Genomic DNA, 72,089 nt, shown 5'->3' with positions numbered 1-72,089 from the left:
ATCTTTGCCCTATCCTGTGCATTTGGTGATCACCCTAACTTCATTCTCTGCTCACAGTTACAAAGATTATGTGAGCCACGGTATTCTCTATAAACCTAGAGATTGCTTTTGCACAATATGGTCTGTGAAGTAAACAGAGATTTCTTAACTGACCCTGTATATTCTCCTGTTTTTCTGAGTATTGCAGTAACTTGTGGAAACTGACTGATATTTGATATTATGTACTGATCAGGCATTGTCAACCATATAATCACATTACGCTATGGTAGATCTATTAGTCGGGGTTGCTCAACTTCCAGAAATAGACAACACAGTTTTTAAAACAATGTATTCATCTCCTCCAGGTGGAATCCAAATTCGTCTTTCACAGTTAAGCTCACATCCTGGCATAGCAGTGAGCCACTCTGAGTGAGCTTAATTTTGAAATTGTCTAAAGCACTGCTCCTATTCTGCTGTACTCCATAGGTCAGCTATTTATGCTGCACATATCCAGCTAAGTCTAAATTATGCACAACATTATATACATAGCAGATTGCAGCAATCAAATCACCAACACCCTTTCTTGACTCCAATTTTAGGAATTATGTTGCTTATGTGCCTGCACAGAACCAGAGCAATGCTCTACTAAATAAAATACATCTATGAAAAAAGTATTTTGCTCTGCCAGCCATTAGATGAGGGTAAGCTTAGCTAAACCCACCTGGCTGAATATTATTCCTTTTTGTTCTTCACATTTATTTCATCAGCATGTCCACTGTATCTAGATGCATCGTTAATGGTTATTCTGAACGGAACCTCTCACTCAGTCCACTCCTCAAAGCATCCATAAATAATCCATAAAAAGTCTTCCCACCTCTCACAGTGATTGTTTACTTGTTACTACCATTCTCTTTCTGTGTTAGGATGGGGTTGTTTTTCACTACATCTAATAATCTGCTCAAAGCTGTTATTCTCTTTCTCACTTATTGCCCGTTTCGTTACTGGACAGGATTCATCAATATGCTCATCTGTCTTCGATCCAGCCTATGATCTATTCATGTAACTTCACTCTCAAATATTCTATAACAAACATCTCCAGAGCATTTCATTTTTTTACACCACCAGAGCAGAATGTTTGAGGTGATGACACTTCTCCTAAAATACTTTGGAGCTTGGGAGCCACTGAGGAGTATTGGAGTACCACAGCCACAGGACGAGAGCAGGATTGTTCTCCCACGAACATTAAAGCGACTGACCACTGGTCCTTCTTTACCTGTCTGGTCTGTCTGACCAGACTATGATTTAACCCTGGATGTCTAGAAATTCATTACAATTTGGAAGTACAGGAGAATCTGCATGAATGGCTATGGTGGGTTTGTGACTAGTTAGGGACTAGTTCTTGAATCTAATTATTTGAAATGGGCTTCATAGAACCCTAACTTGAAATCTAGACATATTCTACAATATGCACAACTTGGAGTGCTACTAGTATAGCATTATTCAATTTATTAAATCTTCGTGGAGGGTCTGCATTCTTCCATTTTGAATTGTTGACCTGGCCATATCTGAACTACATTATCTGAAATAGCTTCTGCAGAGACATGTGGCACCAGAAAAGCAGAATGAGACACAAAAACCTACAGCCCTACACATGTGGGGCCAGTTACACAACCAAACTTTTCCATGCAACCAATAGAATACCAACAAGAGCTCCAGATATATGACAGAATCATGGAAAACATGAGAACACCAATAAATGGAAGAAGCAAAAGTCAGTACAGCTGTTAAAATTAATTTCACCTGCCAGTATAGTAACATTGCTCATGATGAGCAGGATGATAACTATTATTATCATTACATATTGATAACAATATGACTTCTGATGGCAAACACCTCCTACTGTATTGCTTCATAACAATTTTTTTATTGCTTTGTGTCTTCCTACCATTTTCCATGAGACTGCCTTTTTGAAATAACTGCAAATATCTTGTGCAAATGTGGTATTGAGACTTCAAGGTTCATTAACTTCAGAGTTATTTAGTAATTCAACCATAAATGCAAATGTACAAATAATTTATTTCTTTTTGCTTGTCCATATTGCTTTTTTCTTCCACCCAGACTAATTCTATGTCAAATTTAAGCAGGGAAAAAAGTTAATGATAGACCAAAATGTGATAATCATATGTTTATACCTTAAGTCAGGCAGAGTGCATGCTCAGCCAATAATTTTAATGTTTCTCAGCCAGATGATTACATTTGAGTTTCATAAGTGGTGTAATGTTTATACCAATAAAACAAACATTTTCATTATAGAAATCTACGGAAGTCTGTAGAGGACATGCATCAACATTTTTTTTGTTTTCGTTATCGCTGACTTACAGCGACTTATTTTTCTCGTGATCTCGACAAAACCCAAGTCACTTTCCCGTGATCTCGCGACAGTATAAGTATAAAAATAGGAATGAAGTGTAAAACAAATTAGAGTACTGTTAAACATCAAAATAAATAAAATGATAGAAAATCTCTGTACAGGAATCTAAAGTACCTTTGCTCAAAAGTTACAGGAAAAGTAAAACTTTATAGGAGTATATTGCTTAGCAAAGTAAAAAATATATTGCACCAATATCATAAGTGGTTATATTGCACTTGTTGGTAAAACCAAGTTAGACTTAAAACTGTGGGAAAACGTCGAGGTATATTCCACCAAATCATGGATAAGAGGAAATAACAGTGTGGCTGTCGGTGCTAGACAATTGTCATATTAGTGTTCGTCATTTGAGAAGGAGGCTCAGAAATTTGCAGCTATACCGTCGGAGAAATTATAGTGATCCTGAATAAGTAGTCAGTTTCATTGCCAACCAACATGGTGGGTCCGGGACGTCTCCATAGTTACCGGATGATGTTTGAAATATGTCGGCTTAAAAAAATAAGAAAAAACTAGGACTTACGGTTTAGGCTGGGCATTCAGTTTTAGGGCAGAAAAATAATAATAATAATAATAATCCTAAGAAAAACAATAAGGTTCCATAGCACTTCGTGCTTTGGACCCTTAATTAAGTTGTGATCTCAAGATAACGACTTTGGTTTTGTCGAGATCAGGAGAAAAATAAGTCGTGATCTCGAGATAACGAAAAGAAAAAAAAAAGTTGACGCATGTCCTCTACAGACTTCCATAGAAATCTAATTTGAATCAATACATTTTTACTGTAGAAAATCTGTAATGTAATGTATTCCATAGTAAACTAATGACCAGACACTCACAAATCTTTTACCATATGTAAATATATTTTTGTGAGGACTCTTTTCAGGCTATTACCTGGTTAACTTCAGAGATGTACATGAATTTTTCTTGCTAATTCCTTTGCTGTTTAATTAACATGTATTTATGTGGGATATTCATGGCTAGAACTGCCTTTAAGAATTTAGGCTGTTATTTCAGTGAGTCAAGCATGCAGTGCTCTCTGATGAGTTATTATTCATAACGTATCTTCAGAAGATAAAGGCTCTGCAGTTGTTTTGGTGTTTTTTTTTATTGGAAATGTCAACAGCAGTGTCGTTATTTTTGGTCTCCAATGTACACATGTTTTGTTTTTACAGCATGAAAAGTAGCAGTTTCCAATCTTCTGCACTGTAGACTTCTGAGAAGCCCAGCTGGGGCGCTGTTTGGTCTGGCGGCTTCAGGGTGACATCTGTTCAGGGAGACCCCTGCCAGCACAAGACGTCACAGCACGTTTGAAGACACTTCAGATGGAGATCCAGGCAGTGCATGAGATTTCCCACAAGCAGGGGCCGGCATTCATAAAGCCACTCCAGTCCCTCGTAAACACTGACACAAACTGGAACGGCTGTGCTGTGTGACAGACAGTACAGTACACTGCAGCAGTTTGAATTAGACGCCCAGCTTGCTAGACATCTCTGCATGCTCACACAAGTTTAATCAGCTCCAGCAGTTGGTATTGAAAGAATTAAATAGGGTTATGAAAGCCAGTTAAATTAACAAGCTTTGTCTTGAAATGACACATTCTATATGTGGTAAATGGCCAGTGAGGATATTATCCAATGACTGTATTATGCTATGAAAATGACAGCATGTATGTCTGTCTGCATCCTTCACAGTAGGTATGGTAACTGGACGACTTTTAACGGATGTAGATTTCTCTTTTTAATCAGTGTGGACTTGAGCATTACAAGCTAAACAATATTGTTGGTATGGTCCAATTTGTCAAGTTGTTGAGCCTTCTATTTCTGTCACGATACCATTTTTCTTTTTTGTCCCTGCAGAGAAATCTCATAGATATAGTCATGAGTAAGCTTAATGTGCTCTGTAAATTAATTTGTGTATATGCATTTCATATCATACTGAATTTATACTGCATTAGCATACTTCATAAATAATTGACATGACTATACTTCTCTTTTATAAGTCACACTGTTCTGCTATTTTGCAGTCTCCTTTACTTTACTGCCCTCTCATGGCAAAACCATATTTCTGGAGAACATCCATCCTATTAAAGTATGAGTATTGAGTGTAGTATAAAACTTCAGAAATAACAATTTTTTGTTTGTGGGATTTATTTAGATTTATTAAAACTGTCATAATCAGTGCTACCTGCATATTAAAATCTACCCCAAGAGAGCAAGCATTTTACCTCAAAATGTATTTTTTGTTATGGGTGAGTACAGCTCTCTAATCTCTCCCTTTTATGCTTATTTTTTTGTTTTGGAGCTCAGGCTTAATTACTGTAATTATCCACGGCCCATTACAGTATTAATATTAAACTAAAGTTATCCATATTCACATATTATAGATTACTATTAACCCCTAATTACATTTTCAGCTTGAACAACCCATTTAAGAAAAGAATTTGCAACTTTATAATAAGATTACTGAAGTTATTCTATGTCTGTTGGGGAATGTGAATGTTTTTGTATGTCCATCTATTTTTATGTTCTGAAATCTTTGATCTGAGTTTCGAAGGTGGTCGTTTTGAGATTTTTTTTTAGTTACCAGCTTTAGAAGCTATCGCCACAATTCCCTGTTTTCTGCTGGACAGCTTTGCCCTGAGGGTCACACTCGGCCTACAGTGGTTGTTCTGTGCCTATTAGGTAACATCAAAGACATCTTAAATGGAACTTCTGTTGGTGCTCACAGGGGGATTTCTCTGGGCATGGCAACCCAAAGTTCATACGTGGGCATCTCTCACTCCTTCCTTCCCTCTCATCAGCCTCCTTTTGCTGAGTGGGCAGCACAGCTCAATTTCCTCACATGGCCAAGAGCATCGCGCTCTTATCCCTGCAGAAAGAGGTCTGCCAAGGAATTGTTCAAGAAAAACATCACACATTGCCGTGTCTCATCTACACTTCGATCGCATATCTGTGTGAGTAGGCTAAAAAACCTTAATATGACCCCGGCAGAAGCAGTAGAGATTTTTACTTTGAATTATACTCCAGGATTATGACAGCATTTTAACAATTACCATCTGAAAAAAATAAAGTGTTAGATGAATTCCTTTATGTAGAATTGTAATCCAGTTCTGTCATAAGCTGTAAATCTATTATACAACTATTCACCATGATTTCTAATGTAGAAAATAAACCAAAATACAGTTAATGTTCTAACATTAGCACAATTCAAATGTGGCATGTATTTGACATGAAGAAATACTGAAGCTGAGAACTGCCCCCCAAAGGAAAAACCAAGGGATATATATCCTTATCTCCAGAACGAAAAAGCTATTTTAACTTCAATTTTGGAAAGGTAGCAGGTGTCTTCTCAGCTCTGATGATGGGCTGATTTCATTGATTTGATGCAGGACAAAAATACTTTAGCGGTAGTTCCCTTTCATCGGAAGTAAGGCCCTATAAGATTACCCCTGTAATATATTACACTTCAACGTATGTGAGGAATGCAATGATTCTTGTGAGACAGAGGGAGATGTGACGCCCCATCGAGCTGGTAATGACATAGTCACACAGGAGGGCAGCAAGTGCAATGAGGAATGCACTGCTTGTGGATCTGCCCTCAAGTGCAGTGAGGAATGCACCAGTTGTGGATCTTTCCTCAAGTGCAGTGAGGGATGCACTGCTTGTGGATCTGCCCTCAAGTGCAGTGAGGAATGCACCGCTTGTGGATCTGCCCTCAAGTGCAGTGAGGAATGCACCGCTTGTGGATCTGCCCTCACGTGCAGTGAGGGATGCACTGCTTGTGGATCTGCTCTCAAGTGCAGTGAGGAATGCACCAGTTGTGGATCTTTCCTCAAGTGCAGTGAGGGATGCACTGCTTGTGGATCTGCCCTCACGTGCAGTGAGGGATGCACTGCTTGTGGATCTGCTCTCAAGTGCAGTGAGGAATGCACCAGTTGTGGATCTTTCCTCAAGTGCAGTGAGGGATGCACCGCTTGTGGATCTGCCCTCAAGTGCAGTGAGGAATGCACCGCTTGTGGATCTTTCCTCAAGTGCAGTGAGGGATGCACTGCTTGTGGATCTGCTCTCAAGTGCAGTGAGGAATGCACCAGTTGTGGATCTGCCCTCAAGTGCAGTGAGGAATGCACCGCTTGTGGATCTGCCCTCAAGTGCAGTGAGGAATGCACCGCTTGTGGATCTGCCCTCACGTGCAGTGAGGGATGCACTGCTTGTGGATCTGCTCTCAAGTGCAGTGAGGAATGCACCAGTTGTGGATCTGCCCTCAAGTGCAGTGAGGAATGCACCGCTTGTGGATCTGCCCTCAAGTGCAGTGAGGAATGCACCGCTTGTGGATCTGCCCTCACGTGCAGTGAGGGATGCACTGCTTGTGGATCTGCCCTCAAGTGCAGTGAGGAATGCACCAGTTGTGGATCTTTCCTCAAGTGCAGTGAGGGATGCACTGCTTGTGGATCTGCCCTCAAGTGCAGTGAGGAATGCACCGCTTGTGGATCTTTCCTCAAGTGCAGTGAGGGATGCACTGCTTGTGGATCTGCCCTCAAGTGCAGTGAGGAATGCACCGCTTGTGGATCTGCCCTCACGTACAGTGAGGGATGCACTGCTTGTGAATCTGCCTTCTATAACCATCCTCTCTGACAGAGCCATTCCGTGTTCCTGGCTTCATCCAACTGCCTCTGAAATTGGATGCTGTACTGTAGGTGAACCTAATCCCTCAGCTACCCCCCCAGCACCACCACCACCGCCCCATCGTGTTAGAAACAGGAGACGTTTTCTTGTGACATGAGAACATTATACCACTTCTGAGGTGAAGTCAAAGTAAAATGAGTTGTGTCAACTCTCGAGCGGAGTCAGCTAGCGATTTCTTGGCTACTGTAACTTAACATCATTTTATTACATACCCTTTGAGCTGACATAAATAGAATAATGCACAGCTGCAATTATAATGCATACTGTAATTCAGTTAAGGACGCAGCTAATAATAAGTAACATTGACCTGATACTTTTATCCAAAGCAACTTAGAGTAGAGGAAAGGGGTACAGCTTAAGTGCACTCTCTGGGATTTGAACCCATGACAACTACTCTGCTAACCCACAGTGCTATTTGTTGAGCCAACACAAAAGAAAATAAATTAAAAGGAACAGGAAGGGTAACTGACAACAAAGCATAACAGAAAAGTTTGCAATTTGTGATATTGTTATTTATTTGCAAGTTTTTCAGGGTTATTTCAAAGCTTTCACAGTTTGTTCTCTCAACAGCATGCATTAAAATGTTTGTAGAGTGGAAGTGGAAGCCATAATGTCATACAGCTGTACCATGCACTAGGTTATTGCTGTCATTTTTTTACACCGGCAATATAAAGCAAAATACAGTCGTCCCTCGTTTATCGCAGTTAATCCGTTCCAGACTCTACCGCGTTAAATGAATTTCCACGAAGTAGGATTCTTTATTTCTTTATTATTCGGCTGCACCTGGCGTTGAAGGATTTGCGGGGGTGCTCGAATACATAGGCCTACAGTCCATACGTACAGTAATTTTAATTTTAATTGTAATACTGAGGTGTATAATTGACTCAGACAACCAAGCGCGCGCTGTATCATTTTCACTGTCAATCAACTTTTTAATGAATAAATGTATTTGAAAAAACCACGATAGAGTGAAGCCGCGAAAGTCGACGAAATGGCGAGGGACGACTATATACTGAAACTTTCAGACCAGATCTTAAATTGGTGGGTATATGTTTTATATTCCTTGTATCTACTCAAGATAGAAATTCATCAGATCATGCTGCAATCTACATTATTTGTTAAAAGTAAAGTTGTTAGTTGTAAAGTTGTTAGCCATTATAGAAGTAGCTAAACTGTTACTGGTGTGATTAGGCTATGAGCTATTTTGAAAGAGATAAAGATATACTTATGGACAGGTGGAAAGGACTCTCACTAACAGGTTTATGCATCCTGTTGTCCTCATATTTATATATAATGATAGGCCAGCAAGGAGCAGTGGCACTAGGATTCTGACCTTCAGATTTCCCCCTTCTCTGCTGGTATTTTAATAATACATTCCATCTCACACTGGGTAACCTATTCCTTCACCAGGGCCTGGCATAGATAAAAATTGCCACTCTATATTATACCATCAGCTATGATTTTCACAGTACCTCTCTCCAACAAACTCTACATCCGCAGTGAAGGCCGAAGTCACATTCTTGATGGTGCACTGCTGCGAAGTCTCTGTGACCTTGTCAGGCAGCTGCAAAGCACAGCATGATGAAACAGCAATACAGAAGTTAATACTTGAGCCCTTTCAAGTTCTATAGATCGACCAGAAAGGTTATAGCTTTTGCATTTCTTGAAACACATTAAATGTTGTAGGTACCCTTTGTGAATTTAGGATTGTCTTTAAAGCATAGTTTATTCATAATATGTGAATAAACCCTAAATTATTAGAATTAGTAGAAACTGGAATTTAGTATTTGTATTTGCGTGCATTTTATCTTCAAATAACTAGTAAGATTGATTATAGTCAATGTTATTAATGCTACTGGAGCTCTAGATACCTCTTAATTGTACCATAACTGGAAGAGTCAAAAGAACAAGTGGTAGATAAGCATGTTATGACATTTCAATTGTCTAATTGCATAACATACTGTACATTATTATTGAAAGCACTTTAAAAAAGCTTGTAGGTGAACACCTTCCTTATGTCACAGAGATGGAGTAGAGAGGTAATTAGCATAAAAGTATATATCACAGAGGTCAACTACTCAACTAAATCAATTAAAATTACTTATTGGTTAGAATGTTAGCCAAGTTCATTAGCACACACATACTCATGCAGAGAGAGGTAGAAAAAGAAAATCCGTAGAAGGTACCAGATTCATGTCTGCTTGAAGGCCTAGGGGAGATTATACTTGGAGCTGGAAAAACAGCATTCTTACTAAGCTGACACCGACAATCGGTCCAATTGTCAAGTAAAAAAAAAACAAAAAAAAAAAAACAATTGGACCGATTGTCGGTGTCAGCTTAGTAAGAATGCTGTTTTTCCAGCTCCAAGTATAATCTCCCCTAGACCTTCAAGCAGACTGACTCCTGGTAGGACTGACAATCTTCCATTTGTTACCTCCAAATGTCAGTGGCCAATGTTTACCAATTATTCAGTGCTTTATATAGTTTTTTTGATTGTCAAATGTTTTTCAATCATTCACACAGTTTCTTATACCCATTCTCTCCTGACGGGTCATGCCTTGATGTATAATGTCACAATTAAGTTTGCAAAGTACAGTCATGCACCACAGAATAGAATAGAATAGAATGACTTTATTGTCACTGCACAATGAAATTTGCAGAGCAGCCCCTAGGATGTGCATATCTATTCACAGCTAGTCATTACCAGGGGCGTAGATTTAGGGTGGACGGAGGGGATGTGTCCCCACCAATATCCTCCGACCATTGAAATGTCCCCACCAATAATTTAATCCACTTAAAAAAAAAACAAAAAAAAAAAACAATCGTGCTGTCAACATTAACCTAGACACGCAGAAAGGGATAAATCACCTTCTCTCCTTGAGTCCTCCCGCCCAAAAAACACATATGAACATTTTGATTGGCTGTGCATTTCCCTGCTATCATGTGAGAGGCTGTGGCTGCGTTCAGATACAAGCAGCGCCAAATGCAGTGGATTTTTTTCCCCGTACAAGAAGGTGTGTTGGGTGACACATGTGAGGATGGCGGCAGCAAAAAAAAAAGAAGCTGGACATAAGGAGCTTTTTTTCAAAGAAAAGTGTAAGTCACTTCAAGTTCGCTAATGAATCCATCAAAGTCCATCAAAGTAATGACAACAGTTAACGTTAATGCTAGTAGGGTTTTTTTTTTTTACCGCTTTGACGCACATTCATTATAGCAGGGCAGCTATAATGAATGTGAATACGGACTTAAAACTAACAGCAGATTAAACAGCTAAATGTAAAAGTATAAATATGATCCCTGTCAGTTCTCCTAATCTAATGACGACTATTTGTCAGAAATCAGTCTTGTGAAAGAAATTGATATGCTACATACTAATATTGCCATGGCTAGAATTTTATTGACAGTTCACCAATAGACAATCCACTTCGCACAAATAGTTTTTAAAATGCATTCACTGACTTGGCAAACATTAATGATTTGATTCGAGATTTGCACACAAAGACTCAGAAAAAGTGAAATAAAATGATTGCTGTTTAAATGGCATGTGTTTATCCTGTTTTGTCAGGTGACAGAACCTAAACAACTGTGCTGTGTATCAGACAGTGATGGAGAGAAGGGGTCACAGGTGATGTTGAACGATGACTTGATATTATTATACCTAGTTGTCCTGAGATTTAACAATGTTACCAATAATAAGCTGAGGCGTTCTCTGTCAATGCTCATAAGGAATCCCTCAATGTTTTTTTATTAGGGGACAGAAGCAGATCAGCCATGTTGTAGTTTAGGTGAAGAGGCAAGGTCACAGGAGGTGAATCTGAATGTTGATTATATATAACATTATAATATGTGTGTGTGTATTATACATGTTGATTATACTAATATTTAACATTATGAGGAGTGATAGGCTGAGGATGTAAGTGATTCATTAGTGTTTTTGGCAAAAGTTTTGAACTCACATGTCTCACTTTTTTGTCACGCTATTTCATCAGGTGGCAATCCTGTCAGGTACTAGTGCAGTCAGAGGGGAAGAGTTAGGGTCAAAGGTGAGGCCTATTAAAGGCATTGTCCAGCCCCCAAAAAAACTTTACTCACTATTTACTCCTTAAGTGGTTCCATTCCTTTGACATTACATTATTCCTTAATTTAACTTAATGAATTGCATTTCAAGTGGATTAATATCAATCGAAGCATTGCTAGTATTAATGTAAAGTGATTTTGCATTTTGCAGCATATTAAAAAAACATGCATTCCGTGGACGGAGTTGGGGTGGTGGGGTTGGTGGGTGGGTGGGGCAGGGGATGGGGGGGGGGGGGGGGGTGGAGTCATAGGTCCCCACCAATGTCCAGAGCAAATCTACGCCCTTGGTCATTACAATATAAAAACTAGAGATGGGCGATCCACATTTTTTCAGTTCCGATCCGATTCCGATACACAACTGCCGATACCGATACAGATTCCGATACAAGAGCTCTTTTTACTTTGTTATACTTTATATATTAATTTTTTAAGCTAGTAAATACAGATGGAAAAAAACGTATGACAAAAAATATTTAATTAGGCTTTACAAACATGCATAACGTACTGTTCCACCTCGTTTGTTTTAAGCGTTTCTGAGGCATTTGCAGTTCAATATGAATATCTTCAAAGCAAGTATACACAAGTGGCGAATGCTTAAAATGAGGGTGACCAGATAATCCATGTCAGGGAGGACACGGAGCTAGGACAGGAATTGTAAAATTACCATTTCAATTAAAAGGACTTGCTGTGTGCTGATTGGTCAGTCTCCTATAATCATGCATGTGTCACTAATGCTAATGTGAAACAGTTGGATGAGTCTTTCAGTCAAGGAAACAAACCAGTCAAAGCACAAGAAGAGCTGAACTATTTAGCAGAGCACAGGAGCCTTTCAGTTTGAAAGTAGTTTGTAAAACCCGAAGTAGCTCAAAGTGTCATCCCTGACATGGATTATCTGGTCACCCTACTTAAAATTTGAACACAGTTTTTCTCTCATTGGCGTCAGCGCAGTTACATTTTTGTTGCGATGGCAGCTTCTCTTGTATTACAAGCTGCAGCGAGTTCGCAAAACAGTCCAATTAAGTTAGCGACTCCCACATCATCCATTGTTTTGTTTTGTCTCGCAGTTGCGTGCGCTTTGTTAAATGGGATTGTCCATTAAATGCTATTCCCACCTCAAAACATTATTTTACATAGATTGCAAATCGCTGTGCTACTGGTTTCTGTTAAAAGCGTATAATACTCCCAGATCGTCACGTCTTATCTTTACGCTCCTCGTACTGCGAAGGGTATGCGCATGACGTCACAGCAGGCGGAAGTCACTGTACTCACACCCACTAAGTAGCAAAAAAAACTGAGGGGCAGCGATAGCGTTCGATTTGAATGCCAAAAACTAATTAAGTAAGTATCGGACGTGGATCGGTCACGCATGGCCGATACCCGATCTGTCAAATAGGTCTGGATCGGCGCATATATCGGTTTCGGTGCATCTGTAATAAAAACATTTTCTTTTAATTAACATCCAGTCAAATAGGTCTGGATCGGCGCATATATCGGTTTCGGTGCATCTGTAATAAAAACATTTTCTTTTAATTAACATCCAGTGTGTGACGTCATGCGCATACCCTTCGAAGTAATCGAAGTAAACAGATGTGCGTTGTTTTGACAAATTATTTCACAGTAATCACAATAATTCTGTATTTCACAGTTTTCATAATATTTTAAGATAGGATTATAATGGACCTGAAAAATTTCTATTGCCTGATAACGTCATAGCACAACATTACTTAAATGTTTGTGGTGATGGTGGTGTAAACAAACCTACTGCTCTGCTAGTCATATAATAATATAGCACAACCAATGATGAACAGTTCATAATACATGATAATGTGTACCATTTTTACTTATATAAAAACAAGTTCATTGTAGCCTAGGTGTGTCATAGACTATACCACTTAGGTTTGTGCAAGTACACAGTACTGTATGTAGCTTGGAAGATGGGGTAGTTAAGTTGGATATGTTTTGGAACATCACTTAAAATACTTATAGGGGACATATCTACGGTGGCCCTGAAGGGCAAAACACAACGACATTTCAAAAAACACACTGTACATATCAGTGGGGAAAAAGACCAAGATAAAGTTCTGAAGCTTTCTGCAATCATGCTGTACTCACAAATGCAAAAAATAAAAAAATAAAAAAATCATTACATTATTAGAACTTCAGTACAAAGCATCTTGAATCCAGATGTATCAATCACTAAAAGCCAATTTTCTGCTCTCGAACACATCATCTGACAAGTCTCACAAAACTATCTCACAAAGTATTATCATATAAAATAAATTACCTTGAATTTCTCCTGCAAACATAACATCAAATCAAATAAATTTCTATAATAATAAAACACTATCCAAAAAAGAACAAACGTTTACTATCCAGTAATTTTTCCAAACCATGTTGATTTAGTTTCTGTAGAAAACTCTAATACTTTCTTTTTCATTTTTGGTAGAGATGTACAATACAGTTGGGGTTCTGTGTTAGGAAACTACCCAAATTAATATTTCAAAGGTTTTAGCGATCAGTCATTTTTCAAAGAAACGACTGGTTATAGCTTAGTATTGTTACATGTAGGAACAATTACCAACTCTTAGTTGCTACCAGCTATTCGAGCATTTACCTGCATGTTAGCTATTGTCTTTCCCTGCTTTGCTTCCTAGTATTTTTTCCTAGTCAATTTTTGTTACAGTTTTCTCAAAATTGTCCTGGATTTCCCCTCTGTCACTTCATGGCAATTCTGTATTAGAATTTGAAACCAATGTTTCAGTTTCATCTGGCCTTCTTCACCAATACCTACATTTTGCCATCAGTTACATCGACATGCAACTCAGTGCATCTGGCCTTAATAATAGGATGAGATTAAAAGCTGGGACACAGGGAACAAATGATGTTCTCATAATGTAATAGATTATTCTCTTTGTTGCTTTAATAATGTTTATTACTGTTCTGAAAAATGAAATCAGCTTGTTTGAAAGATGAGAGACTATGGATGAATAAGCTTTGAAGTTGTCATTTAAAGAGGTGTTCTAAGATACCCCTTTCAAATTGGATGCATTCTTTTTTCTGCTAAAATACGTCTCTGCATACCCTTGGCCAGAGTACAAGCTTAAGCTTTAACACAAAGTAATTGATATACACAAAAGAACAAGGGTTATAGAATTTCTCACAAAATGACTCCCATCATTTTCTCTAGGTAATTTAAAAGCTTTCACCAGGAAGTCAAATGTAAATCACGGGAATGAATTCATGCTGAAAAACTCTCCTCCGAAGCAAATACATTTAAATTCAAAGGCTCGTGTGGAGTCCCTAGGAGCACAAAATAGTTTTAGTTCCAGGTATAATTTCATCTTTATATCTAATATTAATTATTTGCATTTGAAGCAATGAAGTGATATAGAAACACTGTGCTTCTGTGATATAGAAACCAATTTCTCAAAAGTCATCGCCTGTAAAATTGCATTCGAATTAGTGACAAAGTTTTAAGAAACAACAAGGCAAATGTCTTCCCTTAATATCAAGAAACTCACAAAAGAATGAGAAATGTGCAAAAATGCATAATTGTAGTACGGAACAGGCAAATCTTCAGGCTGTACGAGTAAACTCAAAAACCTGGAGGAAACACAAGCAAAGTATTGGGACACACCCCTTAATCATTGAATTCAGGCCCATTGCCACAGGGGTATAAAATCTAGCAACTAGGCATGTAGCCAGGGTTACAAACATTTGTGAAAGAATGGGTCGTTCTGAAGAGCTCAGCAAATTCAGGCATAGTATTGTCATAGGATGCCACCTTTGCAATGAGTCAATTTGTGAAATTTTGTCCTTGCTAGATATTCTACTGTATACTGTAAATTGTATTATTGCAAAGTGAAAGCCTTTAAGAACAACAGAAACTCAGTAATGATGTCGCAGACCACATAAAGTAACTGAACTGGATCACCGATAGCTGAGGTGCATATGTATAAAAGTCGCCAAAACACCATTGACTTAGTAACTGCAGATTTCCAAACTGTGCGCCAGAAGTTTCATGGAATGGGCTTCCATGGCCGAGCAGCTGCATGCAAGTCTCGCATCACCAAGAGCAATGCCAAGTGTTGGATGGAGTGGTGTAAAGCACGCCGCCACTGGACTCTGGAGCAGTGGAAACATGTTCTGTGGAGTGATGAATTACACCTCTCTGGCAGTCTGATAGATTAATCTGGGTTTAGTGAATGCCAAGAGAACATTACCTGCCTGACTACTTTGTGCCAACTGTACAGCTTTGTGGAGAAGGATAATGGTATGGGGTTGTTTTTCAGGGCCTGTTCCTGATTGGCTGGGAGCTGGGAGGGAGCAAAAACGTGGACTGTCCAGGGTTCCCCGAGTGCTGGGTTGGGAAAGACTGGGCTAAGCCATAATGAGCTACATATTTAAATATGTAAAGAAAATGATAGATGCATTTACAATAAATTAGTATTACACATTATTATGACACACACAAGATACATTTTTAAATATAACTATACAATACAATTTAATTTAATTGAGTTTAGTATGTTCAAACTGCATTTTCACATGACCGGTACGGGGTGAAATTGCATCCCGTTAAAACTGCCTATGCTACCTACCCTCATCTAAAAATGAACCATCACAGGGCACAAACATGTACAAATTATCTGTAATTTCATTATATTTCTTGGGAAAGTGAGATGAAACCTACATCAAAAGTCCATACACACAGAGCAGAGGGAGAATTCAGAGCCAGCCCTGGAGATACGTAGTGACAGTGCTACTCATTGAGCTAATGTACTTGAATCATATCCATATAACCCAAATCTCTTTATATTTCTCAACAATTAATCAGGAATTTCTTGATCATTTCAGATGATCCAAGAGCTAATCTTTAACAATATTTCCATACTTGATCATTTCAGATGATCCAAGAGCTAATCTTTAACAATATTTCCATAACATTTTTACCATATTATAAGGCCATTTACTATAGCACAGACAGTAATAGGGGGTGTAGTGGATGTTAGGGACTCATATGGAGTCAGAATAGTTCCATATATACTTGTATGTATACTTTCCAATTTGAAATGAATGAAATTTGCTCGCACTGAACACAATTTTCATTCGCAAAATACTGAACAGAAATACGCGTCACGTGATCTGTACTTGTATATGAAGATTTGTGAATGAACGTGAAAAACATTTTGCAAATACACGTCAATATTTTTTGTAAATGCGAAACCAAACATCTTAATAAAAATATTTTTCACAAAGATATTTGGTTTTCAAGTACAAAACCTGTATTGCAAATCCAAGTCCTCTTGCAAATACCAACCTGCGAGTGCAAATTCACACTTGCGCACATTAATAATTTTGGCACTGCATCTGCAGTGGTATTCAGTCAGCCTGGAGAATATTTGACTTCAATAAACAGCTAATTGAGCCAACTACCTCTGCTCAATGGCACCAAGTTTATATGGCACAGGGGATTGCTATCAGTGTAGACCACAAATTTTGACCCCAAAAGATACCCTCTAAGCTTTTCATAGACAGTCCACTTTAGGGCTAGTAGCTCCAGTTTCCAGCTGCTATAGTGTTTGCCATTTCTCTCTGCATTTCACAGTCTCCTACCAGAGTAAGCTATGACTCACCAACAACCATCCTGGAGCTGGTAAAGCACAGCATCTACTCCATGCTGGCTAGTGTCAGTCTCTAAAATAAAAGGCAGAGAAATCAGCATAACCCAGGATAGGAGCTGAGGTGAGTTTCTCTTTTAACAAATCAAAAGTGGCTTTGCAATCAGTTGACCACAAAGATTCAAAGTGACCTTTCCTTGGCAGACAAACCTCACTCAGACACTGGTGCATCATGCAGTGGACCAGCTATCCTTGAGAAGCCTTCAATGAATCACCTGTAGTAACTACAGAACCCTAGGAAAGAGAGCAGCTCCTTCATGATGCTGGGTTTTCTACATTCTTGGACTGTCTTAGTTTTACCTGGGTCAGTAGCAATTCCTTGTGCTGAGATCTGATGTCCTAGGAAACTGCAAGAAATTACACGTTCTAAGCTTAAACTTAAGACCTGTTTCCCTTACCTGTGTCAGGATCAGCTCAAGCTTCTCCAGATGCTGTTCAAATGTCTGGAAATATACAAGTATGTCATCCAGATATATTAATAAAATCTGAAACACAAAGTCGTTCATGGCAGTCTGCATTAGTCGTTGACAATTTGAGGGACTATTACAGACAGCAAATGGCATTTTGGAAAATTAGTATATTCCAAAAGGAGTTGTAAAAGTAATCTTATGCTTGTCTCTCTCAGGCATTACAACTTGATGATATCCACTAGCTAGGTCAATCGTGGAAAAGAACTTTGCTCCATGTAGTGCATCAAAGCTCTCATCTATTCTAGGTAGCAGAAAAGCATCACGTTTTGTCTTTGTATTTAGTTTGTAGTCTACACAGAGCAGTCGAGTACCATCAGGTTTCCTGACTAAGACAACAGGCGATGCTTTTTCTGTAGTGCATTCCTCACCCCCCTTTTCAACAGTTTAGTTTCACTTCTCTATACTTATTAGGGGGATTCTGTCTATAGGGTTTTGTCACTGAGATGTCATCAGTGAAATGAATCTCATGCTGTACTTTGTGTATCCCAAATCATCATCCTCAACTGCAAAAACATCTAGGAAATGAGTAAACAGACTACACAGCTCAGATTTTTGTGCTGGAGTATCACCTACCTGTAAGGAGTCTGACAGATTTCTTCAATGAAACCTCAGGTTCTTTTAGTTGAATGATGAGGCAGGTTCCTTAAGCTTAAGCAGTTTATTAAGACGGAATGAAGATGTTACAGAAAGATGTTTCACACGGCCGGTTCAGTGTCTGTCTGTGTCTGTCTCTGCCCCCCCTGAGGGCAGCAGCCCCTTTATCTCTGGTCTTCGTACAGACTCCTGGAGCCGGGGGGTCAGACGGCCTTGGTGAGAGTAAGTTGTATGAGAGGCAAAGAACATGATGAGCGAGTAGCAAGGACAGAAAGAAATACACAAATAAGAAATTATAGATTATAGAAGTTATAAATTAATGAACTAAATGACCATAATTAAATAACTACAAATTAACTAGGGAATTCCCTCAAGTCTAAAATCTACCTTGCATTGTTGTCCACCAATGACTTAACTTTTGAGCCAACAGACATCTCTTCTACATTTACCAAGACTTGCTGAAAACGAACTTTGCAGGGATCCTCAGCATTCAGACTTTCAACTGGTGAGAGAATACCTACCCTAGTTCTCGGCCGGAGCCACACATCTTCCTGAGAAGAATTTACCACCTGAATTTTAAACAACTGACTTTGTGAAAAGTTGAGGGATGGGACCACTACAAGATCAGGTAGGTGAAGACAACCCGGCTCTATCAGTATGTCCCTACAAACTTGGTTATACACAGAGCTCAAACCCTTAGCTGTAACAATAGCAACAGAAGAAGCAGGTATATGCACATTACCCCTTCCCACTACTCTAGCAAAAGTACTCTTCTCCACTTCATTAGCACTCTGAAATTGCTGGAAGGCTTCCCTCCAATTGGACAGCAAGTATCAAACTCAGAGTGAACCAACTCTCTACATTGACTAATAATGTTCGTTCCTACTAAGCCAGGAATCATGTCAAAATTTTGGAGTTCTTTCACTACAAGAAAGCCACACTCGGGCAGGGTAATCCCCATATTCACCACATCAAGCTCAAAGTAACTTAAGTAGGTAATATCCTAGTAGTTATTTTCAGCTAAGCAGAAGTGGAGAGCATGTCCTCCTCCTCACCAAGCAGATGTTCTCTAAAGAAACTCTCAGTAATGGTACTAACTTGGCGACCAGTGTCCAACAAGCATGTAGCACTGACACACACAATTTGCTAATTGCTCGCTTCAACAACCTGCTATGGGCAACATCTGCACTGGGTGGTGCTGTCGTCCTTCTCGGCCTGGCTTTATTCCCTGCAACTGAAAGTTGCCTGGTATTTATCCTTCAGCTAACCTCTGTCAGTACAACATGTCGGGGACACATTTTTTTTCTGTAAAATGCTTCTGTGTTTCTGCACTCCACTCACCTGCGATGTGCAGATGCTGTGAGGCAGCCACAGTTCTTAAAGGGCCAGCACCAAAATTTTATTTAAAAAGGGCAATAGTACACCACTTGACTACAATATTAAAGTATTTCCCATAAAACACAATGTATGTCCATCAAACTGAAAAAACGTTTCTTGGAAGCATTAAAGATATTCAACAACCTTACTAAAACAAAGACTGTGTATGCAGCTTCTATGAATATGATGTATACAAGCCTGTTTGTGGAGTCGTTTATTTAAGAATACACTATACATAAAAGCTGGATTTGAAAGTTTAATGCCATATCCATATCTATGAAAGTTTGGTGCCATGTCATTTGGCAGGGAGTGTCCAGTAATTATAATTGTTGGTAAAGATTTATTGAGCCAGACTATCATGCCACATGCCTGTATAAATTGTCATATTCTGGTTTTGTTTTGAGAGTAACCCTGACCAGAGCTCATCTTTATGTGACCCCAAAGGCAATGTGATTCAGTATCTTTTGTTCATTGTCTATATATCTCTCTTTAAACAGCAGTTTTTTTCCACTTGTTTTTTTTTCCTCCAAGTTGTACCCCGAGGGAATATATAGCTGAGTGCACATATGTAGAAGACTACTGTATGTATTACACAAGAGGGAGGGCAATTTCATTTTAGGAATGTGTTCTTTGAAATGATGACAGGCTGAATAAATGTTTTTTAAGAACAATGGTGGGTTGTACAATGGTAGAACTGCTGACAGAAAATGCGTCATTCCATGAAGGTGAGGACGTGCCTATTGTAATTTCTTTTGTAACCTTTTTCTAAACTCAGTGTAAGTAAATAATAAAGTTCAAACAACATGAGTTTCACTCTGAAAGTGAGTGGTTTAAGATTTTGTGCATTTTAAGACTCTATGTCAGACCTGCCTTTGCAGCTGCCAATTAAATTCAGCTATTTTTAAATTATTCACATAAGACATTTATCTTGACCATCAAAACTATAACTTAATAATCTAAACTGTAGCCAGTATTAATGTGTTGAATTGGAGTTTCAGAACTAGTCCAATTCATCAGGTAATCAGACAATTCCATTCTACATCAGATTAAATCTAGAACTAGATCAACCAGTAAATTGATAGCTTTGCCTTCCAGCTTAGCTCTCTCTGTATCACAGAGTGGTATAGCCTCTGCACTACTGCAGACGCTGCACCAATCCACCTGTCAATCGCCTGCTTCCTTCTTCCCTCACTCGTGAACAGGACCCAGAGATACTTAAACTCCTCCATTTGAAGCCATAACCCATCCCCAACTAGGACAGGACAATCCACCCTTTCCTGTTCAAGAACCAAAGCCTCAGACTTAGAGGTGCTGATCCTCATCCCAGCCAGTTTACACTCTGCTGCAAACCTTCCCAGCGCATGCTGCAGGTCTCAGCTCAGTGAAGCAAACCGGACTACATCACCTGATGTATGATATGATTCTGGGGGTGCTAAACTGGATCCCTTCTGCCCCTCGACTATGCCAAGAAATTCTGTCCACAAAAGTTATGAACAGAATCAGTGACGAAGGGCAGCCTGGCACCCACTGGAAAAGATACCCACCAGGAACGAGTCTGATTTGCTGCTGACAATATGAACCAAACCTGTGCTCTGGTTATACAGGGACCCAACAGTTTGTCACCATGAACCCCATACTCCCCACACACCCCACACACCATACTCCCCACACACCCCACACACCATACTCCCCACACACCCCACACACCATACTCCCCACACACCCCACGCACCATACTCCCCACACACCCCACGCACCATACTCCCCACACACCCCACACACCATACTCCCCACACACCCCACGCACCATACTCCCCACACACCCCACGCACCATACTCCCCACACACCCCACACACCATACTCCCCACACACCCCACGCACCATACTCCCCACACACCCCACGCACCATACTCCCCACACACCATACTCCCCACACACCCCACGCACCATACTCCCCACACACCCCACACACCATACTCCCCACACACCCCACGCACCATACTCCCCACACACCCCACGCACCATACTCCCCACACACCCCACGCACCATACTCCCCACACACCCCACGCACCATACTCCCCACACACCCCACGCACCATACTCCCCACACACCCCACGCACCATACTCCCCAAACACCCCACGCACCATACTCCCCACACACCCCACGCACCATACTCCCCACACACCCCACGCACCATACTCCCCACACACCCCACGCACCATACTCCCCACACACCCCACACACCATACTCCCCACACACCCCACGCACCATACTCCCCACACACCCCACTGGAGCCCCCAAGGAACACGGTCAAGTCCACAAAACACATGTAGACTGGTTGGGCAAACTCCCATGAACCCTCCAGTATCCTTTTGAGGGCGAAGAGCTGGTCCAGCATTCCATGACCTAGATTGTAATCCGCATTGTTCCTCCTCGCCAGTACCCCGGCATCAGACTTCCAATGAAGGCTAAGGAGTGTGATACTATTTAAGTTGGCACACATTTTCTGGCCCTCTTTCTTAAAGATTGGGACCATTCTGCTAATCCAAGGGCACTGTCTCCAGTCTCCACGCAATGTTAAAGAGGTGTATCAGCTAAGACAGCCCAACAACATCAAGAGCTTTCAGAAACTCAGGGGGAATCTCATCCCTCCATAGAGCCTTACCACCAAAAAATGTTTTGACTACTTCAGCGACCTCAGCCCTAGTGATGGATGAGCACTACTTCTTCCAAAGGAAGGCGTGACAGTGCAATTCAGGAGGTCCTTGAAATATTCCTTCTACCACCTGACGACATCACTTTTTGAGGTCGACAGAGCTCCATCCCTGCTGGAAACAGCATAGGTAAAGGCCTGCTATCTCACTCTCACACATACACTCACACACACTTGGATAACAAGGGAGGCCAGCATTCCAACTTTTATGACCCAAAGATTTAGGGACCTGCGGACAGCAGAGTGGAGGATAGGGGTCCCTCAACATGGCACACAACCCCCTCCCCGTCCATCCAGCCTTACATACCACAGACTCACCCAACACTCTAAAGCAGCGTTTCTCAAACTTATTTATCCTGGGGACCAGTCATGTCAGGCTTTGGGGTTGCAGGGCCCTGCATAAACAACCCCCCCAGAAGCATATCCACATAGATAGATAGATAGATAGATAGATATATAGATATATAGATAGATAGATAGATAGATAGATAGATAGATAGATAGATAGACATTATTACTATAGATAGATAGTATTACTATTATTATTGTTGTCATTATTATTATTACACCAATACTGTTATTATTACTATTAGTATTAGTATTATTAGGGCTTATGCCTATGTAAGAACAATATTAAACATGACCTAACAGGAGTGCTTTGGCTAAATTTGAGATTATTGCCAAATGACCATATTATTGCCAAGTATACAGATATATAATTAGGCTGATGTTGTTGTTGTTGTTATTATTATCATTATTATTATTATTATTATTATGTGTATTATTATTGCGTTTTCTTTTGAAGAAGTCATCTGATTTATCTTTTAGATGTGCATGTTTTGTTTCCAAATGCCGGTGTAATTTTGATGGTTTCATGGCCTCGTTACTTAGCATAGCTCAGCAGATGACACAGATTGGTTTCGAGGGGGAACTATCGCTAGAAATAAAACCGAATTTAATGTATGAAATGTTGTAATTTCGAGTAAATGGGCGACGCTTTTTTGCCTCTGGCTCATCCTGTAAGTCGGCATCATTTGATGGACGCTTCCAAAAGAAAGAATCCAGACTCGCTTGCTTTGAACACGCCATGATTTATTGACAGTTCTCGTAAAGCGTGTGTATCTGTGAAAAGTTTGGAGTGAATGAGACAAAGGGCGGGAACGATTAACATTCTAGAATGTTGAAACAAGGGGCGGGACGTGAAGTCGGGGGGTGAGGAGGGGCACGCAGTGACAGCAGCGCTGAGATCAGACCTGATCTGACTGCATTTGGTTGGTGCAGAAGCGAGGCTCCGCGGACCGGCAGGAACCCTCTCACGGACCAGCACCGGTCCGCGGCCCATAGTTTGAGAAACGCTGCTCTAAAGAAAGATATCTTTTAAGTTTTCCTGGTGTATACCCTGTATATGTGTTTACTTATTATTGCTAGTCTCAATATCCATATAGGTTATGTTTGTTTGTGTCCTCAGACAATCATTTTGTGCCACTGTGTTTTCACAGAGAATCACCTATTTTACATTTTACCCCTCTCACTTGAACTACTATATACAGTATATGCTATATATATATATATATATATATATATAGCTACCCCTGCATACATGCTCTCATGGTTATCCCAGAGGAATCTTGAAAACTAAGTAATGTAACCAGGTATCTTAGTGTGTCTCCTAACTATCAGAGGTTCTTTCTTTGTGTATAATGTGTATAGTATCAATTCTGGAGAGCAGATCATTGTAATAAGCCACACCAACCAAAATATGTCGTTTCCAGATGTTTAATTTGCAACAAACTAACGGCCACGCCTATCTAGGGTTAAGTGCTGTTTCGATGTGAATATGTAATGTAATATTTGTACAACTTACAAACGACATATTTCAAGTGGCAACATCTGTTGATGTGCAACACAAACACCGATGCTGTATACTGATGTGAGTCAGTAACATATACAATCTAAGCAACTGTTAATTAATTAATACAGATGTTATGAGGTGAGAACCTCCAGGCTGGTATGGCATAGTTGGTGTCAAACTGATGGAAAATCACTCCTGATTTCACATCTGGTCAGTGGTTATCATGAAATTGTATGTATCAAAAGTTACACCAGTTTAATGAAAATCATCAGTAAAGTGGCATCAGTCTAGTCATAAATACCAAAAGAACTGCCCCAGACACCCCTCCGAAAGCCCGGCAACTAGATGGCCAGCCATTGGTTCAGGTGTTGGATTCCTGGTCATCCCTATTCATGAACTTTAGACCATAAAACCTGGCACCTCAGAGCAAAGCCTGAGAGAAGATCAGCCCCACAGAGTATGCAGCCCGGGAGAAACCCTCCAGAAAACATCAAGAGATCGCCAGACCACCGCGAAGCCCAGTAAAGAAGCCCGTCCTGAAGCCTGCCAATGAAGGCCTGTCACCCAACAGAGAAGAGATCGCCAGACCACCGCGAAGCCCAGTAAAGAAGCCCGTCCTGAAGCCTGCCAATGAAGGCCTGTCACCCAACAGAGAAGAGATCGCCAGACCACCGCGAAGCCCAGTAAAGAAGCCCGTCCTGAAGCCTGCCAATGAAGGCCTGTCACCCAACAGAGAACGGCAACCCCAAGACAAAGCCTTTCACCTTAAAGCTTCACAAGAAGAAAGAATCCAAGGGGCTCCACTCCAACAACCGTTCCAAACGCCGCGCCTTCTTGAGTGCCACCATTCCCTCAGCTCATCACCTCTGCAACCAATTACCAAGACCCCCCCCCCACTCTGCAACCAAGTAAACCAACTTCCATTCATTCTAACAAACTAAGCTGTTCTGTTAAATCTGCTTTATGACTTTAAGGTCGTGTTTCCACAAACTGCTTGCTTTGCAGAACCCTTATAACATTACCCATTTAAATCTGGTCACTGCACTTTCATATTCCATTATTTTGTGTTTGTTGTGTATGTTAAGTCTAATGTCTGTCATGTTAGTATAATGTTAGAAATAAATGCATGCCTTTTATACAACTTCAGCCTCTGTTTATTGAGTGCTCACAATAATCCCTGCCTCTCTGCGATCTGGCTACTAAGCTCTGGAACCTCAAGCTCGTCTGAAATATCGCGAGGCTCTCTCTCAACGACCGTGAGAAGAGCTTCGCTACCAATCGTTTACATTACCTGGTGATGCAGCTCACTGGACGAGCCTTCTAACCCAGGTTACTAAGCGATACTGGTAATTAGTGAATCCCATTTAAATCTCACATTAACAGACTCACAGGGATACCGCAATTGAGTTTGGAGGAACCAACCATTCGACATAACAATTAGTTAATAATCATCATTAAATAATAATTAATTAAAATGTAATTAATTTCCCTACACATTGGTGGAGATATTAAAATTTACTTGAGCTAATTAATGTGTGTAATGTGTGTAATTACTGAGCTACGCCAAGCTCAGAAAGCCTCCTTCTTCAGCCTTCAGCTTTCTTCAGCTCCCTTTACCATTGGACACATCACTATAACAAAATTACCATTTAAGAGTAAGAGTCAAAACTTTGAGTACACTTGCAAGATTCTTTCTTATAATTGTTTCTTAGACTGTGTCATTATTTGTATACATCAAATGCTGTCACAGGAAGTAACTTTACCCAGTTTTACCCAGTCTTACTCTTAAAGCCTGTAAAAGCCATATTGGCCTGATATCGGCATGCATTTAATAAAGAATGACAGATGATGCAGTTGATGACATTGTCTCCTCTACGCTTGACTGTGCGAACCACACATGGCGGATTCCTGGGTTCACTCTTTTCTGAGTCAGCATACAGTACAAAATGGCTGAACCCAAACTTTGACTTACTGGTTCATAAGACCAACTTAGATCAAATTTGGTACAAACTGATTTAAGATACAATTCTCTTTACCTTAATAGATATATTTATTTGGTAACTCAGCTATCTGCAGTATTATTTTTTTTGTTTGACAATTTGGAATTCCTCTTGTAGACCATAAAAAAGCATTATTAGAGTCCTAACTAATAGTAGTTAGGACTTGCACTCTCTTAAAAACTCTTAGTCTGACTTTGTCAATTCCGCTTCCCTTAAAGATAATAACCCAAAGGACTGTACATCATACCAATTGCCATAATCAGTTGCAAAAAGGTTCTTCCATGACAACTAAAATCAGATGTACAGTAGAGTGCTTTAAGATGCTGGGGGACAGAGGCCTCATTTATTCACCATGTCTTGCAAAGCTGTACCTGTAACAGACAGAACACTCACAGATGGACTGAGAAGTCTTGGAAGTTTTATCGAACACCCTCTTAAAACAACCAGTAAAGGAACAGTCGATAGTCCATAATCCAGAAGGTCAGAAGCTGGGGAGATCAGTCCGAGGACGAAGACTCTACACATGGGAGGAACAGGAGGAGGAGGATCGAGGAGGGGACAGGCTGGCTGGAGGCAGTGCAGGACTGACGTGCAGATGAGGCAGGGTGAGCAGGGCGGATCGAAGCTAGACAGGGGAAATAGGTAAGAACGCTCAGCACATCTCATGAAATCACTTGACAATACCTTGCGCTGATCGCAGGATCAGGCAGGGCTTAAATCCAGTGCTGTCAGCTGTGTTATCCACACTGTAACATGGGAGGCGTCAGAGTACCCCATTGTAGTCATTTCCAAGGTCTGATGTTAGATTTGATTTCCTGTTTTTGTATAACACTAATGACAGAAATTCACTTTATTTTTTTGGTTTCTCTGGAACATTACACACATCTCATTTCTCTAGTCCACATAAAATCTGTACTTTTTACTCCAAGATTGCAAAACTTATATTATACACATTGACCTCCGGTTTTCCAAAACACAGAATGCTTAATTAATGTAATTATACATGTGAAAGTTTCTTATTGCACGTCAACAGGGTTGAGTGGATGTATTTGTTTTATACCAGCAATAGTTTGTTCTCTCATCAGACTGTATTCTTCTCAAGTCTCATTAGTTTTGACAAATAGCACAGTCAGATTTTTTTTATCTGCTGCATTGCCCACTATAATTTGGGTAATGGAACTTTTAGGGAAGAATAAAGCTAAAAAATTGAATGGTGTGGTACTGTGCTCAATAGTGCTCTACAAATTTCAAGTCAGTTAAGAGCCCTTTTAAGCTACAAATAACAGTGATGCTTTCAGTATTGACTATGGCTGTTACAGATTAATTAACTTCCAGCCCCATTTGCTTCAGAGGTGCATAAAATTATTTAGACCTTTATTTTTTTTCCTTTGCTAATATTTTTTTCAACAAGAGATAATTTTAATTGGTTGTAATATTATTTTTCACATGTTGAATGAATATATCTTCAAGAAATACAGCTGAATGTTTGAGAGCCTCAAAACTTGTCAGTACAACGAAAACAAGAAAATGATATGATGTTCTGTAATATCTTTATAACTTTCACACTGTAACCTGTAGGTTCTCTATGAAATACCCAGATTTTAAAGCCCTTGTGTTTAATATACATAGAATTACTTGGGGAAAAAACCTTTCCACACTAATTCAACAATTCAGGGTGGTGCTCATATGAGAACAGAATAGGTTTCTGCCAAACTCTCAGCCCTTCTTTTTATCCGACAATCCAAATTATCTGGCAAATTACATTTGTCAAGAAAAATATGTCATCTCCACTGCTTCATCATAGCATATTTAACAGAATCGAATGAATTTGCACCCAGAAAAGTTTAAAATTGTCAATGTCCCTAAAAGAGCAAAGGTCCAAATATTGGCGTCTTCTTGTAATGAAGCAGATGTGAAATAAAATTTTGAAAATTAACAGCAGCACAGAAAATAAACCTCTGCCTTTTGCAATAAACATTACAAATAAAATCATATATCATAAAAACAGCATTATAATGATGCAAATATGGTGTAAAAAATCATTAAAATCCTGAACTGGTGAAATTTCGAATTACAAAAACCAATTAGAATTTAGTTCTATAACAGAAAGAACTGATTCATTTTTGCAAAATATGTCGATGCTGTTGATGCCATTACACGAAAGGTATTTTATCGGTAGCTAAAGAAACAAAATGTGTATTTGGCCATGTGAATACTATAATACATTTCATAGCACATCCTTTTTACATATCAATGATACTTTACGAATATAATGTATTGATCTCACGCTGAAAATCACTGGCATTATTTCACAACATTACAAATATAAGGAAGGCTGTTCTTCAGGAAGTGTTGTAACTTGTTCTTTAAGATTTCTTGTAGGACTGGATGTACAATGAACAATCTGGATTTAATAACCTATTAATCATAAAAATAAAATGTGTCAAATACAGCACATTACTCTTTATTTAAGGACATCACATAACACTGTTGATCAGGACTTTGATGTGGAGCCAAAATGATGTAGACATATATGTCCATTATTCATGTAAAATACACACAAAATTAATGCCATTAGTCATATATGTCCTTCATTCCTGTAAAATACATAATTCTGTACAATGCATATTAAATTAATGTCTTGTATTAGTATTTATAATTCTTTCAAATGATCTCAATTGAAGCATGTACAAAGGAAATATCCTTTTTCAGTTGATGCATTCAGTTTGTGTTCTAAGAACATAACATTAACTTTCTCATGGCTAATTAGACAAAATGATTGTGGAATGATCAATCATGTCTTTCATTTGAATCATATACATTTTTTTTATTAAGAAACAACAAACAATAAACATGCACTTCCCATTAGAGCCATATGTTATCACGTATGGTAAAATGTGAAGTTCACGTAAAAGTTTAATATTTTTCCTAGACTTTTCCCTTGAGTGCTTTACATGTTTTTGGTATGAATGTGCCCAGAATCATGAGGGAAAAAAAGTAGCCTAGTGAAGATACAAAAAACACAATGCACTGTCATATATGACTGAAATATGAATCATGTGGTTCTTTTGTATGGTATATCTGCTTTAACAAGGTTTTGGTTTAACATTACCTCATCCTGCAGTTCAGTAGTATTATACTCTTCCTTGAATGGATTTAGAAAAGCAGATAAATAGTAACAGACACATTCAGGTAACAATGTGCAAAATATTTAATACAGAAGTGTACAACTGTAGTAATCAGTTGTTAATCAGCGTTCCATTGCTCTCTGTAAGCGATACTGTATTTCAGTAGGTCCCAAAGATACCATCATTTCAGCAACACTTGGCCCTTGCTGCAATGGGAAGACAGGTCCAATTAATCCCAAAAGACCTTAAGCCAGGTTTATGTCTGATTCAAACTTTAAGACACGCAGCACATTATATTATGGCATGTTATCACAAGTTATTAAAAAAAGATTTATGTGCTTAATGATTTTATGTTTCCTTAACTAACCTAACAGGGTACTGAAGAAAAGCAAAGATGAACTACCTGTAATCCACTTAGTGCCAGACGCAACACCTTCATCACTGTTCTGTACTGGCACTTCTCTATTTTTTCTGCTAGTCGTTTCAACTCCAGGTTGAGATATTCTGTTGTTTGTTTGCTGGTATGTCTCAGAATCATCCTAAGAAGAAACAGAATTATATAAATAGAGAAATAAACAGAAATGCTTATGTGTAAAATGAGTATCATTCTTACTCATATGACTTGAGTGATGCAGTAGCATAACTAATTTCCAGGCATTTAGCATCTTATATATCATGATATACGTGTTAGGCGAGATTGTATTTTAGTTTTGGTAAGCTACAGAAGTGCAGATCTACACTGTTTCCAGAGCAAAGATTATTTATTGCCAATACTCCCCCAGCACATGCTATTTTTACGAAACGGGTAATTCCTTAGAAAACAAACTCATGCAGTAACATATGTTCATGCTCCCATAAAATTTAAAGCCTGCATAAAAGCTAATGACACCTGATATTTATTCAACATGCAGATTCTAACCAAAAATATTTAAACATAATATCATTATCCCTCCATCTATTTTCTGAAACTGCTTGTCCCGTTCAGGATTGTGGGGGATCTGGAGACTATCCTGGAGGCTACAGACACAAAGCACGGAACAACCCAGGATGGGGTGCCAACCCATCGCAGGGCACACGGCAGGGAACAACCCAGGATGGGGTGCCAACCCATCGCAGGGCACAACACACCATTCACACACATGCACACCTACGGGGAATTTGAAACTCCAATTAACTTCAGCATGTTTTTGGACTGTGGGGGAAAACCAGAGTACCTGGAGGAAACCCCAAGACGACACCAGCAGAACAAACAAACTCCACACACACACACAGGGAACCATGGTGGAGACTCAAACCCAGGTCCCAGAGGTGTGAGGCAACAGTGCTATCCACTGTGCTGCCCCTTATTATTAATTATTATTAACAACAACAACAGGTCTGCACAAACATCATTTTCTGTACACTGAAGAAACATACTCCATGGCCAGTGCCAGAATGTTGTGTGCTTCTGAAGAAACATTCTCCAGTTGCTCCAGCTGGACGGAAGGTCTTATCCACAGGTATGCGTAATCAGGTGCCAACAGATCATGCAGACAAGTTATGTGGCCCTTAAAGAAAACAAATTTATAGACATTATACTGGGACACTTAGTGACATAGTATTTCTGCCCACAGAACTACTACTGGCTGTATATTTTTTTAACACATAACAACCATGCAACATTTACAATTGCGTAGATCACACACCTTAGTCATTCTAAAGATTAGCCAAATATTACTTTAGCTATTCAATTACAGGCACATGATTCACCGTTTGGAGGAGCATTTTATTTGCAAGAGTGTTTAATATTGGGGGGGGCATAGCTTTATAATAAACTCATACATACATGTCTGTGTGTGTGTATATTACATACTTTATTGATCCCCAGGGGTAAATTTCGGAGATTTTGTATGTTTTCAAATGTTTGACATTCAACACATCATTACTCTGCAAAACATAGTCAGATCCTATGACTCAGGTAGTTGCTACTGTTTGTTCTCTTTATATTGTGTTCAAGAATGAAATTAAGTTAAACAACCAGACAGACCACATTCTGTTGATACTTTTGGCAGTAACAATGTGACAGGTGGATTAACCCCAATAATCTATTTGACTGAATCTGCTTTGAATCTGCAAAACAGGAAGAACTGATATTTGTAATGTTTTGGTTCAGGTTTGCTGCTTTTTCGGTCTCAAACGCTCACTCTTGCATTATGGTCTAAATTTCAAAATCACACCACGGTTGACAATGTGGACTCCATCGCCATCTTGTGGATTCAGAGCTATTGCCTGAAAAAGCAGACCAACACACTGAATGAAATAGAAACACTTTTTCTTGAAGATGAGGAACAACCTTGCGAAGATGAAGGACACGCTTGATGTAGTCGTTTTGAAGGACGTCCTTTTCCTGGATTTGTGTTCCATATGCTTGCCTGATGTGGCCCTTCAGGTCCTTCACAAGTGAATCACATTTCGCTGCATTATTTATTCTGTGCACCAGATGCATCCTGTATGGAAAAACATACCAAAAAGCATTCAAGTGCACTACCAGTATAACAAATAATGCAGCTGAATTTATTTTAGGAATATGTGCAATATTTTGTTTTAGTCCCCTAAATGTATAAAGCTAAATTCATAATCGAGTGATCAAATATACATATTAGAGGAATTGAAGCATCATCCTTTATCTAAAAATACTAGATCATCACCACTTCAGAATAAGTTGATTTGTTCCAAGTCAAATTCAAGGTCAAACCAACACATTTCCTAAACAAATTAGTGTAGTGTAATCATTCCCAATGAATAATCTGACATAGCTGCACCTTTAAATGAATACACATTAACTATGCAATGAGTAAGTGAAAATCAGTTTACCTGTTAAATTCAGGAAGTTTCTCCAAATCCAGTGTAGCAGAGTGAGTCATTAATCTTGAGGCATCAAAATCACTGATAAGCTCAACGATTTCTCGACCAGGATGGTTTTCTGTGGAAAGAAAATATGCAATTTGTTAGTGATTTGTAAAATTTTGTTAATTACATTTTTATTAAACAAATGATGTTACGATAGATGACACAGTACATTAAACTCATACCTGCTTATTAATGAGAAATTGCTGGCACTGTACTCTTTCCTTGTTTTCTAAGTTTATAAAATTTTATCTACAAACCTAATTGTACCATTAATCAAATGTACTACAAACCACAGAATGCCACTGCAGAATGGCTAAAAACGTGGAAATCTATAGGGATTATATAAATGACAAAAAGCATTTGGGCAACTGCAGCTCTTCTATTAGACCAATAATCAGGTTGGCTGACCACCAAACATTAATTAGCACTGCAAACTGTAAAACTGGCAAAAGTGTGAACACCAGTAAAGTTGAACTACTGACAAATTACACTAGTACTCCTACTACTACAGAATAATGCAATGCCAAGAACAAACTAAACAGAAATAGACTTACTTGTGAATCCTGACCCACAATTCGTAATAAGATCAAGCAGAGCTTCAGGAAGACACCCTTTTTTTGCAAAGTGTTCAATAAAAATGTCACCCTGTCGTTTGGACAATTTACTGCCATCTTTGTTCAGGAGGAGAGGTAGGTGTGCAAAGGTGGGTGGCTTCCACCCAAAAGCTCTGTACATCAGTAAGTGCTTAGAGGTGGAGATGAGCCACTCCGAACCCCTCAACACATGACTGATTTGCATGAAATGGTCATCAACAACATTAGCCAGGTGATAGGTGGGAAAGCCATCCCCTTTGATGATAACAGGGTCCCCTTCAAGAGCAGCTACTTCATGCCTGTTCCAGCCAAAAACCATGTCTTCAAAAGGCTCCACACCCTCTTCTAGACGGAATCGAATCACATGGGGTTGTCTCTGGCCCAATTTTTCAGCCACCTGGTCATGATGGAGGGACCTGCATCTATTATCATACCTGAACAGAACAAATATACAATTCAAGGGCAATATTATTACCATAAAAATTCTTGCGTGTACTGAGGAATAAGCAGAGATGTGACCCCAACCCTCAATAATCCTGCCACACACCGAGGGTTCTGTCGACTCCGAAGTGCCTCTTTTTTCAATAAATCCAGTCTCTGAGGGCTACAGAAGCAATAGTAGGCAGCACCACTCTGCACCAAGATGTCAGCGGCCTGGTGATACATATCCAGTCTTTGCGACTGTTGATAAGGACCAAAATCACCACCGTTCCTTGGGCTTTCATCTGGGGCAATTCCTGCCATAGGAAAATAATTACTCTTTAACAACTAAATAAACATTTTTAATAACCACTTAGCAGGACAAAACCGGGATCCCATCCTAGAAACATGGCAGAAGACACCCAGGATGGGATACCAGCCACTTGAAGGCATTAATACATGCAGCCATTAACCTATAAGTTTCGAAAGTCTGAAATAAAAACTATACCTTTAAGGTGATAATACACAGGGCAACTTTTTGAGCCATCTTACTGGGCAATTGCCAGCCAAGTGATGCAAAGGGCAACTCATCTGGATGATCACAAAACTTTCCCCACTGCAGATGAAAGAAGAAGGAAATTTGTGGCCCAGCATCAATGGGAAAGTGCCCAAACAACATTGTTCAAAAAATTGCTCTGTGTATCATCACCCTTATAAATATATGAATCTCACATCCTATTTTTAAAGGCAAGCAACATAAGCTTAATATGTGGAATTTATAATACAAGGCATCATTCTAGCTTAAACTGCTAGTTTTCTTAACCTGTGAAGCTCACCAGCCCACTCAAGCATATCTTCAATTCTGTCTGCTGCCCCTGAAATAAGTCGGCTCTGATCTGTGTCCTCCATCCTCAAAATGAAGCTACCTCCATGTTTTTTGGCAAAAAGGAAGTTGTAGAGGGCAGTTCGCAGTCCACCTAAGTGCAAAAAACCTAAAACATCACAGCAGGCATTAATTTTCCTAGTCGCACTAATATGTTACGTTTGCAATATTACAATAATAATTACAGACATTGCTTTGCATTGTTCCATATTCAACTATTTCACTAAGCAATAAAAACAAACTAAAAAATAAATGCGGTTACTAAGGAGCAAATGGTAACTAATTTTCTATGAACAATATCATGGTCACACCCATGGTGTACGATAGTGCATTTAGTAAACTTGCTCCACATCAACTGCCCGTTTCAACTCCACACAGGACGTGGGTTAGCTACCAAGCACAATGAAAACTGTAGCAGATTTCTTAATGTTAATTTAAAGAGAGTTCCTTATATTTCCACCAAATATTACTAAACATAAATAAAAGAGCTGAACGAAAACTAAAGAATAGTTTAAAGTTTTTACACAGTAGCGGTCTTACCTGTTGGACTTGGAGCAAATCTCACCCTTACCCCATAGCTCTGTGATGAAAGAAACCTTCGATGCACCATACATAACCACATTTGTTTGCACTGAAATTTTTGCCTGGGCAATGTAACTGCATGGGCCGCTCTATGGTCAACGGCTCGCCATAATATACGTAACAAGTGCAGCTGCCGATTGCCTAAGCTGTTACGACATCGCATACAGGTAATCGAAAAACACATAACAAAGGCAAGCAGTTAGATATAATGCAAATGTATTATTACTTTGGAATGTTGTTACATATGTTCAAATTCATTGTATTTCTACTGCGCTATATGTAATAAAAGTCATACCGGAGACATTCAATACTGCGAGACACCCGGAAATGCGTGAGAGATTTACGCATGTGCATTCACGCCTCCGCTACCCTGCTGATTCGCGGCCACCCAGCCACCACCAAAACCACCCATAAGGTTCAAAATAACCGTTTTCTATTGGATGGCTTGCGGCAAGCAACTTCCGCTTTTTAGTGTTCAAAATAAAAGTCCATGTCGCACAACCACTTTCAGCCTATCGCTAGCAGCTTAAAGCATAAGACCTTTATACTTGTGTTTTCGCATACACGTTTTACGTCATCTTCTATTGCCGAAGAAAATTTCCAAAATTACAGTACGGAGGACGGTAAAAAAAATCCTTGAATGTCGTTCTTGTCCCACTCAAAATATCAATGATGCATCGTTTTTTATGTAAATGATACAGTTATACAGGCATAAATGTTATCCATTGTTACAATATAGAAGAAAAAAATACAAATAACACAATAACAATACACACTAGTGCATTGCATCACCAGAAAAAGGGAAGAAAATAAATTTTAGCATTCATACTCATGATAAATCCAGATACTTGATAATCTTACTCAAAAGAAGCAATGTCTTTACAGCATTATTATTATATTTCAGTCTTAATAATAAGGTAAGTTTTAATAATGAGTCATATACATAATGGCATTTGTTAAAGAAGAGTCAGTATCTCAAGCTAAGAATAATATTGTTATATTAGTAAAATTCACAAATTTATGATATGTAGTGAGTATATATATATCTTTTTCCATAATTCCCTTGAATATATACAACTGCAAAATAAATTAAAAATTGTTTCTGGTTCCAGATTACAAAAAGAACACTTCACAGAGATATCACATTTAAATTAGTTAACCAGGGTGTTGCAAGGGTATAGCATTGATATAACATTTAAAGATGGATTTCTTTTATTTTATTAGGTATCACGAATGTATTTAAGTTCAACCAGATCTTTCAACCGGTATCATCAAATATGTTAATTTCCATTTAAAAATTGCCTTGGGAGAAATACTACTGCCTCTTGTAAGATATTTTCTAATATGCAAGTTATTACACCTGCTACTGTATAAAGAAGCTCTTGGCCTTGAATGGTGTGTTTTGGGATTTCTCTCGTCCAGCCACCAACTCAGACATAATTTTTAAAGAGATGAAGAAAATTGTGAGAAATGGATTTGATCATTTTTATGTAATCAACCATTCATTATAAGCATAGATGAGTGTCTGATAATATACACTTGTGGGGAGAGAAGTTATGTTTAAATGCCAACTTCCAGGCCTCCATTGCTTGCTTGATAGGTAGTTTGCTACATTTGAAATCACAAGAACATGCTAATTTTAACCCTCTACATTTTTCAAATAATAGATTGGGGATATAAAACCATAGACTATTATTTCCAGACAAACAATTCTTTATCCATTGATTAGCAGTATTAAAGTCCAATACATTGAGACCTCCCTCTGATTTCTCTCTAATTGTGGTCTTATTCTTGACATGAAGGCCCCTGGTTCAAACCCAGCCTCAGCATATCTGCGGGTCCTTGAGCAAGGCCCTTAACCCCCAGCTCCCTGGGCGCCGCTATGGGTGGCTGTCCTTCACGGACAACTTACTCTGCAAAATGAGCAAGTTGAGGGAGGCATGAAGACAATTCCCCCACAGGGATCAATAAAGTATCATATATATATATATATATATATATATATATATATATATATATATATATATATATATATATATATATACACACACTGTTTTGTTTTTCCATGTAAATTTGAATAAAAGAGAGTCAATCGTTGAACACGTCTGGGAATCAACATAGAGAGACAGTGCTGGATACACCAGCCTAGATATACCCTCAGCCTTCGAAAGCAGAATATGTCCTTCTATTGTTAGGTCTCTTTGATGCCAACAATTATATATATTCCTTAATTTTTTTGTATTTTTTGTGAAAAGTTTTCCACTATTCTATCAGATACTGATTTGCGTATCAAAATACCAAGGTATCAAACTGTCTATTTAACCTGTATTCCAAATGTTTGGGAAACATCCAAGTCGTGTACAGTCATAATCTCACTCTTAGTTTGATTAACCTTAACATCGGAAAATAAGTGTAAAGCTTTCAGTATAATGGGAATCTGGTCAATATTAAAAAAAAAAAAAAAAAACTCATGGTCCACTGTGTCAAAGGCTTTATAAAAATCTAAAAATAATATAATAAGCTATTTTTTTGACCAGTTCTGTGTAATCTAAAATATTTCAAACAAGACACATTATTGGAGATATTGCTCCCTTTCATAAACCCAGACTGTGAAGCAGAAATAATTTCTTCTAAACATGGTTTCAGCCAGTTGGTATATAATGCAGTAATTGGCCTCCAATTTCCAAGTATGAAGTATCTTTATTTGGCTTTGGTAATAATGTTATTATGCCCTGCTTCATAGATTCAGATAAATCTCTATTACTTTAGATTCTGCTCTTTTCTAAGTTGAAGAAGTATGCAGATTCCCCCCCCCCCTAACCATCTGACCCTGGATCTAACAAAAGCACTCCTTGCCCTTTTTTACATACAGATTCTTCTTTCAATTTATAAAGCTTCTCCTCATCATCTTCTGTTGGCAGTGAGAGGGATAGGGTCTCATATATTTCTTTTAAGATATCAGCATGTTTGGTTGATTTGTGATATGTCTGGAGCTATGGTTTTATTATTCTTGTTATTAAAATAAGATGTCACCTCATCTTCTTTATCTTGATCCATAGCTTCAGTCCTCAGCAACCCTGCAGGGATATAAAAAAGGATGGATGTTTTTGCATTCTTCACAAATACAGTTGGTCACTACATATTTAAAAAGGCTGTCAGAGGTCGCCCATAATAATAACAACAACAATAATAATAATGTTCTTGTTGCTACAATATGTCTTTAGTGATATTTAGCCCTGTAAAGAGATTTTGCCTGCCTGAGAGTTTTTTCCCCCTCATTCTTACTGCGTACACATTTTTGTTTGACTGAGGTTCTTGGGCAGCACTACAGTCAGAATCTGAATCGGGATCTGTCATTTACACAATTATTGCCTTTTCTTTTCTGTAGTCATTCAAATGTTTTATACATCCTTTTTATACATATGTTTCATACTGTACATCCTTTAAAAAATATTATTTTGTATTATTACTTTGTTTTGCAAATTAAGGTTAGCACAATATTTGCACTCATTCACATATTTCACAATCCGCTCTTTTTTTGTTTTTAAGTTTGATCTAACAATTCTATAATCACTAAATCATTAAATCTTCTCAGTGGCCTGTACTACGAAGCGGGGTAACTGGTTTATCGGAGTAACTTGATGACGTGTGGTGTAACTTCGCGATTAACCCGTACTATGAAAGGTGGGTATGTTTTAGTCGAGACATGTTGCTATGGCAATTTACGCTAAGTCTCAAAACTGCTCCGAGCAGTTTTTGTTCTTGGTTAAGTCGAGGTTTCCGCGTAAGCCAGCCCTATATGAGCACCGTCCCTCCCACTACAATTTCTCTGAAGACAATGCTTTCCTACCCATGAAAATGTCCTACCCGAGTTAACTGGGCATGCTCGTTCGCTACTTAACACACGCCCATAAATATCTGCTGCTTTCGAGTCTCTGCCTTTCGAAGAAACAAGGTTAGTTTTATCGCATTTTTAGTTTTATATATATATATATATATATATGTATGTATGTGTGTGTGTGTGTGTGCGTGTTTGAGTGTCATACATTCTCGACTTAACATGTGCATGTGCAGTTTGAATACACTTGCCTCAAAGCATCCGCGTGATTTTCACGCTGCTTTAGAAATTGGCTGTGTGCGAATTTAACTCAGGATTTGCAGTATAACAAGTATATACTGCAGTATATACTGTTATAACAGTATAACAGTAGTTTGCATAACAGTTTACGTCTCTATGATAACTGTTCATCTTTCATTCTGAAACATGTAAAATCGCATTCTTATTATCTGTTAATAAAAATGAATAAATAAGATTTCTATTTCATTTACACGTTTTTGTACCTGGATGATCCGTACGACATTGGCGCGCAAATCGTGAGGGGCTCTCTCTGTTAATATGTATGAAATGGAGCAATGGCATATGATATGCATACAATGTATTAATTAATAACTGTTACAGAGAAAGTTATTCTGAAAACCGAAGGGGTGTGCATTTTTCCCTGTTGTCCACTGATCAAAGCATACTTCACTAGATTTGCCTGTCTTGTCTAGTTTTAAAGTTATTAACCCATTCATGTATTGTCGACTGCACAGTATACGGATACATTCGAACATTCAAAAATGAATTATAATTCGCATGTAAAGCAATCTGGGAAACAACGGGGTGTGCAAAAGTCGCCATGAGCCCAAAATACTAAACCACATATGTCATTACAGCTTAATTATTATTTTATTAGCTATTAACATGATTTGGCACAAATCACAAAATGTTTTGAAGCGGAAAAATAATCGGTGTGCATCGATGTCTGCGTAATCGACATCACAATTCTGTCATTAAATACGCCAACCTTACTTCCATAAAGATATTAAAGCCAGAAAACTGAATATGGAATATGAGGCTAACTTAACCGCGGTGACAGGTTCTTGGTCGTTTTCTCACTACACATATGCTTCTGGTTTGTCCTGTTGTAAATCATTTAATTGTTTGTTAAACAGAGGCTCACCTTAATTCTATTAAGTGTCATATGAACAGACACCTTTTTATTATTAGCTGTAGTGGTAGGGCTATTTAGTGGAGGCTACACACAACAAATCTTATATCATAATGAGTAGAAATATAAATACATAGCCCTACCACTTGACATGGTGTTTTTATATTTCATCTTGACTTGCTGCCACGTACGCTTTCCACTACAATTGCATTTGAAATCGGATCAGTTATTGTTAACATTAGGTTTGCATTATGAGTAACATTACAGTAATGGAACTTCAGGGAGCATTACGTACATCACTTAGCAGCATATAATATGTAACTTCTGAATTGTGTCGCATCTGTTAGCCTCTGTAATTATTAACAGTAGGCTATTTCAATTCTTTTCAGAAAACACTTCATTGTGTAATACTCGGTCGTGAGATATTTTAGACCACGTTTTATGACCGTGAAAATGTACGTATGCATTTTCTCCGTTGTCAATACGTTGCCAACAAGCCTGCCTGCTTTTGCTGGCTGCAGTGGTATTGGACTTTCTTTACAGTGTTGATTTAAACTCCTCATAACCCTGCATAATTAGCATGCAGTCTTCCTCCGTGAAACATATGGAGATCGCGCTATGAGTCAAACGGTGCCTTGCGTTGCCGAACGTGCTCCATATATGTGAACGCGCACAAACTCCAATGCAGTTAACACCGATTTAACAAATCAACTTCTTAACTGGCGTCGTAGTACTGATTAGCCCCGATGGAGTCAACCTGATTTTGTCAACCTCGCGTTCGCAAATTACCTCGGGGTTAAGTCTGATTTGGTTAACCCCCCTTCGTAGTATAGGTCACTGATCTGAAATGAAACCATAAGTGTCAAAGTTTTTTCTCCCCCCCCCCCCGCCCAAATCATTGAATATGGGTGTGGTTTTAGCTGACTGGCAGGTTAATCACAAACACTGTGTGCCACCTTAGTTGACTGGTGCTGCAGCATTCCTTGATCTTGTTTGATTTATTTGGATACCAGGTTTTGTAACAAACAAAAACACATCTACCGAAAACAACCCCAAACTAAGTTAGTCCTACGTGAACACAACAAAAGGGTGAAACGAAACAACAAAATCTCCCTAACCAAACAAACAGTAATTCTTCACGACTCGCAAAACAGAAAGGCAGTCACTCCTGTACCTTGCGTTCATTGGATTTTCGACTCGGAAACAAAAATCGGAAAACGAAAAATGACAAGAAAAAGGGGCGATTTCATTATATTTTATCACCCGATTAGAATTTTGGGTCATTTCCTGTTTTCAGTGTTTAACACAGGTCCCTAAACAAACAAATACAATATCCAATAATCCCAAATATGAAAACCAGATTATTTTTCTATTAAGTTTTCAAAAGTTACGCTGAGGGTCGCTCAGTGTGTCGCACATCGTGAGACGTAAAAGTAAGAATCTCACAGCACAGGACTGGAGGCAAGATAATTAAGGAGATGCTAAAAAAACCCCACACATATGCAGATATTTCAGCTACGCTGTATCAATTAGGCGTACAGAGGGGGTCCTCTGAAATGAGTGTCCGGAGATTCTGCGCGGAGCACAACTTGAGACAGAGAGGTCTTGTGTCTGACACCTGTTTGGAAATTGCCATTGGTAAGGCCATAAATAAGGTATGTACGGTATATGTCTTGTGTTGTTTATGTTACGTCACATATTCATTTGTTTACTTTAGACTTTTCTTTTTTTCAGACAGGATCAACCTATGGTCGGAAAATGATGACCGGTTACCTGTCCTCAGTGGGAGTATGTGCTGGAGAACTCCGTGTAGGAAGCATCTTAAGGACTCTGCATCGTCCTTATCACAAATTACGAAGATGTGTAAGTATGCATGTACTATTTACTGTATTAAGTGTACTCTAACTCTGCACAAGTGTGTCTGCGATTTTTACGTTGTTATTGAGTAAGCATTCTTTTTCCCCCTTCTTAAAAGGGCGCACGGAACCTGAATCCCATACCCTATTATGCTGCATACGTGGGACACAAACTCCACTTAGAGTTTCCCATGCAACCATGCCAGTAAAAAATAATCTCCTCATATATGAGCACGTGTACAGGTTAGTCTGTCATGAAAAAAATATATATATCAATACAGCACACACTTGCCTCTCATGTCTATTTTATGGTAAACATGAAGGGAAGTTCTCAATAATGATTTTGTTTTGGTGCACAAGCATATCCATACATCCACATGCATATGGGCACAATGGCTTTGCAATTCAGAGTCTGGGAAACCAGGTTGTTCCATGCATCTTTAAAATCATTTTGTAAGACCATCCAATTCAGAATTATCAAATGACCAGTTGGTCTGCACCAGTAGTGTTATTGGCTATATTAATATCAGTTAATTTTATAGACCAGCAGTCCTAAAATATGGAATGTGGGACCAGGTCAGGGTGGACCATGGCAGGGAGTTCTACTTGACTCTGTACGTGCAGGAGATGCTCTCTGAGTACAGGCATAACTTGGAAAGGCAACCATATTGCCAAACTCAGTCAACAAAAGTGAGTTTACCTATTAAGCATGTTTAACAAAAAATCTAGGTACACAACTATCTTGTTCATCCTGTTTTTTTAGATGAGGTAAATGATGGCTTTACATTTTGCTTCCACAGAATCATACAATAGAAGGAATGTGGCCAGAGATTAGTAAATTACCCACTAAAGGAGGCTCTCGTGCAGCTGCTGGATCAAGAAATAATAGACATGGATAACATTACAAGATACTGTATATCTAATTTGATTGGAGAGCTGTGCAAAATTGGAGTGGAAAGAATTGTACAGGCATGGAATGCACACAGAATCCCAGGTGAGTTACATATTGTGAATTTTGAATTCTAAAATCTAAATGGTTTTAATATACAATAGCTACTAGTCCATCAATTATGTCTTCACAGGCAGAGGAATTCCAAACAGTTTGGCAGATGGGGGCTGTCCTAAGAAAATTGGAGAGAGCCTACTGCCACATGCCTCCCAGGCAGCAGACCTGTACCAGCAGGACATTGGCTCGTCACTGACGAGAGTCTCTTGCTTTGGCAAAGACCCCTTTTCAAGTGAGGAGGAAAAATTGTCAGCAGAGGACCGTTTTTCTGAACACTAACCTGACATTTCCGTTTTGTTTGATAGTCGTTAACCATAGCAACGGTCCATTCCAGGATGCACTTTTACATCTAATAAGAATTACCCAACAATATGAATAATCACAAAATGTAAACTTTAATCAGTAATTTAATCTGACTGAGCATGGCAGTAAACTGAAATTTTGACTTTTCAGAAGTTGTGTTTCCTTGTAATTGCTATGAACAGGGCAGTTTTCTAAGTATTGCCACATAAGACTGAACATCAGTAACAATAAAAGCTACCCTATAGAATATGTGAGAATTATTCAACCTTAATTATATCTGCCAATGCTGAGAGAGCACCGTTAAGGCCAGATACTCTGTGTGCATGACTAGAAAAATCATCCGTCCTGCATTTGAGGCACTGGGTAGATGTGGCCATCCACTGCTCTACACAGGTTTTGCAGCCTACAAAGCTATTACAGCAGGTGGCAATCATTGGGTCTTCAATTGGTCCTGTAATTCATTGGAGAAAATGCATGGTAAACATTTAGTCCATTTTCATTACACTTAAAAAGGTAAAGGAATATGCATGTCAAGCAAAATATGTAATATAAAATAGAGATTTTACACTGATTTATGCAATTTGTTACAGAAAATTTTAACCAATGTACAGTGTCAGGAATGTCAAAGGTCATTTTGCTATTCATCTGAACAGTGTGTGTCCATTAGATTATATAGTATTTAGTTAATGTATTCAAATTTTACATCCACATTCAGGCCAATCCTGTAACATGGCTAACAGATTCTGCATATATTGAAAATTTTTAAATGGACCTGTCCTGTCACATTTTTCTAGTATTGTATTGTTTGTCTGAACACCTACATCTTTCAGCTGCTCTCAGCAGAGGTTGGCATAGCAGCATTATCCGCATATTGATTCATCAAAAGTTGACTAAAATCTATTCGAGATGTTATCACACAGTACCCTCCTCTAATATTTGCACTGTGCACTGACTAAAATTTCAAGGCTGTACACAGATTCAGTATGGAGTAATAGTTGCAGAACCCTTTTTTTGATCCCCAGTCTCATTAAGGAGATGATAGGAAGAGAATTTTCTGTATATTTGTAAAGAGATGCTCCACAAGATATTAAGTGAAGGGGTGCCAATAATTGTGGCTTACAAAGGACTTTATATTTGAGAAAAATCTTCACAATAAGAACTCCTTTTTCCTGTTAATTATAAATTAAGAATCTAATTTAGGATTCCAGTTAAAAAAACCCCAATGGGTGACTTAATAAAAAGCAACAGATAATGGTGGTACATACCTTTACACACCATGCATCCGAAGGCCTCCCTGATTTGTGCTACGCCAGTGTTACTCAAGATCAGTACAGTACTATTTGTGATGCTGACAAGACTTGAGAGAACTTTCATGGCTGCTGTTACTTCACTCAGTCCTTGAGCTGCCAGGAGAACTTCCTCAATTTTATCATGGATTTCCTGAAGACCTGTGGCATCCTCTTTTTGACTGTAAGAACACAAAAAGAAGTCAACAATACTTAAGACAAACTGACCCATCTCAACTAGCAAAGCAAACACAGACTATCCCAAATAGGTTACTACTACCACTATGGAGGAACTGAATAAGGTGTGAATTATGAATGTGCATAAGTGTGATTTGCCCAACCAAGCAGTTGTTCTTACATTTTAACATGAAAAGTATTCCTGTAAAACAAGGAGAGTAATAATCATAACAACAGCAGATTCATTTTACCTTTTTCTTTTTATTCCTTGCTGGTACTCACTGAAGACTTGCTCTGGGACTGCATAGACCTTACGGGAATTTTGCTTCCAGTAAACAGAGCCTAACAAACAAACAAGAGAATTTTCATATTCATTGCATAGATCTTGTTTGTTAAATAAAGTAACAAAGTTTTTTAACCTTCTGTTCCCTCGGAGTCTACAATCTCATTTCCCTGGGCATCAGTCAGGATGAAAGGGTCATCGGTGTGAAGAGCATCTTGAACTTTTGCTAGGATACCTTCAGTTGAAGCTTCAAATTCACTGAATCGGACAACCATTCGGTTAGGTCTCAGCTTCCCATGGTCAAGCTCAGCAACAAACACAAACCTAGAATTGTTGTTAGAACAACTGCTTAATAAAAACCTCACAAAAAATCTACAGTATTCACAATGATCTGGCTTTTTCTGAAAGAACAACTATAAAGTTTCCTACATCTCTTAGTTTCTTTGAAGCATTGATACCATGACGGGGAAAGCTGAATACCTTTGGAAAGTCTTCACCATGTTTGCTCGGGGTACTGTGACAGTAGTTGGATTTGGAGACCCTGCAGCAGCTGAGGGTGGTGCTGTGCGCAAAAATCGAAAGCGATGGTCGGGCTGTGGCTGAGGGCTCTCTGCCACCGATTGCGCATCATTTCCATGCATTTCGTAGTGGCCACGAGGGTTAAGGTCAAGACAGCTAAAATGGCCATTTGCTCCAGGGAATATTGCCACATTGTCATGTTAAACCACACGTTTTCCCCATCTAAAACAATCTTAATTTTAAGATGTAAACTGTAACAGAACAACGACGAAAACAAGTAAAATTACTATTTGATTACCATCGTTTATCTATCTAAATTTCTAAAACGATATCCACGGTACGCACAGCACTGGAAAAAAAACTTATATTATTTAAATACGAAGCCATTCACCTGAAATATTCTGCCAATTTTTTCGGCGTTCGTGTCCGAGTCTTTTAAAGTGATCATTTTGTTTCCTTTGAAAAGTATATAACTATACCCATCAATTGCTTGATTGGATAAGACATAGGTAGGCTATCTACTGTTTCCGCTTAATTATTTTTTTCCAGTTTTATTTCCGGGTTCATTTAAAAATAAAAACGTAAAATTGAAAATAAAAATATAGAAAATCGAGCTATAGTTTTACAAATCATTTCCTTCCCCACAAAATGCCTCAATAATCATTTACTGTGAGTGGGTAGAAAAACAGAAATCTGATGTGTGATTTTTATTTTAGAATCTGAAACCCAAATAGTGTCTTGAAATCCCTTTTCGATTTTGGTTTCCGAGTCGAAAATCCAATGAATGGAAGATACACGGACCCTTACACACACCTAGTACGAACACACACAGCAAGCACACAAAACACAAGCAACGGGAGAGATGAAATAAACAAGAAAACAAATCAAGCCAAAGCGAAGGTACCGAGGGGCGAAGAGAGAAATCAAAATCCAAAAACCAAAACCGTCATACACAGATAATCAAAACCAATAAGCAAACCAAACACACAAGAAATGAACAGAACTCCCTAAGTGTGCGAACTGTGGCCTTTTCTTCACAGGACCCGGAAATGACGAGCGGCGCATCGAAGTTGTCGTGGGCGGGGTTTGGACGGGGAGGCGGAGCAGGACAAGCTGCTGACGACAAGGTCTGTGGGCGGAGCTGAAGACGCAGCCGACGAATGGCGACGAGGGCGGGAAGTCCGAAGAATTTCCCAGGACCTCCTGCAAACACTTCCGGCACGTAACAAAATACTTCATTTAAATACATGATAGTTTTATTATGTCAAATTAAAGATCAAGATTCTTTATTCGTCACATACATAGTTATAACAAGTACAACATGTAGTGAAATGAATCCTGACTGATCCAAAGACTGTGCAAAAAAGAGTAAACAAGAATTTAAAATGATAATTTACAATAGCTAAAAATATAAAAAGTGCAGACAATATATAAGAATGAATTTAACAATATATACATAGAATCAAAATAAAATAAAAATGTGTAAAGTGGCAAGTGATGATGGATGAAATGATTGTTGTGCAATATACAGTGAACAGAAATAAGTAATGTATTTAAAGTGCAGTGTGTATTGACCTAGGAGAGTAGATACACACAACTGTATATATAGATGGGAATTAGATGGGAATACTTGCAAATCACCCATAGTGTGAAATAGTGTGTGTGAGAATGTGTTTGGATGTGCCCTGGGATTAGCTTGTAAGGTGTTCATTTGGCTTGGTTTCTGTGCTACCTGAAAATGGCTCCAGGTTTCATAGCATTACTAATATTAAATTCGATAATTTGTTTATGTAGCCATGAAGTAGACGTCTGAAAGCATTTCTTTGGTTAGAATTTATATTCAGTGATGTTTTCCACCATAAAGAGATTTTAGCATGCTGCTTTTGATGTATTTTATGTTAGGAAATACTTTTAAAAATGATTTAATGATAATTAAATCAATATTTTATTATTCATTTTAAATGTAATATTTTTAAAGAACCAATCTTATCTTTTAATCAGCGATTGCATGATAATCAGAACATTGATCATTTTATTAGCTACACTTGTTGTACCTGCATTCCTTTTTGTTGTGAGCAATACTTACAACAGCAAATTTATTTCAGCTCATAGGTGTGTCCTCAGAGGGCTAGTCTGATGATCTTAAATATATGGATACTTTTGTATGGATACATAGAGTTTTTTTTTCCGTCGTTAAGTGACTACTTACTAATTTTTGTGTTCAGTGACTTTGAGGTACTCAGGCAACACTAGAACCCTGGAAACAAATTCAGCCCTTGAAATATGAATATGTATTTGTTATTTACACCATTATTCTGTTTTGAATCTAGCCACTTGTTTTCTATAGTCATTCTAATGTTTTATACGTCCATTTTAAGTGTTTTTTTTTAACTATATTGTACTATTTCTTGGATAATATTTGTTGCCATTCAACATATTGCACAATCTGCTGTTCTTATATTTGATCTCACTAAAAATTGTGGAATGTAATCCGTTAAAATTGCTCTGATCTGACATAAAACACTAAATGTCAAAGTTGTGTCCCCCCCCCACCCCATCATAAAATATGGGTGTGTTCTTAACTTACTGGCAGGTTAATCACCAACACTATTTACCAGCCATAAAGTAACTGGTGCCGCAGCATTCCCTGATCAAAGACAACACCAATATATAAACTTCCTCTGCTGCTCTTTAAATCCTTTAAATGAAATCTTGAGATACGCAACTTCAAATTATGCCTTATAGCTCACAAAATACTGATCTTAGTAAATACTGAGTATGGAATAGTCTTCCTGTTAGTGTAGTGCAAGCTAAAACCCTGGGTTCCTTTATGGCAGAGCTAGATAAGATTTTAATAAGTCTGAGCTATTAGCGGAGCTGTCCCCAAACAAGCTTGATGTAAATTTCTTATGTTCTTACATGCACACAGTTTAATGGCTTAAGTAAATTATAAAAAGGTACTACTACTTATCTGCCTGTTTCATAAAAAATTGGTTTCAACAAAGTAACATTTAATTTTTAAATGAATATATGGTATAATAGCTTTATTCTCTTTAAGGTCTGTGCATATACCTAGACTTACCTCCTAGAATGCTATACACATTTCAACTGAAATATATAAAGAAGTCCAACAAAATCTAAACTTTTTTATGTAGACATTTGAATAATTACATATATATTTATATAGTACATGCACATATCTTTGTGGGAACTGTCCATTAATTTCCATGGACAAAATGCTAAACCCAACCCAGCCCTAACCTTAACCATAAGCAACCAAACAAAATATAAAGTCTTTTTAATCACACAGACACACACACACAGATATGGTGCTCAGCACCTGGGAGGGTGAGTCAGATGATCTGAAAGGTTTACATACTTTTCCCCATGTGATTCTTGTTTTTCTCCAGTGTTTATCTTAGTTTTTTTCCCCAAAGGCACTGCTGCCATGCCCTCTGTCATACCTGTTTTAAACTTTGTGGATCTTCCCCCTAGGGATGTGAAATAACCTTATTTGGATTTTTGTTTTTTTTCTTTTTGCTTCTACCCCTAATAAGGTTTGTTTTCCTTCCTTCTAGCTCTCCTCAGCCTTCTGCTCAGAACAAGCACAGCAGCATCACTGACTCATTTTTGTGTTCTGTGACTCTGAGGTACAGGCAGCAGTAAAACCCTGGCAACAAATTCAGCCCTTGGAACGTGAATCTGGGTTTGTTGTTTACACCATTATTTTCAATATGACCTTTTGTTTTCAGTCGTATTTTTTTATATCATGGCTTTGGTAAATACTATTTTCTTATTGGTCCACAAACTTCACGTGGGTGTTTGTTATTTTCGTTTAACCGTTCCAGCAGCCTAATGGCAATTAATTAATGCCTTTTAATGTTTTATTAAATATGTTGATATAAAAAGCTGTGTGACATTTTATTCATAAATAAACAGTTATTCTTATCAGCATAATTTTCCTTCTTTTCAAAATGCAAGCTCCTGACCTGTATAGTAACAGCTTCTGTAGTAACTTAACAGCCTGGCTACTTCCAGTGAGCAGCCTGACCAGACATTCTATCCTAATAGGGATTATATTTTGAAGAGCACATTGGGACATTATTATTTAATAATAATGAAATATTTTTTTGTCTGAAAAATGTATTATGACTAGTTCATTCTGTTGTTTTTTTGTTGGTTACACGTGGTATAAGGTGTATGGTTATACAAAATTAATCTACTCTAACTTGGTTAGCATTACACCAAGTTGTCACTGATTATGTAAGGGATAATGTACCGGCAGCCGGTAGTTATCGCAGAAATAAGCCCCGACAGTGTGATCAGGACCCGACGCGAAGCGGATGGTCTTGTATCACACTGAAGAGGCTTATTTCGCGATAACTACCGGCTGCCTGTACATTATCCCGCTTATTACACGGCTACTTGCCACATAAGGAAAATGACATGAATGACATGGACATGATCGAATATGAATTTGAAACATTTTATTGGCATATTTGTTTTAAAATAACATTTTTATCTTTCCGCGAAACGATATAGTACCACGTGACTATGCGTTATTACTTTGGAGCGGTTATTATTTGAAAATAACGAACCTGCAAATGTCTCAACTGACCAATCAGAATCAAGCATTCCAGAGAGCCGTGTAATAATTACATATAACTGTTCACCTAGTCATGCTTTATACCTTACTTATACAGTAAATCCAGGTCACCAAATTATTTGCTGACATTACACACGCTGCATGTCTGTTCTTTGTTATTCTTGTATTTGAGCTTATTAAAGATTCATTTTATAACATTTACTATATTACTTCAATTAACATAATTTTTATGTTATTGATCTAATTTAAATTAGGTAATTAAATAATGGAGCAGTACAGTGGTGCAGTAGTTAGCACTATTGCCTTACACCTCATGGACCATGGATTCCAGTCCCCTCCCTGGTCTGATGTGTGTGAAGTCTGCATGTTCTCCCTCTGTCATTGTGGGGTTTCCCCCACAGTCCAAAAGCATGCTAAGGTGAACTGGAGTTTCGAAATTGCCCTTAAGTGTGTCTCAGTAATTCCCTACCTTCTGCCTGTAGGATAGACTCTGGACCATCGCGTTAGGGGAAGCGATATAGAAAATTGATGTATAGATTGCCAGTAGCCCCAATAACTATATACATTCATTTTCCCCCAAAAAATGATATTTTACTAGAATATATTTTGCAACACTAACATTTTTATGACCCACACACATATTTGCATCACACTTGACAAAGGGCTTCCAGTGAAGTTACCTTTAAATTTGAGATTTTGCAGTCAAACACATGCCACTGTCACAGAATAACCTGAACTTCACTTTAAAATATCTCGACACCTTTAACTCTAACATTGTTTACTTTATCTCACAATTTCCTATAGTATATTGCATAATTGATAATCGACACATTCTTTCCTTAAATGAAAAGCTGACATGATAAAAAAGGATTATTATTATTATTATTATTATTATTATTATTATGCATTTAATGCTATAACAACAGTTTAATCAATATGGCCTTTGTTGTGTACTTTGTCCATAGAATACTTCATAATCAGTTTATTATTCAGTACTTTTAGATTTTTCATTGCTGTGTTACGGCATGTGGCAAGACAAGGACAATCTTAAGAGGCCATACTGAAGAAAGTGGGAATCTGTATCAGCTCATAAAACTTAGGGCAGAAGAGGATGATCCAGTTTTATTGAAATGGTTAACAGATCGTGCCACTGCATATGTAAGCCCTAAATCGCAGAATGAAATCCTGAACATTATGGCCAATACAATAATCTGAGGGATTGCAAGTGAGATTAGGTCTCCAGCCCTTGTTCAGTTTTCTGTAATAGTTGATGGCACCCAGGATATTTCTGGTATTGAGCAGGAAAGTGTCTGTCTGCGCTATGTGGACCATGACCTTTTGCCACACGAGGAGTTTATTGGGTTGTACAGTTTATCAGAGACAACAGGCCAAGGCATTGCCAAAGTGGTTACTGATGTGTTGTTGAGGCTTAATCTGCCAATGTCTGCTTTACGTGGGCAAAGTTATGAAGGTACCTCCAACATGGCAGGAAAGTACAGTGGTGCACAGGCAGTAATGAGGGAGCAGCAGCCATTAGCCCTCTATGTGCATTTTGGGGCTCATTGTGTGAATTTAATCACACAGGCTGGCTGCTCAAAATTTAAGAGAATGTTTGAAAATATAGTTACCTCTGAAAATGAACCCATCACCACACTGAAACCTCTATGTCCAACCAGGTGGACTGTGTGTAATTCTGCTATAATAGCTGTGTTAGGGCAGTATGAGCGGGTCCTTGTCAGTCTAGAAGAGATGGCAAAAAGTGCATCTAGGACAGCTTCGACTGCCAGTGGCTTATTTGAGCACTTCAGTAAAGGTAAGACTGTGTTGGGTCTTACACTTGCTTCTGCTGTTGTTGGAGAACTTGAGTGCCTAAACATTTCACTGCAGAAGAAGACCCAGATTGTCTCTGGTATGCAGGATGCAGTAGATTGTGTATGATCCTACCTTCAGGGAAAGAGAAATTACAGGAGCTATCTTGAATTGTACGAGAAAGGTACATCATTGGTAAACTCCATCGAATTAGTTGACCCTATTGAGACAGCAAATTCAAGGCGTTTTGCTGCCAAAGCAGTGGACCATTACAGGGCAGAGTTCTTCAAAGTATTGGATTGTGTGGAGGTTCAGTTTGGTGAGCGTTTCAACCAAGACAGTCTAAAGTCTCTGCAAAGCTTAGAGAATGTCCTTTTGACTGGATCGTTAACTGATTCAGTAGATAAGTACCCTGAGTTGCACAGAGGTACTCTTGCAGTACAGTTGCCTCTCTTTCACCAGAAATTCTCCTGTAGCAGCAGTAGAGAGGCAGCAGAGGTCCTAAGGGGAATGCCAGTGGAGGTGCGTGGGTTGTTTGACCAAGTTGAGGTCCTTGTCAGAATTTTGTTGGTGGTTCCAGTGTCCTCATGTGAAGCTGAGAGGAGCTTCAGTGCATTGCAGAGACTAAAGACCCCCACTACTGTTAAATGAAATTTACGCCCATGGCTGTGTACCATGTTCTAGCCCAGGGGTGGGCAATCTTATCCGCAAAGAGCCGCTGTGTATGCGGGTTTTCGCTGCAACTCCCTCATTAGGTCACTAATTAGAGGACTGATTGGCTGAAGAGTCCTCACACCTGGGTTTGAACAGCTGACCTACAGGTTATCCCAAAAACCTGCATACACACCGGCCCTTTGCGGGTAAGATTGGCCACCCCTGTTCTAGCCATACAACAAATTAATTGGTTTATGGAACACAATTGCATAGAGTACAAACTGAGACACAAAATAAGATCAGCGATCATGAAATGTAAATATTTGCCCAATATATAATAACGACAGAAAAGGGTCTGATAAAAGCTCTTCAGTGGTTTCTTGCTGTGGTTGCCAGGTGGGACAATAGCTCTATTATTAGTTACCTTTGCAATTTCAGTTCCATCAATATCGTTAGCTCCCTTGATTTTATTGTCTGAAATATTGTGGTAGAAAAATCCATGGTTATGCAAATTCGATGCTAAATCAGTCAGTAATTAAGAATGAAACTTATAACACTGTTGATTCAACTACGATGATTATAACGATTAACATCTGCCTTGAAACATTTTATATACTAAACATATAATGCAACAATGCAAGCTTGCTTAAGTAATACATTTTAATTTTTAGGCAAGAGGAACTAACGTATTTTGGTATGATAGCTTATTCTGCAAAAAGGACTGGATCAAGGTACAGACCTGACTCGAGAAGTAAGGCTGCTGCAGAAACCAATATAAGAAATGCATGTATGTTAGTGGTCAAGGATATGTGGAAAGAGAACAAAGGAACATATGGGGAAGTGAGATGAAGAACTCAACTTGTTTAAACAGGGTAATGCAACCACAAGAATGATCACGAATAGGTCGACCCTGCCCTGAACTGATAATGAGCCCCATTTAACAGAAGTAGCTGGTATCCACAGATATCTGACCCCTCCTTGTACTGTCTGTAAACTGGCGCGTTTTTGGCTTTAAAAAATGTATGTACTTGTTGTTCGGGGAACAGAGCGCAAGACACATGAGAAACTGCTGAGTGCCTGTTCCCTAAAGCTTTGCGGTACAATAAAGTTTGTCAGACTCTTAAACAGTCGGCCTTAACTAAATTTCTACGACAATATCAATGAAATTATGGTACATTCACTAAACAAGAACTCACCCTTCGAAAATTAAGTCACAAGTAGCAAAAAACGGTGTGACGGAGTGTGAAATGGGTGAGAGAAGCAGAGAAAGAAATTTGCATCACATGCAGTGTGAATGTATCCTTAGAGTCAAGCATGTAGTTTACTTAGGGATTTAAGAAATTGTAACACCATTAGTCAGTCAGTGGAAGCCACACATCACTTGCCAACCTACCTGTGATAAAAATTTTCAACCTGTCTATGCAAGCAAAGATCTTGCAGTGTTAAATAATTTGCTTTTAACTCTCATGCAAGTTTGCGTCTCTTGGGGACTAGCTACAACAGGTAAAGCTGACACCCAACACTATACTGCAGCTGAATACTGACCTACAAAATTGCCACTCTGGCCCTCAGTTATTACGGTTGAATATGGTATTACTTGATTGTACTACATATTTGCCAGAATACAAGATTAAAAAAAAAAAAAAAAATGTTGCTTGAAAATGGGAGATTGGCATATTCCAGTAATTATACAAATCATCAACTGATATAATTTTAAAAGTTTGATTTCATTTCAGTGTTTATCTCATCTTTATTACTTCTGTTACCCAGAAACCACATAATGAGGAATCGGAAGGCAATAATTACTCAAACACTACTCAAGCAAAAAAAAAAACACTAATCCTCAATTACCTCCTAAAAATAAGAGCAGATATACAGTGGTTTGTAAAAGTATTCAGCCCCCTTGAAAGTCATCATGATTTTCTCCATGACAAAAAATTCGCAATAACAATACATTTCCAAAGTTAAAATGAACCATTTTATGTAGATATTTAACAGAAGAAAAAAAAAATAAAAAAAATAGTGCTTGGATAAGTATTCAACCCCTATGCATCAATATTTTGTTGAGAACCCTTTTGCTGCAATAACAGACTTAATTATTTTGGGTTAAGTATGTACCAGTTTTGCACATCACGCAGGAGTGATTCTTCCTGGCAGAATTTAAAGAGATCCTCGAGGTTGGTGGGATGGTACAAATAGTATCACAGATTATCCATAGGGTTAAGATCAGGGCTTTAACTCAGCCATTCCAGAACATTGACCTTTTTAAATCTGAGCCATTCCAGTGTTACTTTGGTCTCATGCTTAAGGTCATTGTCATGTTAAAATATGAAAAGAATTCTCAACATACTGTATATGTTGTTTGAGAAAATAGTACATATGTACTTTTTACTTTAGACAATCATCAGACTTACAAGAGGGTTGAACACTTTTGCAAGCCACTGTATGTATGTTTGTGTGTGTGTGTGTGTGTCCACGTATGCATGTCTGAGCATGGGTGTTTCTTAATACGCATACTTATTGCGTACTTATTGCGTACTTGTTGTCTCGCATACCTGTTTTATGTCATCTTCCGTTGCTGAAGACCAGTTCCAATTCTAATGCTACGTTCCATTTGATGCAGAGGTCAGAAGTTGGAGCTGGGAATGTCACACCCAGATTAACCATGTTCCAGTACAACAAGTCGGAAACCCTTTTAGTAACATCAGTTCTAGCCAGGTTCATTGTTATCCATTTTTAGCAAAACCAGTTGATGATAACGCATTATGTGGTATTTTGCACATATAAACACCTCCACAACATCTCCACAGGTAGAGGTTGGATGGTACTGTGTGTATGACTGATTTATTGAGACACGAATAAGGCATACATATTAATTAATAGCATATAAACACAGCTTTTACTCTGGCTCCTCTGAGTTTCTGATTTGGAACTCTGACTTCAGGGGGTGTTTCAGTTGAAATTTCTGACTATCAACTCAGAAATCTTGACTTGAAATGGAATGCACTATAAATACTGAAGTACAAAGGATGGTAAAAGTCCCTGCATGTTGTTCTTACCCTGCCCCAAATATTACGGATGTATCAGTTGCATGCTTGCATTTCAGTATGTATGTAAGGGTGGCACAGTGGTTAGCCCTGTTGCTGCGCACCTCTGGAACCTCGGTTTGCATCTCTGCCAGGGTTCTATGTGCATGGAGTTTGCATGTTCTCCCTGTGTTGTCGTGGGGATTCCTCCAGGTACTCTGGTTTTCCCCCACAGTCCGCAAACATACGGAGGCTAAGTGAAGTTGCCAAATTGCCCATAGATGTGAATGGTGTGTGATTGTACCCTGTTTTGGGTTGGTGCCCCATCCTGGGTTGTTCCCTGCCTTGTGCCTGTAGTCTCTGGGATAGGCACCAGACCCCCTGTCACCCTGAGTAGGGTAAGTGGTTTCAGGAAATGTACAGTTAGGTCCATATATATTTGGACACTGATACAAGTTTTACTATTTTACAGTACCTGTTTACTGAAATATATTCCAATTGAAGTTATACAATGGGTATGGATTTAAAATGCAGACTCTCAGATTTCATTTCAGGGTATCCAAATTCAAACTGGATGAAGGGTTTAGGAGTCTCAGCTCATTAACATGTGCCACCCTCTTTTTAAAGGGGCCAAAAGTAATTGGACAATTCACTTAACAGCTATTTCATAGACAGGTGTGGGCAATTCCTTCATTCTTTCATTGTCAATTAAGCAGATAAAAGGCCTGGAGTTGATTTGAGGTGTCTTATTCGCATTTGGAAGACTGAGGTGTGAACATACAACATTAGGGTGACCAGATAATCCATGTCAGGGAGGACACTCTGAGCTAGGACAGGAATTGTAAATTACCATTTCAATTAAGCGGACCTGGATTTCACTTGAGCACTCAGCTCTTGCTGTGTGCTGATTGGTCAGTCTCCTATAATCATGCATGTGTCACTAATGCTAATGTGAAACAGCTGGATGAGTCTTTCAGTCAAGGAAACAAACCAGTCAAAGCACAAGAAGAGCTAAACTATTTAGCCGAGCACAGGAGCCTTTCAATTAGAAAGTAGTTTGTAAAATCAGAAGTAGCTCAAAGTGTCCTCCCTGACATGGATTGTCTGGTCACCCTATACAACATGCGCTCAAAGCAACTCAGTATGCAAGTGAAACAGGACATCTTTAGGCTGCAAAAAAAAAAAACAATTTGAGAAATTGCCACAACATTGGGAGGGGCAAAATCCACAGTTTGGTACATCCTGAGAAAGAAAGAAAGCATTGGTGAACTCAGCAACGCAAAAAGGCCTGGACGTCCACAGACGACAACAGTGGTGGATGATCGCAGAATCATTTACATGGTGAAGAGAAACCAAGTGAACAACACTCTCCAGGAGGTAGACGTATCAATATCCAAGTCTACCATAAAGAGAAGACTGCATGAAAGCAAATACAGAGGGTTCACTGCAAGATGCAAGACATTCATAAGCCTTAAGAATAGAAAGGCTAGATTGGACTTTGCAAAAAAACATCAAAAAAATCCAGCACAGTTCTGGAACAGGATTCTTTGGACAGATGAAACCAAGATTAACCTGTATCAGAATGGTGGAAAGAAAAAAGTATGGAGAAGGGCTGGAACAGCTTATAATCCAAAGAACACCTCATCATCTGTAAAACATGGTGGAGGCAGTGTGATGGCTTGGGCGTGCATGGCTGCCAGTGGCACTGGGTCTTTAGTGTTTCTTGATGATGTGACACAGGATGGAAGCAGCCGAATGAATGCTGAGGTGTTCAGAGACATCATGTCTGCTCAAATCCAGCCAAAATGATTGGGCGGCGTTTCATCATACAGATGGACAATGACCCAAAACACACAGCAAAAGCAACCCAGGACTTTAAAGCAAAGAAGTGGAATATTCTCAAATGGCCAAGTCAGTCCCCTGATCTCAACCCCATTGAGCATGCATTTAACTTACTAAAGACTAAACTACAGACAGAAAGACCCTCAAACAAACAGCAACTGAAAGCTGCTGCAGTAAAGGCCTGACAGAGCATTAAAAAGGAGGAAACCCAGCGTCTGGTCATGCCCATGAGCTCAAGAATTCAGGCAGTCATTGCCTGCAAAGGGGTTTCAACTAAGTATTAGAATTGAACATTTTATTTGCTGTTATGTTAATTTGTCCAATTACATATGAGCCCCTGAAAGGAGGGGATTGTATAGAAAAATTACTCTAGTTCCCCACATTTTTATGCAATGTTTTTGTTCTACCCACTGAATTAAAGCTGAATGTCTGCACTTCAACTGCATCTGACTTGTTTCTTTTAAAATTTATTGTGGTAATGTACAGAACTGAAAAACTGAAAAACTTTGTCTCTATCCAAATATAATACAGTCCTGACTGTATGTGTCTGTCATTTATTTATTTTGTCCTGCTGGCAGTGTGTCTTATGGAGATATGGTATTGAAAGATGAGGCACTAAATTGTGTGCTTTTGTATGGTTTAGCAGGTTCTTTGTAGGCAGTTGCTAATCTGATTTTAATAGGTTTATTTATTTTAGAGATTTTATTATTATAATGATTCAACTACATTTTAATGGGATTGGACTTCACTGTCTTGGGGGGGGGGGGGGGCTGTCTATGACATCAGATGTACTTTGCAGTCACTGTCAGGACAGTGAAGGAGTGGTCAATGGAGGCCAGTGCAGCCCTGCAAGACTGCATGGAAACTATGGACTGGGAGGCCCAGTATGAGCCACATGGTGAGGACATTGACAACCTCACAGACTGTGTCACTGAGTACATCAACTTCTGTGTGGATAGCACTGTACCAGTGAAATCCATTTGCTGCTTTCCCAACAACAAGCCATGGGTCACCAAAGACATCAAAGCCCTCCTGAATGAGAAGAAGAAAGCATTCAGGTCAGGTGACAAGCTAGCTGGAACAAGAGCTGCAACAGAACAACAGCAGGCATGTGTGGAGGGGCATGAAGAACATCACCGGCTTCAAGACCAGCAGCCGTGGGACTGATGGTGATGTAGAGAGGGCCAATCAGTTTAATCTGCTCTTTAATAGGTTCGACAGCAGGCCTCTTTCCAGCTTCTCCAGCTCCAGCACAGCACTCATTACACCCAGTGCACCTGCTCTCTCCATCAGTGTCAAGCCAAACTGCAGCACTTCGTCCTACCTCTCTTCTTCTCCCTCTCCCACCATCGCACCAGCCAGAGCCTCCACCTCCTCTCCTCCTACCACTGTTGACTCTGACACCCATAAACCATCCATCACCATCACCGAGGACCAAGTGAGGAGAGAACTACGCAGACTCCATCCTGCCAAGGCGCGGGGCCCAGATGACTTAAGCACACAAGTACTCAAACTGTGCGCCTCTCAGCTATGTGGAGTACTGCTGAGGATCTTCAACTTGAGCCTCAGTACCAAGAAAGTTCCCATGCTGTGGAAAACATCGTGTCTGGTTCCTGTACCAAAGAAGGCGTGACCCAGTGCCCCATCGGACTACAAGTCAGTAGCACTCACCTCACACAGCTTGAAGGTCTTTGAGAGGCTGGTCCTGGACACTCTCCGCCCCCTGGTGAGGCCAGCGCAAGATTCCCTCCAGTTTGCCTACTAGGCCAGGATTGGAGTGGATGATGGCATCATCTACCTGCTATGCTATGCCTACAGCCATCTTGACAAGCCGAGTGCATCCCTGATGATTACATTCTTCGACTTCTCCAGTGCCTTCAACACCAATCAGCCAGCCCGGCTGGGCAGCAAACTGCCTGCTATGCAGGTTCATGCCCCCCTAGTGGCATGGATTTTGGATTACCTGACTGATAGGCCACAGTATGTACGACTTCAGGGATATAAGTCTGACACGGTGCTGTGTAGCACTGGAGCACCTCAGGGAACTGTTCTGTCACCGTTCCTCTTCACCCTGTACACATCTGACTTCCAGTACAACACGGAGGGCTGCCATCTGCAGAAATTCTCAGATGACTCAGCAATAGTCGGATGTATAAAGGGAGGGGATGACTTGGAATACAGGATGGCTGTGGACAGTTTTGTGGACTGGTGTGAGCTAAATCAGCTGAAGCTCAGCATCCAAAAGACCAAAGAACTGGTGGTGGACTTGCGATGATCACAATCTCCTGTCACTCCCCTGTCCATTATAGAGGGGTGGATGTGGAGATTGTTCAGGACTACAAATACCTGGGTGTACACATTAACAATAAGCTGGACTGGTCTAAGAACTCTCTGGTCACATACAAGAGGGGTCAAAGTAGACTGTACTTCCTACGTAGACTCCGATCTTTTAGAGTCTGCAACACCATGTTGCGGATGTTCTATGAGTCTGTAGTGGCCAGTGCCATCTTCTATGCTGTGGTGTGCTGAGGTGGTAGCCGGTTAAATCATCATTGTGTGAAAGACATTATTGCATTATTTTTGCTATGATGTGCAACAGTCTACAATGTGCAATACTGTGCAATGTTCTTAACCAGGTGCTGAAACATTATTATGTGCAATATCATACATTGTTCTCTAAATGGGAGCTAAATCACTTAATTACTCGCAATATCTTATGTGCAATAGTCTTCATGTGCAATATTAGTACTTGGTCAATATTACTTTTCATTACTTAATATTACTTAATTACTACTACTGATTTTCTAAAAGTGCAATAACTTATTCCAAACTACCACTTTAGTTTTTCACTCAGCTGTGTGACTTGTAGATAGATATTATACCAAGCATTTCTGTATGCAGCGTAGTCTATTCATATTGTGGTTGTTTTCTTTCTACAGATTTCTATTTAGATTTTATCAAGACTTATTTTATTTTATATTGTTCTTGTGTCTCTGTGTTTTTTTGATGTTGTGGCAGTCATCACATAAGCAATTTCCTCTGGGATCAATAATGTTTTCTGATTCTGATTCTGTTGAAACCTTCTTAGTGTAGTAAGCCTTATATTCAATGAAACACCAGTTTATGATTGTCTATGATTGTGCCCCCTCCCAGTCCCCCACTGGTCTATGCTCACATTGCACTTAATGATCCGGCACAAGTATGGATCACCAAGTGACTTTTTTGGGCTGTGGAAAACATAGGAAGGAAAGTGCTATTGCATGACACAGTGGAATTCATGAGTAATGTCCTTATTTTTGTTGTGTATTTGGAGTCATTTTGGGTGCTATAACATGCATAGATTTTTTTAGTATGCAACATCGGCCTTCCCAACCCCCACAGCCCATAATACTCTACTTGTCGGCAGTTCTCCACCTCTCTTACATGTATTTTAGTAACGATAAGGCTGAAGTACACAACAATCAGGGATGGATATATTTTTTAATTAAATGAATAGGACATATTATTGTTCTTATTGTAACTGAACAAATCAGAGGGATCATAATGCAGTGCTTGAAAATATTGTTATTATTATGGAGTGAGGTAAAAATATTAAACATCTAAGATGTTATTTTAAGAACATATTCGGGATGCACACCATTCTTGAGAAGCCTGACAATGTTCTCTTTCAATTTAGTTTGTTTTTGGCGTGTTTTGTAACAATGCAAGCTAAGTTTTGACATAAGTTTTTATACACTATTTTCTCAAAAAACATTTGAGAACTTTTTTGCTACAGTATATTTTCAAATTCCAAAATAGATCAGTTGTGTACTAACATTAAAAAGAGAAAAATAAAGACCTCATATGTGCTGTTTGCATACATATTCAAACCCCTGTGATTGGAAGTGCCAGGTTTACACAAATGACGAATTAATCACAAACGACACAAAAGTGACAGTTATTTGACAATAATTAAACATATTTAGGTACTACGTCTGAGTCCCAATGTAAGTCTTCTCTCTGGATATTAAAAGCACTCTTTGGAAGGGTCATTGTTGAACTATCACTGCAAATTTCAGACAAAGGAGCATGAAAAATCCAATGGTCACTCACTAGAAGTCTGCAGTGCTCTTTGGTTGAAAAAGGAGCATGGGTCCACAATTTTAAGAGCTCTCCATAAAACAGGCCTCAACGGGAGGGTAGCAAGAAAGAAGTCATTCCTTAAGAAGGTCCATAAACACATATGGCATTTGCTACAAAGCATGAGAAAGACCCAGTTAAGATGTGGGAAGTTTTATGGTCAGATGAGACCAAAATAGAACTTTTTGGCCGGACTTCAAAGAGGTATGTGTGGCATAAAACTAACACTGCCTATGTCACAGGAAACACCATAACTAATGTGAGATATGGTTGTGGGAGTATCATGCTATGGGGATGCTTTTCATGTGCTGGAACTGGGAATCTTCTCAGAGTTGAAGGGACGATGGATGGACACAAATACCGCTCAATATTGTGTATAAATCTTTTGTGATGGAGAAAATTATATTAACTTTCAAGGGGGTTGAATACTTTTGCTTACTAAATAGATTTGCACAGATAGCAACGTTATGGAAATATTCCCCTAATTTTAGATGTACTTCTTAAGATTGGACATACCCAAAATACCTGTTTTCTGAATCATGACTTAACAACATACCTTTGCAAAGAAGTTTTTTTTTTTTATTTCTAGCAGAACTACATTCCAAAAACCAAAACCAAGCCCAGGGATGGAGAACGTTCTATCACTTTTGACAAGAGAACACCTTGAGGCAATGCAGGCTTCTAAATAGTAACCATGACTGAAGGACACATTTGTTTCTGTGGCAGGGGTAACAGGAAAGCCCAGCTGGAAGGCTGTCATTGTCATACCAGGGCACATTACCCAAAAGTTCCCATTAGAAACTTACAGAGTTGGAACCATTCAGTTGCATGGTTCCGGCTATGGAAGTTGCTAACTTTGCTAGTAACTATGTTTTTAGTAAATGTTTCCCAGACTGGCGGTAACTGTGGTTTCTTTACCACCAGTCTAAACAAGTGCTAAGGGAACTGGATTGGTGAGTGATTGAGACTCAAGTTACGGGATGGAACTGTCTCCCTGGCCAAGTTTCTAACCGAGCATGTGAAGAAGCTGAAGGAGAAAGGAGCTATGGCACAGACGTGGCTTTTTCAAGTGGGACAGGAAGTGCCACCTTCTACCTGGGGTCACTAGAGGTGAATGGACCATCACCTCAGTGTACGCCCCTTTTGATATTCCCTCATGTTCTGCAAGAAACCTTGCTCCTTCTGGGGCCTCACCTTTGACCTAGAAGGGCTCCAATAACTAGGGCTGATGCCCCTAATGGGACATAAAGATTTTGGCTAGCCCTCTTGTGCCTGTTGCATTGCTGAATGCCACACAGGATGATTCTGCCAGCCCTGCTGAACCAGTTGCTGCACTGAATACCAGATAAGATGAAACTTCCAGCCCTGCTGAACTAGTCACTGTACTAAACATTTGCCAGAGTGAAGGTGTCAGTCCCATTGTATTAACTGCCATGCTGAAGGCCAGCCAGCGTGAAGGTGCAGGTGTTGGTATTGTGCTTGGGGTTAAAAATGACAGGACAATTTGTTTGAGAGGCTGTCTGAACCAACATAAGGTAATCAGCCCAACACAGGCAGATGGTAACAGTGCTTTCCTTACTCTCAGCCTCAACAAGTGCTAAGGGGACATGGCTTATGAGTGATCAAGATTCCAGTTGGGAAATTCAACAATCTCCCTGGCCAGGCTTAATCCTAGGCTGGGATGAAGCTGCAGGAGAAGAAGGGAAGCAGCTGTGTGTGTGTGTGTGTGTGTGTGTGTGTGTGTGTGTGTGTGTGTGTGTTTTTGTATGTGTGTGTGTAGTCCAAACATACCTTACCTTGTGGGGACCAAATGTCCCCGCATCATGATGAACACCTGTTCTTTGACATTTACCACAGAGTTCAAGGCACTTTACATGTATGTGTTGTGATACATCACAACATCATTTCAGAGAGTATTACAAAACTGTAGGGTGGCCATCAGTCAGTCTGTTTCCCATGCAGGTCTGTGTAGGGTGGCATTGAAGGCTGCACCGTTTGCCGCGATGTTTGTAAGTCCCATTCACGATGTCACCCCTCCATGGGACCAAACCAGGGCTCCAGTTCAGATGGGCACTACATTAATGGACAAGCATAGTAGATAAAAATGACATGTTCAGCAGCACCAGCAGCCATAGGTATGGTGTGTTATGTGTTAGGCTGTAGGTAAGCTAAACTGAAGTAATAGGTCTTCAGTCAAAATTTAAGGACTGAGACGGAACTGGCATCCCGGACATAGGCTGGTAAACCATCCCACAATATAGGGGCCCTGTAGCAGAATGCTTTATCGCCCACTCTCACTTTATTTATATGTGGGACGACAAGGAAACCTGCATTCTGTGATCTGAGTGGACGACAAGGCTTGTAAAGTTGAAGTAATTCTGTCAGGTAGGCTGGAGCTAGACCTTTAAGTGCCTTACATGTAAGTAGGAGAACGTTGAATATTCGAACACTTAGTTTTCTGATTGGTCAAATAATCTAATGTCTAATTAGTTGATTAACCTAATAAAAAACTGACTACTCTAATCACTTGTCTAATCAAGTGCAACAAGGTATGCAAACTAGAAATCTTTGAAAATAACAGAGTGGCATGGTGGTTCAGTGGTTCGTACTGTTGCCTCACACTGCTGGGACTTGGGTCCAGGTTCTGTGGGGGTGGTTACCAACTTACCCACAGGTGTCTATGTGTAAGTGTACCCCGCAATGGATTGGCACCCCGTCCTGGGTTGTTCCACACCTTGTGCCCAAAGGCTCCACAGCCCTGAATAGGATAAACAGTTTCAGAAAATGGATGCAATTTTTCTTCAGGAACAAAGGGCTGAAAATATGCAATTTAACCAGAGGTATAAAGTGACAAAGTGCAAATCCTTTGTTAATCTATTTATGTCTTTTTTCCTAATTTTTTTTACTTTACTCATAAGTTGTTGTACTTTTACTTTCACTTCTGAGCCAAATAATGACTTTTTACTTCGATACATTCTGCAAGAGACCGTTGTTACTCAAAAAATATATACTCTTTGTGAAAAGCATGCAGCACGAATGTAGGGCTGCACGATTCCTGGTAAAATATGAATCAGGTTTTCTTTCACGGTTTTTCAGCAATATATTTCTCTATTATTATTTTCTCATTGCATGTTGTCTTGAACAAGACGTAACAAATGATAAACGCATGATATGTCAGGTAACGTACCGATATTGCAGGCCAATATTTAAACAATATTCAAAGTTAGCAGCACCAGGGTAAAAGACAACTATTGAAATAATAGAGATGATTGCATTGGACAATTAGCCAATATTCCATAGTGGAGGAGAGGGGATTTTGTTGGCTCATTCTCCACTTATATAAGGACTCAATGTATTGGCTGGCGATACGTGTATAATTCATTATTAAATCTAGCCCATTCTGATTTCATTTTTGCTGGCAAGCTCATCAATTTTCAACGCCAGCACCTGCAGTGGCCTCCAACTATGACGAAGCTATCTACAAAAGGCCTATTTTCAGAATAAAATGAAAATATCTGCTGATCTTCTTGCAGCTCTACTTTTTCTGAATTTTGAAACATAGGTACTTAGTTCAGAAAACCTCTATGAAGGAAAAGAAAAAGGAACCTCACCCAGATTAGGGAGATTGGGGCCCCATCTGGGAGTCAGGCCCTGGGTGGGTGGGTCTCTATCCATGTGAAAACTTCAATCGCGTTGCGGAACCTGAAAATATTTCAAAGATATTTTGCACGTTTAATAACGAGGTCCAGTGACAACTTTTCCGCACTATTGGAAATTGCTATTGGAGATTTTGATTTTTTCATCCCACCCTAATGATTACAGAGTTACATGGGTCTGTCCTCCTGTGGGCCCATCAAATGCAGGGAGGCATAGGGGTCTGGTGCATTTTGGATCAAATGGTAGTCGAAGCCAGGGGCCTTGAGAGACTGATAAACCAAAACTACCAAAACTGGCTCTAGAGACAGCAAATATAACCTCTCTGTTGTGGAAGGAGCCTGAGCTAGTGCAGAAGGTAGAGAGATACTCTCTAGAATGAGTAAGACTTACCTCAATGCACAGCGTGAGCTCTGGAACTAAGCTCCTGAAAAGGGGGTAGACTGTATTCCACTCTGGAGTTGGCCTGAGTGAGAGGTGCCAGGCAGGTGTGGGTCTACTCATAGCTCCCCCCATACGTTGGGGTTCACCCTGGATAAATAGAGGGTTGTTTCCCTTTGACTTTGAGTTGGGGAATGGGCTTTGACTGTTGCCTCTGTGTGAACCCAAGCAGTGCTCTGTTATTAGACTTTTATACTTACCACATTGTGCCCATAACGAACACCACGTTTGAGCTAATAACGGCACCAGAGCACCCTAGGCCACAGCTCAATAATCGATTTTGTAATTGTATCATTGCACCTCATGTCTTGGACACTTGCAGTGGAGCTGTCAACTGATCATTACCTGGTGGTGAGCTGGATCAGATGGTAGACCCAAACATATAGTGAGGGTATGCTAGGCGCATCTGTCCAAGGCTTCTTCAACTCACACCTCCGGCCTAACTTCTCTTGCATTCTGATGGGGACTGGAGACATTGAGTCCGAATGGGCAACGTTCGGTGCCTTGATTTCGGTGGCGGCTGTACAGAGCTGTGACCATAAAGGCTGCTGGTACCTGTCGTGGCCACAACCCCAGAAATCTGGTGGTGGACACTAGTGGTAAAGGGAGCTGTCAGGCTGAAAAAGGAGGCCTTTTAAAGCTTGGTTAGCTTGTGGGTCTCCTGAAGCAGGTGACAGGTACCAACAGACAAAGCAGAATGCGGCTTTTTCAGTTGCAGAAGCATAAACTCAGATCTGAGAGGAGTTTGGTGAGGCCACAGGAAATGGTTTTAAGCCTTGAAGAGATTTTGGAAAACCAACAGAAGACTCAGGAGGAGGAAACAGAGCTCTACTTATGATGTTTATAGCAAGAATGTGGAGCTGGGGACCTCTTCTGGGTATATAGTTGGGCAGCAGAAGGAGTACTTCCGAGGACTTCCTGAATCCCACTGTCACGCCTTCCTTGGAGGAAGTATAGTATGAAGACTCAGAGGAGGACTTGCCCATCACTAGGGCTGAGATCACTGAAGTAGTCAAAAAATTCTTCAGTATTAAGTCTCAGTGGGTACATGAGCTCTCCCTGAGTTCCTGAAGGCTCTCGATGCTTCTGCAACACTGTGTGGCACTCGGGGACATTGTCTTTGGATTTGCAGGCTGTGGTGGTCCAAATCTTTAACAACAGGGACCAGAGTGTGTTTTCCAACTTAAGGAGGATCAGACTCTACAGCCTCCCTGGGAAGGTCTATACTATATTGCCAAAAGTATTGGGACACCCCTCCAAATCATTGAATTCAGGTGTTCCCATCACTTCCATAGCCAGCCACAGGTGTATAAAATCTACAAACATTTGCGAAAGAAAGGGTTGCTCTCAGGAGCTCAATGAATTCAAGCGTGGTACCATGATAGGACACCACCTATGCAATAAGTCCATTTGTGAAATTTCCTTGCTGCTAAATATTCCATGGTCAGCTGTTAGTGGTATTATAACAAAGTGGAAGCATTTGGGAGCAACAGAAACTCAGCCATGAAGTGGTAGGCCATGTAAAATCACAGGGCGGGGACAACGCATGCCGAGGCGCACAGTTTGCAGAAGTCAGCAAGTCAATAGCTACAGAGTCAATAGCTACAGTACAGACCTTGGGGCCTTCAGATTAGCTCAAGAACAGTGCATAGAGAACTTCATGGAATGGGTTTCCATGGCTGAGCAGCAGCATCCAAGCCTTACGTCCCAAGTGCAATGCAAAGTGTTAGATACAGTGGTGTAAAGCACGCCGCCACTAGACTCTAGAGCAGTGGAGGCGTGTTCTCTGGAGTGACAAGTCATGCATCGCTGTCTGGCAATCCGATGGACGACTCTGGGTTTGGCAGTTGCCAGGAGAACAGTACTTTGCCTGACTGCATTGTGCCAAGTGTAAAGTTTGGTGGAGGGGGGATTATGGTGTGGGGTTGTTTTTCAGGGGTTGGGCTTGGCCCCTTAGTTCCAGTGAAATGAGCTCTTAATGCTGCAGCATTCAAAGCAGTTTTGGACAATTTCATGCTCCCAACTTTGTGGGAACAGTTTGGTGACTGCCCCTTTCTGTTCCAACACGACTGTGAACCAGTGCACAAAGCAAGGTCCATAAGGACATGGATGATTGAGTCTGGTGTGGAGGAACTTGACTGGCCTGCACAGAGCCCTGACCTCAACTTGACAGAATGCCTTTGGGATGAATAATTAGAGTGGAGACTGCGAGCCAGGCCTTCTCATCCAACATCAGTGGCTGACCTCACAAATGCTTTCCTGGAAGAATGGTCAAAAATTCCCATAAACACACTCCTAAAGCTTGTGGACAGCATTCCCAGAAGAGATTAAGTTAGAGCTGTTATAGTTGCAAAGAGTGGGTCAACTCCGTATTAAAGCCTATGTATTAATAATGGGATGTCAGTAAGGTTTATGTGTGTGTAAAGGCAGCTGTCCCAATACTTTTGGCAATATGATGTATGTTAGGGTAATGGAGAAGAGGGATCATCCATTGGTTTGAACCTTAGCTCCAGGAGGAGCAATGCAGATTCTGTTCTGGTCACCAGCTCTTCACCCTCACAAGGATGCTGGAGGGTTCATGTGAGCTGTCCAACCAGTCTACCTATGTTTTGTGAACTTGGAAAAGGCATGTCCTTTGGGGGCACCTGTGGGGGGTGCTTTGGGAGTATGAAGTACACTGACCATTGTTATGGGCAATTAAGTCCCTGTATAACCAGAGCAAGAGTTTAATTCATATTGCCAGCAGTAAGTCAAACTTGTTCCCGGTGGGTGCCAGGGCTGCCTGTCACCAAATCTGTTCATAACATTTAACAGGCATGGAGGCATTGTACCAGTCTCCCATGGTGAGATAGATTTACCTATTTATTTATTTATACTCTTGGCTGGCCTGGGAATGCCTTGGTATGCTGATACCTGGAAATGTGAAAGGGTATGATATTTAGTTTTTTAGTTATTAGTCCATTAATTCTACCCTTTGTACTTTGAACAAAGTTCATTTTCAGATTTTGTATTTTTATACATAGCCTATTTATTAATTGTTGCATAGTCAATTTACCAAAAACACATTTTGCCAGATAACATGAAAAACCAAGTGATCCATATTAGGGATGGGTAATACTACTAATTTTCTTTTCAACTAAAATTCTGAGATTGGTTGGCCCCGATGGTGCCGATCCTCTTGTGCGCCACGCCCCCTCGTTTGCCTCGTGTGGAATCCCGATGTCTTCAGCTGTTTCTAGTCTTGTTAGTTGCTGTTGTGTATCGTTAGAGTATGTTTCCCTAGTCCAGTCATTAACGTCGTAACGTGGCTAGTGTTTCTCTGTGCTCCTGATTGTGTCATCTCCTTTAATAAACCCCAAGTTTTCTTTATATTCCTGGACTCCTGTGTTTGTCTCCACGCCATGCCCTCAACCGATCCTGATGGGCATGTCCTGCTCATTATAATAATAAACATAAATTTACTAAATAAATTTACTAGCTGGAAAAATATATATATTTTTATGTTAGAATAGATTTTCAAAATGAAAACATTCAGATCCAAAAAACTGAAATTTCAGTATCTGTTAGGATCGATCCCTGCTTTGTCCCGGTCTGTCCTTCTTTTGACTAAGTTCCCTGCTTACCCCTGTTGACCAGCACATGTTGCTGGTCTTTCCTAGTGTGTTTAGTCCAGTCCCTGTCTTACAGTGTCAATGTCTTTTGTAGTTCCTTATTTGACCAGGAAGTGTCACTGGTCATCTTGTTCTGCTCCTTGTGTTCCTGTAGGTTTTGCTCCAGTCATAGTCCTCACAATTTTCCTCGTTCCTTGAGCCACCATGTGGCTAAATGGGCTTAATGTGCAGCTGAAAACCTCCCATCCCAAACCATTGTGAGTTCAAGACTAGCCTCTGGATAGTTTTGGACTTGTGCCCCAGAATTCTATTTCTTGTAAATCCTATGTTATTCAAGCTCCTCATGTTTATGTACTCTCATCTACCCTTGCCTGCAGTGTCACTGGTTACCTTGTATATGGCAAGTTTGTATCCAAGTCCTGTATTCCTTGTATCTCATGTGTTTCTTTTAGCTCCTTGCCCCTAGTGTTTGAGTTATTGTTAAAGACCCACACCTGTCCCTAATTTAAGCCTTGTTACTTGTGTATATAAATCAAAATCCTGCTTGTTCTTAGTTCCCTTGTTGACTGTTGTTTGTGCTTGATTTTTTTCTTAATTGTTCCTTACTGAAAAGCATGGTTATAGTCAATGTAACTCCTTTACATTTCATCGTGTTGAATTTAAGTCTTTGCAACTTTGGGATTACTTACCTTACTTGTTTAGACCCCTCATGCTTGCTTGATTTTTTTGTTTCTGTTTGTAATTTTTCTGAGTTCAACTTGTAATAAAGTTTGCTTTGTGTGTAAGCCATGTTGTGGATCATTATCCATGCTCCAATGTGACAATTTTAATATACACATCCCTAAATACATCTTCAGTCATAAATACCAGGATGGTATTCCAGAAAGTGGGTTCAGGTTTAATCTTTAACACTGTGGTGAAGATAGCTTTGTATGTTATTGTTTTCTGGTATTTAACAAAACCAAGCAACACATCCTGGTTTTCCAGATTTCTTTATGGGACAAATTTTATTAATATTTCAATGTTTGCATGTTCACTTCACGTTCAATAGCTGTCTCAGTTGCGGTCATTGGTGATGAATGCAGTTATTAATAAATAAACGCATAATCTGAAAGTTAAATGTTCTGGAGTGTCCCCATACTGCTTAAAGCGCACATTACTGGACATGTCTTGACTAGTTATTAGTCTATTAATTCTACCCTTTGTACTTTCAATGGACAGAGAGCATTTATTAATATTAATGCAAAAGTACTGTGAGGTCATTTAAGATGAACATGGTCATTATGAATGGTGGAGAAAGATAAAGCGCCCAAAATCCTTCACTATTAGAAATCAGCACTTAGATCTATAGTCTTATTTTATTTTAACCAAACATATCAGATCAGCTTTCCTTTACTATGGGCTCCTTGACCCATGGGCTGAGTCAGGCCCGCAAGAGACAAATGGCTTTGTGTATTCGGTAGAATTTGGCCCTCTATGAAAAACAATTAGGGAACCATGCTTTAGCAAATTGAGGATGACTCATCTGGCCATACGATTTTTTTTTTTTAGTAGATTGCAGCCTTTATTTGCAAAAGTGCGTTTTAGGTGTAATTGAAACAGTTTATGTACAGCAATATGATCATGTGACTGTGAGGTTCTCACAATCTTTTATTATGAATCTACCTGCTCTTGCCTTGCAAATGTAAGTTCTGGTGTATGTATAAATAACACATATACTGTATTTATAATGAATATAGTCTACTCAGCTCCTAGTTGTTTTTATAAGTGTTAAGTAGATGTGTAGTCAATCATTATTCATGGGTGTGATTTTTATTTCAGCATTAATCTGGATTTATGACTCACCTTAGCAATATTTAGTTGCAACACTATGACGCATTTAATATCATAGCCAGAACAAATGAACAAATAGAAGAAATATAGGGACTGCTAATAAGTCTTGATTTCAAAGATTAACTATACAGGAATTTAAAAATTTTATTAAAATAAATTTGAGGGGGAAGCAATAAACTTGTGAGAATTCTGAGAATCACTGACAATATTTTTGTAGAAGTTTAGACCTAGGAGTTATGAATAATAAGACAGATATGTTTTTCTTTACCAGAATGAAACCCTACCTGTTGTTAAAAGGACATTGTTTTCCTTAGGCGGATCCTCATTCTGTACTCAGGCATCTTAAGTCACTTTGAATTCACAATCAGAACCCAACACAAATTTCATGTCATCCCCCTCAGGGATAAGTTTATATTCAAATATATAAATGCTTCTATATATCATTTTATATTATTTCAGTTTCATTGATACCTAGCAACTTGTACTATGTGAGAATATTGGCATTGTTTCAAATGTTCCTCAAAAGGAAAAACTTGACTTTTGAAATGATTTTTCAAACTGTGGAGGAATCGTGTACATTTTAAGCCATAGTCTATCCTCACAAACATCAAAGGACAGTATATATATATATATATATATATATATATATATATATATAGTAATGTGCAAAAGTCTTAGGCAGGCAAAGAAAATGATCCTCCTCGTGTTGGTGTAAAGCTATGATATTATTCCTGTCAAAGTGTGTCAGCGTAGCCATTTCAGAACCTCTGCCATCCAACAATTATGCTCATCTAGCCATCCAACTAGATATCAGTAACTTTTTAGAAAACAGAAGAAATTATTACTAGTTTTTATTGTGTTACTCTTAATTTGCATATGTTCTAATGTTAAATTGTGTATTTTGTTCTAAGCCAAAGTACACTTGCTACCCAGATAAATGGCTTTAAACATTCCTTTGGACTGCCTAAGACTTTTGCACAGTACTGTGTGTGTGTGTGTGTGTGTGTACACAGTATATATATATATATATATATATATATATATATATATATATATATATATATATATATATATAAGGCTGAGTTCAAAAACAGTAATCTCTTACTTGTCCCAGATCTTGGGTGTTCTGGAACTGATTACCTATGACTCTAAGAAAAATGTCTGATGTGCTAGCTATGTTGACAGTGTAAACTTGCCAAGTCTCTAGAGTCTCTTAGCACTCAGATTAATTCACACATCTTTCTTTGATGAGCTTTTGCCTTTTTCCATTAATATCAGTGCCTTAAAACATTGTTCACACATATTACTAGTTTCATTACGCTGTGTGATAAATTAAAGAGAAATTAATAATTCGGAAGGTCAAATAACTAGACTCAAGATCCAAATATTGTTTCCCTTTAGTCCCCTATGGCATGTCACATAAAATATTTAGTAACACTTTACATTAACTGGACCTTCATAATCCATTCATTAAGCACTAGTAGAACATTAGGTGAACTTTCAAATGCATTTATAATGCATTCATAGAACATTCATAAGCAGCATGTATGTATACCTTAACATCCTAACATACCTTAACAGTTTTAATATACACAAATACAAACATTATATGTTAATGACAAACATAATTGTATTGACAATTTTTTTCCAATGTACCAAAAACATGTAGTTGATGGATGTAAAAAGCCATTTCTAAAGTTTTTTTTCCTTTCATTATAATTAA

At 39.2% G+C, this 72,089-nt stretch overlaps 2 protein-coding genes and 1 pseudogene across 6 annotated transcripts; 1 reads left to right on the top strand and 2 right to left on the bottom strand.

Moving 5' to 3' along the window:
* Positions 1-28,298: 28,298 nt before the first annotated feature.
* ears2 (glutamyl-tRNA synthetase 2, mitochondrial) lies at positions 28,299-34,737 on the bottom strand. Of its 2 annotated transcripts, XM_023799833.2 has the most exons (9): positions 34,309-34,732; positions 33,722-33,877; positions 33,013-33,202; positions 32,427-32,899; positions 31,837-31,945; positions 31,316-31,469; positions 30,400-30,530; positions 29,387-29,522; positions 28,299-29,189 (listed from the first exon to the last, which is right to left on the bottom strand). In XM_023799833.2, exons 1-9 carry the CDS (start codon positions 34,532-34,534, stop codon positions 29,106-29,108), a joined length of 1,659 nt encoding a protein of 552 aa, XP_023655601.1. In that variant the 5' UTR covers positions 34,535-34,732; the 3' UTR covers positions 28,299-29,105. The 2 variants fall into 2 exon arrangements, with proteins under 2 accessions (XP_023655601.1, XP_072568670.1); XM_072712569.1 differs by lacking the exon at positions 30,400-30,530 and having other exon boundaries at positions 34,309-34,737.
* Positions 34,738-38,027: 3,290 nt separating this feature from the next.
* LOC111837619 (uncharacterized) lies at positions 38,028-42,658 on the top strand (annotated as a pseudogene).
* Positions 42,578-45,939, bottom strand: LOC111837620 (uncharacterized). 4 transcript variants are annotated; one of them, XM_072712568.1, is made up of 6 exons: positions 45,163-45,939; positions 44,733-44,814; positions 44,389-44,576; positions 44,221-44,311; positions 43,772-43,974; positions 42,578-42,957 (listed from the first exon to the last, which is right to left on the bottom strand). In XM_072712568.1, exons 2-6 carry the CDS (start codon positions 44,750-44,752, stop codon positions 42,764-42,766), a joined length of 696 nt encoding a protein of 231 aa, XP_072568669.1. In that variant the 5' UTR covers positions 44,753-44,814; positions 45,163-45,939; the 3' UTR covers positions 42,578-42,763. The 4 variants fall into 4 exon arrangements, with proteins under 4 accessions (XP_072568669.1, XP_072568665.1, XP_072568667.1 ...); XM_072712564.1 differs by having other exon boundaries at positions 44,733-45,939; XM_072712566.1 differs by having other exon boundaries at positions 44,488-44,576; positions 44,733-45,939.
* Between the last annotated feature and the right edge of the window lie 26,150 nt (positions 45,940-72,089).

This window comes from Paramormyrops kingsleyae, chromosome 5 (genome assembly GCF_048594095.1).
Source record: "Paramormyrops kingsleyae isolate MSU_618 chromosome 5, PKINGS_0.4, whole genome shotgun sequence".
Taxonomy (NCBI): Eukaryota; Metazoa; Chordata; class Actinopteri; order Osteoglossiformes; family Mormyridae; genus Paramormyrops; species Paramormyrops kingsleyae.
Note: the sequence above shows the minus strand (reverse complement) of the source record. Positions and strands in the feature narration are given on the sequence as shown.

Bases quoted from the DNA above. Each gene is read 5' to 3' on its own strand.
- LOC111837620 (XM_072712564.1), bottom strand. From the start codon at position 44,893: ATGCATGGAAATGATGCGCAATCGGTGGCAGAGAGCCCTCAGCCACAG. The intron at 43,975-44,220 runs GTAAAATGAATC...GTGTTCTTACAG, and splicing joins CAAGGAATAAAAAGAAAAAG to TCAAAAAGAGGATGCCACAG. The intron at 42,958-43,771 runs GTATGTACCACC...AATGAATTACAG, and splicing joins CGGATGCATGGTGTGTAAAG to GACCAATTGAAGACCCAATG.
- ears2 (XM_023799833.2), bottom strand. From the start codon at position 34,534: ATGTGTTTTTCGATTACCTGTATGCGATGTCGTAACAGCTTAGGCAAT. The intron at 31,470-31,836 runs GTAAACTGATTT...TTTTCCATACAG, and splicing joins AAACTTCCTGAATTTAACAG to GATGCATCTGGTGCACAGAA. The intron at 29,190-29,386 runs GTAGTTCATCTT...TTCCCATTGCAG, and splicing joins TGGCACTAAGTGGATTACAG to CAAGGGCCAAGTGTTGCTGA.